At 52.9% G+C, this 72,089-nt stretch overlaps 1 protein-coding gene across 1 annotated transcript; it reads left to right on the forward strand.

Moving 5' to 3' along the window:
• Nucleotides 1-4,294: 4,294 nt before the first annotated feature.
• On the forward strand, nt 4,295-23,434 carry LOC122364370 (transcription factor hamlet-like). Its single transcript, XM_043334677.1, has 2 exons — nt 4,295-4,684; nt 21,606-23,434. The coding sequence occupies exon 2, from the start codon at nt 21,639-21,641 to the stop codon at nt 22,668-22,670; it is 1,032 nt and encodes a 343-aa protein (XP_043190612.1). The 5' UTR covers nt 4,295-4,684; nt 21,606-21,638; the 3' UTR covers nt 22,671-23,434.
• The last annotated feature ends 48,655 nt before the right edge of the window (nt 23,435-72,089 follow it).

A 72,089-nucleotide genomic window follows, 5' to 3' on the forward strand; every position in this document is an offset into this window, starting at 1 on the left:
AAGTCCGATTGGTCTGATTTGAGCGTGGGACTGTTCGGGTGGAGTCACTCATGTCCAGCTCGACTAATTTCTTCATCCCTTAGCCGGATATGGCAGTCCTGACTGGCTCACTTACGTACTAAAGATCTGCCCGCTCAAGTTTGCTATTGCTTACAAATATTTGTCAAAGCTAAAAGCATTGATAGAAGAATAAAAAATCCAAAACCATAGGACGGAAAGCATTACAGAAGAGTCTTCTAAAAAGGCGGGCGGATATGTCAAATAGATCCAACTCGGATTAACACCTCACCTTGCAATTATGTAATAGGAGAGTGTAATTGTTGGGTGCAGATTCTCGCGGACAATACCGCTCTCTATCAATATCCTTACTCTGACGGGTAATGGGCGGTGCCATGAAGGCACTCTGACACTAAACGCAGCGAGAAGATTTTATCGAGCAGCTAACGATATTATTTCCAGCTATAAATCTTGTTTGCTAGAATGAAACTAGCGATTATTCTAGATTTAACGAGGAGTCTTCATAGAATAAGTCTTTGTCAAGCTTTTGATAAGAAACGATTTACGCACAGAGCAGTTTCAACAGTGCCGAGCTAGTAAACTGAGAGCTTCTCCTTCACACATATGCGCTTTGTCACAACCTTTTAATGGTTTTAAATCATGTATTTTCTCATAAATGACCGTATCCCGGTGATCGTTGACGTCGCTTAGGCCACCGACACCGGATCAGCCCCCCTGATACGCACATGGTCGATCTCTAAGCGGCACACCTGGGCCGGGGCGGGCCGTGGGTCGCAGCCGATGGAGTGATTGCACGTCTGCGCGCGATTATGAGCCGCCAGCGGGGCCGTTAACTACCCCACTATGATATACCGCCAGGCCATCAGCCGGCCGATGGCCCATAAAGACGCATCTCAGAGCGGTCAGCGTGGCCGATCCGTACACCGCTCATCTGCATGGATAAGGAGCTGCAGCGCGCGTAACTTTCTACGATCGCTTTCATAAGAACAATGCAATCTTGGTTCTGGAGCGACGGTAATCTTTTCGGAACTATGCACGCGTGCAGTGCATGGGCCTGTCATATGCAGTTCGGTGTGCAAATGTGCGTCGGAACGGTGCTGAGCGGAGGGAACACGTCACGGCAGGTGGCCAGCTCAGGCAACCGACACTATCGACACTAGCCACTCATTGTCTTCGGCTGCAATAATGGATGTTTCTGTCCAGAAAACGACTAACGAGGATGATTGTAAAAGTGAATGAATCCTTCATTGTGAGCGCCGGCAGTAGCAAGGCTAAAGCGTGGTCACAATGCAGTAATGTCCGCGATGCATCATGTGTGGGTGACGCATGCGTCATCCATGGACTTATATAAACGCCTTTGAAATCAGACTTCCTACCTTTTGTAACAAAAACAATGCTGATGATCACTGTTAAGCCCACTGGATGGGAGGGGCAAGAGGGTGCTGCAGTCATTGCATATCAGCTGGATAAGACGTGGGACGACCGCGTAAAAAAGATCCCTAATAATATAAAAGGGAAGTTTAACCCGCGCCCCGCTGGGCTATTCAGCCATACGCGCCCTGCTGGGGGTGGGGGGTGGGGGGGGGGGGGGGCAGATTCTGCCCCCCTGTCTAGTGTCTAACTTCCGAACCGATGGTCGTAGAAAGACGGGGAAAACGGCAATCGAAAGCTCTCAACAAGGCAGATCTTAAGAGCCCAAATTTTTTTGCTTAAGTAGGTCAGAGGTCAGGTCAAGGTCAGGTCAAGGGTACAAAATGCAAGTTTCTACAGTATCGGCTTTGCACCGTAGTTGCCGAAGAATGGACTGAGACTGATTGCCCAAAACGTGTTCTTAGACTACCAAGACAATATTCGTTGCATACACTGTCATTCAAAGGTCAAGGTCAAGGTCAGGCCAGGTCAGGTCAGGTCACAAAAAACAAAATATAGAAAAGGACATGTGCGACACATGTTTTATGGGTCATTTTACTCATAGAATTCAATAGGCACACTCAATAAGTGATACGGACCACCTCTGGATGAATTTCAGGTCGAGGTCAGGTCAAGGTCAGGTCAAGTGAGGTCAAATTTTGAAGTTGGTTGTTAAGGCCTAAAAAGGTGTCTATCTGATGCAGTTTTTCACGGCGAATCGAATGGTGCTATTTTTCTTCCCGCACGAGGTCCAGAACTTCCAAAAAAGTCATTTTTCAAAAATTTTGTTTGTCGTGACGTCATACAATTTTGAATAACTCCTACATTTTTGAACCGATTCTTCTAAAACTTGGTATGTAGGTGCACATAGACCACTTCTCTGACATATATTCCGGTTTTTTCGATACACTCAAATTTTGGATTTTATAATTATTTTCCAAAAAAGTCAGTTTTTTGAAGAAAAAAAAATTTGGGCCAAAATCCAAAATTTTCAAAAACCGAGATAGCCATTTGATAGACAAAGTAGAATCACGTGTAACCTTTTTGTTACGTCTTAATTTGTTCAAAAATGAATATGTTAGCGGCGTTTGAAATTTTGCCGTTTTTGAGGGGAAAATGGCGAACATGACGTCACTAAAACGTCAATTTTTCCAATTTTTTCAAACGGATTTCGCTCAAATTTTCAGGGAACGTGTCAAATTGATGTATAATAAGGTACTGAAAGTTTGACGTCGTTGGCGTAACGCGTTTAGAAGTTATTGGCGAAAAACGGGAGGGGGCAGATTCTGCCCCCCCCCCCCAGCGGGGCGCGGGTTAAACAACTGACTTTTTTCGTTTAGGGAAAATATTTAATTCAAATTACATAAAAACATGCATAAAATGTCTTCTTTGAGATTATAGGCTATGCTAAACACCAATCAACACTCATTTGATTCTGTGGCAGCATTCTGTGGCAAAAGGAAAGCCTTTGTTACCTCATCAGTTTTTCTCTATATGTTACGAATTACTGTGCAAGAATGGGGGGATGACCTTTTCACAATTTGACCTTCAATTGAAGCTAGATCTGTTGACACCTGTTTTATTTTCTGTACAGCAAAGGTATGCGATCTTTGATTTCATGCGCAAATGTTAACACCATTGCCGTCTCGACGAGGTCTCCCAAGCAATGTTGTTCGTCAAGTTTTCCTTATAGCAAATATTTCTGGAAAGTGGAAATGAATAACGCCTACATAATTGTTATCGAATTGCATAATTATCTATCAACCTTCATATTAAACATCAAGCATAAGATTACAGCCGTGCCAGTGAAGGTCACCGTTAAACAGTTCAATCCGTCCTGGATAGATATTCTCAATAACATCACTTTCACCCCTCTATCTCGCTCCAATCAAGCGGTAAACGACTCATGATCTCGAAAGACGTCATTTGACCTGGAACGATCCCTAGTGGGCCTAACAGGTGATAGATTTCGCATCATAAATCCATGCAAATCAATCAATACAATGCATCAAAGACCGTGTTCAATATTTTCGGTTAGCTTAGAAAAGCAAGGTTCGTCTGAGTCATCCGTCTGAGTTGCCCGTATGTAGTGGAAGAAACCAGTCGCTCCCATTTAAAAGAATACTGATAAGCTTTTCTCCTGCGGCTGCCCCCGCCCCTTATGTGGTGGCCAGCCTACGACCTCCGGCTTCCCTCTTCCCCAACAGAGTACCCTTGCCTGGCTTGAGTGCGGTTCCTATGCCCTTGGTAAGGCATCCTCTCCCCATCGGGATGCCCTTTGCCCTGTCACGGCACCCCTGCCCAGGCAGAACCTTTTGCCCCGGTACCTGACCCCCTGCCCCAGTAAATAACCCCTGCTCCACTGAGATACCCTCCGCCCCGGTGGCACGCGGCATGCAGCTGGAGGTGCGCCCGCCACCGCGGTACGGTACACCTCTGGTAGGGTACCCTCTGTGCCGGTGCACTCCCCCTGCCCCAGTAACCTACCCCTACCCCGGCGGCCCGCGGCCCGCTGCCGGAGGTGCGCCCGCCGCCGCGGCCGGCGAGCGTCTGATGACGTCTCCTCCACCGGCGGCTGCCACCTCCCGACCGAGCTCCGGCCGCCGCCACTTTCGGTTTCGGGCCGGCCCGCGTGACCACACCCACCGGCGCCGGCAACTAGGTTAAAACAGAAGCAGTAAGGACGAATTTCGTGGGCTTCGAACTGGAGCAACGGACCTTACGGCTGGGCGCGGTGGATAGAGTTCATTTGCTGTGAGAAACTGCGGCAAAAAGAGCTCTACAGAGTTGTCCAGTGAGAGTGGTGGGAGGGGCAGGGCAGGGGGGTCAGTAGTGGCAGCGCGCTCCGACGGCGGTGTAGAGCATCAGTTCGGTTCTGGGGGCACATCCGAAAGTAGTCGGCTGCTCGCTGCCGGCCCTGCCCAGTCTCGGCCCGCATTGCACCGGCACTCGGTCGGTCGGACACACTTGTCGCTCGGAGCGGCCCGCCGACGGACGCAGGTCACAGTGAGCCAGTGACCCGTGCTGGTGCTAGCGTGCTACAGACAGTCGCAGTCGCCACGTGCGCTGACTGATATTGGACACTGCTCGCTCGTCGGAGACTGCCGCGCATCACAGAAAGATAACCTTCTGTCAGAGGACTACAGGACCGGAGCGGCAGAGGACCACCAGACCAGAGGACCGGAGACACGTGGCACCGATCGGGACCATCTCTGCGAAACTCTGCACTCCGCCGACTCGTCTCGTCAGCCCGCAGGTATGAGCCGCTCCCTGGAGCTGTAATCCCTCAGATGGGGACGGGGTGAGGACGGATGACACGGGGATGACAGGAGACGCACGCGCACGCTCGTCCGACAGGAGATTAGCTCGGATTAGACGTGTTCATTGATTTTTGGTGTGCGATAACAGGATTGTGTCATCTGTCGCACGTGTCCAGACAAGCTGCAGCGTGTGTCGGCGTATGTCTCTGCATCGATGCTATTGCATTTTGTTTAGTACCTAAGCGGTCCATCAAGATACACCCAACCAAGCAATAACGATAATGCTATTTATAAAATGTCCTAACGAACGTAACACCACTCTAAGAGAGCAGTCGCGTTTTCAGCTTTTCATGAAAGAAGACTTTTTAACTTGAAATGTTTACTTGAACAGCTTTTTAATACCTGAATAATTGCAGACCATACCTTGCTATAATTATGATAGCTACAGTTTATATAAAAGGTGCTGAATTACCCCTTTTCGATTGTGGTGACATGGAGTGGCGATAAAATGTGAGCATCAATATAAAAACCATGCAATCTAAATAGAAGAACGAATTCCATGTTTTTAGACCTTACACTAAGTGAGCTTGACCATGAAAGCAGAGCATCGTCATGGCAATTACTGAGGCTATCGAGCATAAGATAGCATGCCATCGTAAACAGCACATCAAAGCACACTCACAGCTCTTATTTCCATTTTTGTAAGGTATTCTGAAGACCTAATTAAATTTCCCCCTGCACGCTTGATTGCGTCCACATTACGGCCATATCAATAACAAAATTACATGCCTGATGGTGAAATGTTTCATATGTAAATCGATATCAATAGATATTTGCAAATCAATTATCTATGGATGGTGTAAAAAAGAGTTAAATTGAATAACATAATGCTCAGTTGCCTTCTAACTGAAGAAAACAGCGCATAAAACTTGCAAAATAAAGGGTGTTGATATTCGATGAATTCAAACAAGCATAAAGCGAGGCATCATTGAAAATTATGGGAAGCGAAAAGCAAACCAATAGTGAAATAATACATGCATAAGTTAAAAAACTTGACAACATTACTCCTGGCTGGAAGTGAAAAACATGCAAATTTAAGCAATAGGAGGATGGTGAATATTACAACTAATCGGTTAAACGCAATATTCTCGCTGTTTATATATCATCGTAGATCATCGTGTACCTGTACACCATCGATGATGTCCACGATGATGTACTTACATCATCGTATACACGCTACCTACACACTACACAGTGCATTTGGAAACATCGCAAAACAACGTGCAAAGCTCTCATATGCTCTGATGGTGTTGTACAAGTTAATGTCAATTATTTGAGCATAAGGGCATGTTGTATATACACCAGTTCCAACATCTGCTAGTACAACAATGCCACATGCATAAATAAATGCACATACACCGGACAATGTCACCACCCTAATATAAATGAATAGCTGCGAAATCGAGAGCAACCAATATCATTACCGTTTTATCCTCGAGAATACTAATTCTTAATTTACCAATCACCAGTAAAAGCAAAAGTATAAGTAAAAGTGAATGACAAGAGGGCTAGTAAATGACATGAACTAAAATCACAAAGTTTGAAATATTGCTTGACAATACTCTGTTTTACAACGCTTGTAGCTTATCCAAATGTCGTGAAAATGTAAACACGTGTAGAAATGTACAGATCCGTAATGCAAACTCAGTCAATAAGACCACTGATTTGTGGCCAGTATGTATATGCTCATTGTTCATTGCACAGCTCCAGCAAACCTCAGGCGGTATAATTCGAGAACCTTCTCGGAAATCCGATATCAGCAAAGAGGACAGTTGCTCCAGCTTATCCGAATGAGGAAAAACAGAATCTGCGCGACTTCTCTGCAGCTCCGAGATGAGGTTGGTTTTCCTTCCTCATGGTTAGTCCAGCACGACAAAATGGCGCGACGGGGCCGATTTTTCAGCCGGATCCCAGATTTCGCAAAGCGCGTGATTTTCATCTCCCGCGACCAGGCAAAACGAAAGGTGAACGGCTTTAGCCGGGTCCGCTCAGCTTCTCGTGAGATATTTTTTCGCATAGTTCATCTGCAATGAGGACAAACTGCAGAGCCGGCCGATTTTCCTCATCTTTGTTCGCAGCGTCGCGTCGTGGGAAGGGATGAAATCAGAGCTCTCGCTGGCCGCACGGTCGACATCAGGCCGGCTCATGAGTGCACGGAGCGGGGATCGGGAGCACGGTCCGCGGAGCAGGAAAATTGGCCGCGGCCCGCGGGAACTGACCCCGGCCCGTCACCTCTGCCGGGTGGCTGCAGCCATCTGTCTGGCGCAATGAGGAAACCGATCACCCGGCTCACTGCGGCCCGTTTTCACAACGCCTCTCCGGAGCCTGCAAAATTCTCCGCCGCGCATGATGCAGTTAATACACCTGAAGCGCAGGCGGAGCTGCAGAGGCGCGCTGTCCGCGCCCCAGAAAGTCAGCCCGTGTCGAGAGCTGCAGTCGACTCTTGTGGCATTTCGTGAGGCCAACGCTGACCATCTCGTGAGCGATCCGACGCCTCTGACCGTGAGTCTGACCCTGGGGCGGCGCTGAGCGCGCTACTGACACGGCCACGGCGGCTCGGATCGCCACAAACACCTCTGCTCGTGCCGCGCGCGGCGGCCGGCCCGCTGGCGTGCTGGGCCTAATTACCGGGTCAGCGCCGGTAACCAGAGCGGGTGGACGTGTTTACCAGCCGGGACGAATCGCCGCGAATGTCGGCCCCAGGTCGGTCCCCGCCCGCGCCACTGCTAATGACGGGGAATGAGGGAGTGGCGGCCGCCTCCTACCGTTCAGCATCGCGCAGATCCGCCCACAGCCCGGTCCCCACCACCTGCCGCGGCTCCCAGGTCGTCCGAGCATGCACGATAGTCCATAAAACTGTCCGTTTTCTATCACTAGAAAGTAAATAGTTATTATTAAAACAAATTAGCCAACCATCTAAAATCTACCGCGACATCTGGTCGTCACAGGGCGCGTTTGATTTGCGCTCGATGGAAAAGCCGCACGGGCCGCCTCCTTTCTGCGTTCACCTTCCACGCCATTCGCCACGGCCGACGGTGGCTCTGTGGCCGTGAGCGCGCTGCCATACTCGACTGGCTCCTTTTGTTGGCAAAACTCATGTCCTGTCGGTGGGCGTAAACGCGCATCTAACCATCGTGGGGAATTTTCTCCACCGTGGAGGCACCAAAGACAGACAAGGCCAGCGCGGCCCTCCCGGCCGTCAACGCTTCACGACCAGTTACGCGCCGCCGCGCGCAGCGTTGCATGGACCTTGATCTAAATTCTCGCAGCCACCGACGAGTGACTTTTGTGGCATTTCATGCACTTCTGATTTCACTTTCTTCGCGTCTTCAATGGTCCGTGAGAGCGCTGACGTTGCACGCGAATTGCATGTCGTTGCGCCACGCCCGGGCCGCCGGCGGCGACTCGGTTCTGCCCGGAGGCGGTCCTGGAGCCGCAGGCCACCGCAGACGGCAGAAGCGTGCGAACGTCACCAGTGGCGTCCCACGCGTCCGCTGCTTCCGGGCGCGGCTGGCCGCGCAGTTCGCACGGCGTCCTAAGCCATCCGTGCCATCATCGTCCGAGGCTTTTAGCGGCGCCGGGCGAGGCTGCACCGCCGCCGGGCAGCTGATGTCATTGAGAGCACCATCCGGCGGCGCCGGGGCGGGCAGAGTCCGGCCCAGCCGGGGCGGGGCGCGCCGAGCAGCCGGGCAGGGCGTCACGAATAACAGCCGCTCCGCCGGGTGCCACGGCCGCTGCCGAGGTCTAGGTCAGCGCTGCTCATTTATCACCAGATCCGTTCAACATGAGGTACTGACATGTCCGGTGTATGTCAGCCTAGCCTAGCCCGGCCCGTCGTGGAAACGCCTTCATCACAGACGGAAGGCCGTCAGAGCGCGACAAGTCCCCGTTACGAGCCGCCTCTGCCTTAAAGAGATTTCTCCATCCCTTGAGCACAGTTTCGTCTCGTGTAGAACAGGCCGTCTCCGATAGTTCATCTGGCGTAAGTCGCCTCCGGTCCGGCCGAAAACAATTAGTCCGGCTCATGAAGAAACCATCCGGTGAGCCTCCGTCGGATGAGAGTTGCCTAATTCGATCCTAAATCAGATGGACGGTGGCGGCACAGGCCAGAGACGTTCCGGCGCGCGGCGTCTTCCGAATGGGATAATGGCCGGTGCGGCGGTCATCTGGGCCCATCCGGAGCGGTTGATTGCCGTCATCTCCGCGCGGGGGAGTGGGGCGGTCGTCATCTCAGCACCGTGCGCCGGAAGCTGGATCCGAGCCGGCCCCACTGTGGTGCAACTCAATCAGGCTGTAGTGGCGACGGCGGCCACGACGGCTGAGGTCGGGGCGAACAGCCTGGACTGACAGCTGCTGCAGTGTACCGGCGAGTGTCAGAGGGGAGGGGAGAGAGAGGGCCATCTCGGAGCGAACGGTCGATGACGCGACGGTCCGAGATGTAATCCAACCATGTAACCGGGTCGTCACTATCAGCGCGGCGACAATTTCGGCCGGAGAGAGAGAGTGGTCCATGAGACAAGGCCGGTGTCGCGCTGTCGGGCAGAGGGAGAGAGCGACCTCCGACAGAGCGGCGGGGAGTGGCGCGACGGTGACAAGGCCGGCGCACCGTGTCGCCGCGCCGACGGACTTCTCACGTCTGCGCCGCGCCGTCGATTGAGCGTGACATGTCGCCGATGGCCAGGAGTTCCAGCCGTGACATGTCGCTCCAGCCAGGAGTTCCAGCCGTGACCTGCCGCTCAAGCCCCGGGTCCAGCCCTAACCTACCGCCGCTGACCGAGGGCTCCGCTCGCCTCCAGCAGTCGCCCCACCCTCCGGACGATTAATTAGAGCACTGACCGATTGGAGAGCGGGTCACCGCTGCTAGTGCACCGCTGGGGTCACCGCCCTCCACCGCCCACCGCCCACCGGGGCCGACCGGTCGGGTCATGTGTTGACACCCTGCAGAGCTCAACGTCACTGAGCAAGACGGGTCAACTAGGCGTAAGTACAACTGGGCGTCCCGATTGGGTGTTCGACCGGGCAGGAATCTGGCCGACTGCCGACCCGACCGGAGACCTATTGGGGCAACAGGTGCCGCTCGGGCCTGCCGACTAACAAAGGCGGGTGACAGTGTTCTCACACGTACAGTTCATAGTTAGTCAATTTGGCCGGGATGGCGGCCAGTGGTGACAAGTGACGAGAGAGAGACAGAGAGCGAGAGAGAGAGAGAGAGTGACAGGGAGAGAGGCGCTTGGGGCTCGGAGAGAGACTGGTCAGCTCGACCGATCTCGCCGGGAAGATGGACCGTAGGATGTGTCTGTCACGCGCCAGGACACACGCCAACGCGGAACTCTCTCAGACCATCACGCATTTTCTCATAGACACTGGTACCGTATCAGCTTCCGTGAGAGACAGTTTCAGCAGCGGCGTCAGCAACATTCTGTTCCGACGCCTTGCATAGACACTTAATCTTGGTTATAGCCCTTTCGATCTTCCCTCCGTCTCCATCCCGTCTCCGCCCCGTCTCCATCTCGTCTCCCTGTTGTCTCTGTCCAGTGTCCACCCCATTCCCGTCCCGTCTCCGTCCCGTCTCTGTCCCGTCTCCGTCCCGTCTCCGTCCCGTCTCCGTCCCGTCTCCGTCCCGTCTCCGTCCCGTCTCCGTCCCGTCTCCGTCCCGTCTGTGTCCCGCTCCGTTCCGTCTCCATCCCGTCTCCGTCCCGCTCCAGTGCCGCTCGTGATGGAAAGGCTATGCTATCCGTCGCTCTTCCACCGTCCCCCGTCCCAGTCCCATGACCGGCGGGTGTGGCCGGACCGACCCTGCCCGTTCCGTCGCTCTACGTCGCTCTCCCGTGCTCTCCGTGCCGTCCCGTCGTCTGGCCACCGCCCGGGGCACACTATCACTCTCGCTACGGTCATCCGCCGTCCGGCGACCCGGTCGCCTCCCTAATTGGCGACCATCCCCCTCGGTCAGAATGCGGTCGACTTTAATCGAATTAGACGCAGTGTGGCGCGCCGCTACGTTGCTCAACGAGGCCCGGGCACGCACGGCGCTCGCCCGGCTGGCTGAAGCTCGATGACAGATGGAACAGGCACGCTGTTGTGACAAGCGCTTGTTGGACGCGTCCGCTGATGCGCGCTGGATGTGAATTTAATAAGAAGATGAACCTGTCGGCGGCAATTGTGGGGACCGGTGGGTGACATCGAATTAGTCGTGGTCGCTGGGAGCGAACAATGCCGGTCCGGTGGCCGGTGTGTGTGTCGGTTTGTGTGTGTGTGCGGTCGGTCGGTCGCCGCCGCTGATGGGACAGTGATTTATGGCCTGTCGTCGGCGGACGCCGCACTGTCTGGGTGGCCGCCCCGCGAGCCACTCGCGGCCGCACGGGTCCTGTCAGTGATACATGGATCCCGCTGCGCGCAGGAATGTGGAACGGACGGGTCAGGCGGCGCTGGAACATACCGGCGACGCGTCTCTGACACTGGAGTTGAGGAGTCGGTCAGCTGCAGACCGCAGCGTAACGTTTTCCTCCAGCTGGGGAGCCTTTTACCTTCCGTAGTAGATTCCTCATTGAAGTGGAATCCTCATTCCTAGACCGGTTAGCCGAGTTTTATGCACCGTTTTGCGTAATTGTTGAGTGATAGCGAAAGCTGCCGCTTCCTCCTGTACCATTTTCCCCAGGTAGGCATTTCATTCAAAGTGGCTAAATGCAAGTCATTCTGCAATAAGATGCTCAGAGGAAAACAGCTTGCAGTTGATGTTCGTGGAATGACAAGCTGTCACTCATCACAAAATAAATATCGTAAAACAGGAACGTGCACAAGGAGTATGCATAAATACACTTTAAAAAGAGAACTTCCATTGCCACTCCTGAAAACGAAATTAATTCGGTGTGTAGGGGTCAGGACCTCACCCGTGATATTTAAAGACAATCGGTTTATGTCCGTGCGACATATCGTTCTTTTAGTTCCATTACGCGTAATTCATTCAGTGGCAAACCCCCATTGCACTCCGTATCATAACCGTTCTCCATCATCACCAAAAATTAGCATCATCTAAAGCCTTATCAACTGATGTTCCTCAACAAGCCCAATATAGCTATTTCACAAAACTCTTTCATTTAACCCTCGTTTTCCCTTTCTTTGGCGTCAAACGACCTCAACCATCCGCTCACCAATAAACAAACGAGCTGCTTCCTCGGGTTTCCGCTGTGGGCGGCGCCTGGCGGCCGGGAGCGGCGGCGGCGGCTCTGAAGGCTGACCCGGTGACACGTGCCGGTTGACCTCTGACCGCAGAGGCGCGCAGACCGCCCCGCCCCCTGCCCCCGCCCCGCCACCGGCCGGAGCGGTGCGCTATGCTGCCGAGCCACACGGTGGGTGCTGCCCTCCAGTGGCCGGTCGGAGCATCTGCCTGAGAGCTGAGAGTGGCCGCCCCTGAGAGTTGAGACCTCACGGGAATATGGATATAAGTTTGGGAGAGCTGACTACAGAGGATGGTGTTTAGATGCATAGTTCAATGGTAAAGCAGGAAAAGATAATGAAAAAATGAAAATGTCATATTGATCTTGACCCAAATTGATTATTAACTAGATGAGTTGACAGGTCTACCAAAAATGACAAAATGACAGCCGACTGAACCGACCCAACAAGCATGTCGCCTATGAAGCCGGTCGTTATCTGATCGATCACAACATGCTCCATCAGAGCTCACGGGCGACTGAGTTCGCTATCCTTCATTCGACAACTGATTGATTGTGACCCGCCCTCTCCCTCGAATGAAGACGGGCAGACTAATAAGCCAATCGTCCACTGACACGCCGTCATGTATAACGTAACCGACGTCCGCACCGTCACCTCGTATCATCAATTCTCCGGGGCTATCATCAAAGCATCGTTTACGGCATTCTCGCAGGCTGGGAACCGTGCGCGGTCTAAATAACGGGTTAATTCAGTCGTACCCTATAATCCGTCCTGTCGCCGGCGGCGGTTTCAACCACTGCCGACCGCTGTAGCAGGGTTCGATGTTTACGGTGCGGCGAGGAAAGCTGAACGGAGTCGGCTCCCGTCGAGCGATGCCTTACAAAGGGCGTTGGTCCGTGAAACACGCCGTGGCCGACGGAGTCGTCGCGCCGCCAGTGAAAGTACCACGGGCCATCGCGATCGCCGATCGGCCAACTTTTCGGACGGCCGGGTCGCCGCGACGCGTTTCGTGCGCGCGCGGCTGGTCACCGTCTCGGCTGGCGGCTCCGACACCGGCGGTGCCGAAACGCCCGTCCCATGCACCACTGGTGCCGAAAGGCGCAGGCCGCCGCTGCTCCTCGGCGCCTCACGGCACGAGCCGAGGCCGGGAGAAGTGTCCACAGTGTGACCGCTCACTCCATGTTCCCACTCTGCGCCGTTTGTTCCGCGATGACGGCGGCTCGCCGCTGCTCTGGCCAGAGCCGCCTCTCCACCCGGCTGCAGAAGAGCTATGCAACGCGGCGACCGGCTACGCAACGGCGCCCTCAAGCATGAACACGACACCATCAGCCACGGCGCTTGCCCGTTTTAATTGCCGCGGGACGGCATTTTCATGTGAGAGTGCCATTATGTGTGGGCTGGCGCGGTCGGGATCCACTGGTGCGGTGAGGGCTGGGACGGGCGACGCGGGCGGCTCACCATTCCAGCCGAGAGGTGAAACATTTCACACAGGGGAGGGAAGGGGATGGAGTGAGCGGCTGGTGGTGCTGCCGGGTCAGTGGGCCGCTCCGCCGCCTCGGCCGCTCCCGCCACTGCTGCGCCGACCGCCAAAGAAAGAGCTGATTCAAAGATAGCATTAGATGGTACAGAAAGGCCCGTGCTCCGCTTCACGCCCGATGAAAAGATTGAGTGCCGCTGATACGGCTCTCAAGGCTCGGTTGTTCCGGCACATGAACATATGCAAATGCAGGGCGCGCTCAGTGCCGGCCTTCTGCCGTTACAGCCTTGGAGTGAGTAGGTAATCGAACATGATATGGCAGCTGTGCTCACTTTCACACGTGCCTCAGGGACGGGTGACGGACACAAAACTGTCACACAGTTCATCCGTCCGCCCATCGCGTCCATAGCGACAGTGTAACCATCATAAATGATCGTCTTATTCATGATCCAGGAGTCTATTAGCGTTCTCGGCATTCTCTGTCGCACTCGGGCCTCTCAGAGGGTATGGCTATAGCCTGAGGTCTGATTCGACACCTGTCAGTCAGCAGTAGCACAACATTACCGGCTGACAGCCTCCCGTCATCGGACCTCATCCCATCACCTCCACCTCTAACCAAAGCTGACGTCCGCGCCTTGTCCACTAACCACCACTAACTACTAACTAGAGCTGACGTTGGCCGGGGTCGCTAGTAGTTACCTAACCTGCTGCCCGCGGCGGCGTCAGAAGACAGCCCGATTACACCTCTGTGGACAATCAGCGGCGGCATAGTAGGCGGCTTCTGAGGGCGTCAACGATGGCTCTGGTGACGGGCGGTGATGGGAAAATTGGTCGGGACGGCTGACAGAGACGTCAGGACTGGCCCTCTGCAGAGATGAGGGGACGAAAATAGAGTGCAGCCCCGCAAGTGATGGGTGAAGAACAGTGAACGTTTTGAAATCAGTCAAAATTGTGAGAGTGTAGGTCTTCCTAACGAGAGACTGATAGTGACATTCCCATTGTGAGGACCTATCTCGTTCACAGAATCCTCCCGGCGCTGTTAAATCCTCTCAGGTCCGGAGCTGTCCATCGGCTTTCTCCTGCTCTCCACCCGCTCGGTTCGTTCCTCAGCTGTGTAATCAGGCCGCCCCGGGCCGGCCAGACCGGACGATGAGCTCATTATCAGTCGCCAGAGAAGGCCCGGACTCCGGAGCCTCCCGGTCACCGGCATGGCCGCGCCTGATTCAGTCTGCCTGCCCGCCTCTGTGCCGAGGCAGAGTCGTGTCCGACAGACCCACGCGGCTGGAAAAGCCGGAACACAGCACGATGGGTACAAGTCGGGACCGATTGGCAGCTTATACCATTGCGAAGCTGTTCGAACGGCTGGGAGAAACGGCCCGTCAGGTCAGAGGTGAGCCCGCGTGAGGCAGTTAAACAGAGACCGTGATCACCACGATCGGCCCAGCTCTGTTTCGACCGACCCGTGCCGAGCGACCCGTGCCGACCTCCGGGGTGCGGCTCGGTGTTTCGCTGTCCCGGGTCGCACCCCACTGCTCGACCCTCCCGTGGGAGAGGCGTCCGTCTGCGCTGGGAACCGACCGCCTCCCGGCCGCAGTGCGTGTTACAGATTCAGCGGCGCTCGGGATAACGCGATAGCGTGCGGTGAACAAGTGTCACTTCCGTCTGATTTGGCACTCTGCAGGACGGGTGAGGACGGACGACGGCGTGCGTCTCACGCCACCGACAACACGACAGGCCCGGACTGAGAGACAGAGAGAGGAAGGAAACCAGTCCACAGCGCGCGACGAACACGCCCGTTCACGGCGAGACACTTCCGCCGTCACCCTGATGAGCACCAGATAGCTGTCCGCCCCCAGCTCTGTGGGCGGAGTTCGCACGATAGAGGCTCTTCAGAGCGGACTCGCAGCCAATTGGGCAGACAAAGAGCGCTCGACACAGATGACTCGCAATAAGCAGATCTTTCCGCTGCTTGTCATTATCACATCGTGAACTGGCCACGGCAACGGTCTGATAGATTGCACATATCTTGGCACCTGCTTTACATGAAATCAACTTAAAAGAGATATTGCAGCTTTCCATCTTATCGTCCCGACTCCGATCCATCTCAGCTCGACGCCCTGAGCTGTCGTCTCTCGTCTCTAAATGCTCTCAATCGTGATCTATCATCCTGTCTCTCGGCATCCTCCGGCAGTCTGTTCCCACCCGTCAGCTCCCGTCTCGTCCCGTCTGATGGCCGTTCCACCGCGCCGGTACGGCCGCGGCCGGCACGCCGGCGCCGATTGAGCTGTGATGGATGGCCGCCAGTCGTGCGCGGCCGCTCGTACCCGGCTGATGACGCCCGTGACGGTGGCCCGATGACGCCCTGGGCGGCCGGCCGACCTCTGACCCGCGGACCAAGCCGCTAAGGCGCCGCTCGCGTGACGGCGGCTGCCGGAGACTCCGGCACATTATGAGCGCCGCGGCGACGGCTGTGGGACCGCGCTGGGACAGCGCTAGGGCTCTGAGACAGACTGAGAGGGCCGCCGGGCCTGCAGGGGCCCTGCAGGGACCGTGGGGGCCCCGGTGACCATCGGTCGGCCGTCGAGCCACCGCAGACTAGCAAAATTACCGCCATTAGCGCGGCTCAGATTCAAGGCTTTTCACAGCAGAACTGGAGCGGTTCAGTTCGCACAGAACCACGGCTGCCCTTCGTCGACGCCCATACAAACGCGCTGCCATGACCGGGCCGTGTTGCAAATGTTGCAACATGCTGCCGTGTCGGCGGCGGCGGATCATCGGGGGCGTGGCTGCTCGCGGTCCGCGATGCTATCGATACCAACGGCTCCACGACTGCAAATTAGCGGCCTGTTCGCCGGGCAATTCCGTTTCCGGCAGTCGTCGGTCCGTGACGCGTCACAATACGGCATGAGCATGTTGCAGAACGGTGGCGTCGGTGACCGGCCGGGCTGACCGCCGAGCAGCAACGGCAGCGACACGAACGTCCTGGCCAGCGCACGCGACGGCCGCTGGGACGCTCGTTTGTGCGCTTTGTGCTTTATGTGTGTTCTGCACGGCCGGCTGCGGACAGTGGGAGACATGAATCAGACATGTCCGCCGGCGGGGGCGCTGCAATAGGATGCAACGTGCAAGCGAATGCAGCGCTGCGGGCGCAGCGAGACCTCTCGCCAGCCCTGCGCGCGGTCCGAGCGGTGTCTGAAGCCGTCGGTCGGCCGGAGATCCACCAATAACGAGCCGACAGTTACGTCCGAGCTGCGCGAAATATAGACGCCGCGGACGGGACGACCACCCTGCTGCTCGAACCGTATCACTGCCGAGCAGACGTGGAGCGGTCCGATTTACCGGCGTTATTAGCGCTAAAGAGCTCTCAGGGCCGGCCAGTAAAGCACCCAGCGCAGTATCGGGCCCACACGATACGCAAATTGCGATGAACTAGGCCACTGCACAGTGCAGCACCCGTTGCGAAACAGGGCCGCGTGCATTCGCAGGACCGATGCGAATGCAGCACGGTACACCGCTCGGCGATAATGCGGCCATCCTTAGATCTTCAGCCTGCTGTTGCTTTATAACACTCTCACAATGAAAGCCACTTCGGTGAAATAACATTCCTTGATATCATATTACATCTCATCAGGGTCAAATCATTCCAAAGCACTTGTTTAACTTCACTCCGGTACAATGTATTGTTCATCAAACAAAACGATACATGTGTAGACCCGGCCGTTCGCATTCAAATGATATCTCGAGCAGCTGTTGGATGTGCATTCGTGCCATCAAAACACATTAAGCGGCAGTCGTAAAACCAGCACACGGCGTACAGGATACACCGCGACGCGCTATGAACGTGGCCCGACGGCCAGGCTGTGACAAAACCGGATCATTGCGCGACTCCGGGAGAGGAGTCGCTCCGCCCGCGGCGCCGCTCCGGTTTCGTCAAACAGTCCATCGCTCTCTCGTCATTACCGCCGACATTCTTATAGTGGCGCGGTAGCCGGGTCCGCTTCATTAGTGCCCCGCTAAGGGCCGATCTCCCGTACTACTGACAAATCGAGCGGAGTCTTACAAGGACACGTGTGCGGCGCACCATTGTTTCCGGCGCTGACGGTCCATGGTCGGCGATGTGTTCTGGTCGAGTTTCCAGGGCCGATACGAGTCTTTAATGACTCAGCGTCCGTCTGCGGCTGTCAGCCATCAGTTCTAGACGTTCCCAGTGCGAGGTCGAGCTGCCGGGCCTGCACTAAATACACCCGCCCACGGGCGGTGGTCGTCGGCGGCGGCGCGGGGTGCGGCACCTCACCGGGCGGGGGCGGCGGTAGGGCCCAGGGGTGGCCGTCCCGCCGCCGCAGACCGGGGTGCGCCGAGAGGGCGAGGGCGCGCCGACCGGCGCACGGCAGCCGAACCGCGGCCGTCATTACTCGTTCTCTGTCGGCACTCGGTAATGAATCGGACGCACCGCGGCGGCGCGCCCGCTGCCCCGAATAGCAGCGCTGCGCCGCCGCGCCGCTATGACTGGGTAATGACCGCGGCATCGATTACTTCTGAGGCGGCTCGTTTGAAGCGGGCCCTGCGCGCTGCCAGTCATCGCCGCTCGCCTCGCCGCGCTCCGGACCGCGAGCGGCTCATGGAGCGGCCAGCCGAGAGAAGCGGAGCGGCGCCCGTGTCTGGGAGCGCCTCCACCCCGGCGGACAGGCGGAGACAGCGGGAGACCCTGTACGGCAGACCGCTCCACCCTCCGGCCACCGAGCGTGGGTCGATCTACAACCGGAGCGCGCCGGCCGGCCGGAGACAGCTACACATGTCCGAGTTTCTACAGGCCACCGGGCGGACCTGACCCGACCACCAGCGAGATGCCCTTTCTGGGGTGTTTGTTTTGCTATCTCTCTCCCTCTCTTTAGGTCATGAGTCATAAAGCCACGCCCCCGGGGGACAGGGGGGAGTGGCGAGGCCGGTGCTGCTCCGTTCTTCATCGCACTTTGTTGGAGCACGAGCACGCAGCCATGTATGATGCATAGCGGCAGTCCGTTGCGAAAGGCCGCCGTATCTGCGGCGATAATCGGCGCGGTGTCGGCGGCGGTGGCGCGGGCGCGGCGGTGGCGGCGCGCGCGGGGGTGTGTCAGGGGGCGGGTGGCCTGGTAAGGTACCGACCAGCGGAGATTCAGAGATGCTGCCGGGATGTCACGGCCACCGGCCGAGTGCTGGCGACTCCAGTGACCTCGGTGGGCGGGATAGTGGAGCATACGTGACAATCTCTGTAGCAGAGAAACAAATTACTGAACTGCACTACCTGAGCTTTACACGGTCGGTAGTCACATCCAGTGATTCAATAATTCAGGTTTTCCAGCGACCCGCCAGTCGACTCACAGTGAATCATCTCCTTAACGAGTTGATGAAGTGCGAACTACCCTCTGCGTGTCGATTACGTGTCGATCGTCAGGTGTTGCAGATATGAGCTGCGCGCCAGGCACGCCACGGCCAGAGCACCGTCTCCGACCCACTCTGGCCGCTGCTCACCGCCGAGAAACATCTTCATTACGGGTGATTTACCGGCGCGTATTTCAGCGTCTATGACGCCCGCGGGCGGCGCCGATCGGGCTGCTCTGATGCACCCGCGCCGCTCGCCGATCGAGACCGGCCGGAGCCTCCGATCTGATCCAGGAGAGCCGGCGGGCGGCGGCGCTGGAGCCGGCTCTCTCAGACAGGCGATAAGGTGCCAGGTCTGCGGAGGCCCCGTCGGAGCCGCTGTGACCTGCCTCTGACCCGACTGGGGCCCTCCCGCTCGGCCGCTGCCCCGGGCGCTCGGCGCTCTCTGGTGGTCCCGGGACGGCCCCCGGACGAGCCGTGCTTTACGAGAAATGGCCCATGGGTGGGGTAACGAGCCGGCGAGCAGCGATAAGATGCTGCAGATTGCACCCGGCCATGAATGGAGCGAAACGAGACGAGTTTCGACACCGAGAGCGCTCTTCACGACCGCGTGGATGAGGAGGGCTGGTGCAGGGTCGGTACAGGAGGGAGACGGACGGAATGCGGCCAGCCGCACCGCCGACGGCTGCAAAGGGCGGGCAGATGGCGACTGAAGGTGGGCTGCAGATGAGAAATGAGTCGGCTGAGTGAGCTCATGAGCTATCGCAGGGAACAATTTAAAATGCGTCACTTGAAAGTAACAGGAGAGTATGGGACGCAGATTCCCAACTCAGGGATAAGTGCCTAGCAAATTTGGACTGGCAACCCAGGTGCTGACGAGTTCATCTCGCCTCCGTGCGAGTGCAGTACCTTCTCGGCGGCCTCACATACGTCCGTCGATCATGAAGCCCCTCGGGGCCTGCCGGCCGGTCGGCGGCCGGCGGCTATCGCTGCGATCAGGGCTGGTAACGGGCCGTGTGAGCTGCAGCGCCGCCGTGGCGTACCCGCCCCCGGCAGCCGTGCCATTACCGGCCGGAGATATTTCGTGGCCCGCCGCCGGGCCGGGGTCCGTCCGGCAGCGGACCGGCCGCTGTCACCGTCCGTTCTGCTGAGACGGCGCGAGGCCGATTTGTCAGACTTGCATCGCGGGGGCTCCGCCAATGTCAGCGCGGCCGTTCCGAATGTCAGTTGATGTTTTAATCCCGGCGAATGAGACTGTCTGAGGGTCTCCATGGGGGCTAATGCACGGCAGTGACATAACTACCGTCTTATCGGATCGTCTGGGGATGGATGCCGACAGGGGACCTCACACGACATCGCGGCACAGTCCCGCTGTGGAGTCTGCCCAAGTCTGACCACCAGTACAGAGCCACCACCACTTGACCCGACCCGACCCGACCCGACCTGACCCGACCCGACCCTCAGCCAGTCCGGCGACGTGGGCGATCCGGGGCGATACTCCGCCTCCCGGCCGTCGCCGCACGCCGGCGATAGCCGATCGGCGGGCGCACGCCGCGCCGGCTGATGGCCCGTGGGCCGCTCCAAGGCGCACGTTTTGCGGGCGCCATCCGCCAGTGCACGGCGTGCAGCGGCAGATGAGCATATCTGGAGCAGTGGCAGTGCGGTGCGGACATGGGCTGTGGTGCGGCACGGGGTGCGCAGTGGTGGTATGCGGGTGAGGAGGACGGCTGAGACGAGCGGAACAGAGCACTGAAAACAATTTAACACAAGGCCGGCGAGTAAATCGGTGTTTCACGGGTACCCCTATCCGCAACCATTTTTAACCACCCTCCCAGGAGTAGGGCTAGGTCCCATTGCGGTGTAGTCGTACTTGCTCTGCGCGGATATAACCGCTGTCAGCGAACATGTCCGCTGAGAGCAGGGACGACTACACTGCAATCGGACCTTACTGTACTCTTGGGAGGGTGGTTAAAAATGGTTGCGGATAGGGGTACCCGCGAAACACCGGTTTACTCGCCGGCCTTGGGTTAAATTGTTTTCAGTGAGGGTCAGTGAGGTGGTGGACCAGTGTGTGTGTGTAATGTGAGCAAGAGATGAGCTGTGATTTATTGACAATTTCCCGTTGACAAACCACTGCCGAGGGTACTATTTAATTAAAGTTGCATCAACTGCATACAAACTTTTTCGTGTGAATTCTTGTCTAGACGATCTTCTATCCATTCTCCCACTGACTCCAAATCTCCTCTCGCCACATTCTTTCTACTACTCCCCGTCTCCAAACGCTTCGGTGACCACACGGGGCGCCCACCAGGGCCACTCCCTGATGTTTGTCGCCGCCTGGCGTGGGAGGGAGTCACAATACCCTCCACCGTCCCAGCACGCAGCCCTTGACTGGTTTACGGCGGGTGGACCGGCGCAGTAGAGAGCGCTCATGAATACCTCATCACGACACTCCTGGCGCGCGCGGCGGCGGCGGCGCGGTCACCGTAGTGTCACCACAGTGTCACCCCGGTGTCACCTCGTGTCACCACATGGCCGGGTGGTCGCCGAGGGGTCGGAGGTCAGCTCTTTATCACACTGATAAGACGGCAGCGGCCGCAGCGGGAGCGGTGTTAAGGGCACAATGGAGCGTAACTGAGCCGACTGGCTTGATGTCACGCAAGATTAAAACTGATTCGATCGCTTCGTAGCATCAAACACCCAATGAGGGGAGAAATGAGGGTCTCTGTTTGGTGGTGATGACTGTAGATGTTTTCGCTGTGTGGGATATCGTTTTGATTCACGTCATGTCTAGAATCTCGCTGAGTCCGTCTCACACCAAATCTAACGACCCTCTCCGTCTGTTTCAGGACCTGAGTGACACCCGTCTCGCCCGGCGCTCGATGTTCGTCCGGCCTGCCCACTCGCTCGTCAGCCCGCCGTCCGTCCACCGCACCGCCAGTCTCGAGATGCGCGAGAAGGCGCACAGTCCGCGCAAGCTGGAGCTCTCGCTGCGCACCGACCTGCTGGCCGCCGGCGCGCTGACGCCCTACGACCTCAGTGGCACGGGCAGCGAGACGACGCTGTCGCCGCCGGAGCGCGCCGCAGCCTCCGGCGACCAGGAGGTGCCACTCGACCTCTCCGTGAAGGCGGCGAGGCTGCACACGGAGGATGAGAACCGGAACCTGGTGCCCGTGTCGCCGGGCGCGGTGGCCGCCCTGGACCCGGCAGATGTGGCCGGAGCAGTCACAAAGCTGCAGTATGGATCCAGACTGTATACTGGCAGTGAGGCTGAGCTGGCGGGACAGCTTTACAGCCCCGCTCTCATGGACATCTACGGCAAGAGCAAGCTGTATGCCTCCCCTCTGTTGGCCACCGCGCCCAGCTACCCGTTCATTCTGCCGGGGACGTTTGAGATGATCCGTTCCCAGCTGGATCATATCCATCTTAGGCGCACTCCTGGCGTGCCCCTGCCTGGAGTCATCAAGAACAAGGACAGGTACTCGTGCAAGTTTTGCGGCAAGAACTTCCCCCGCTCGGCCAACCTGACGCGCCACCTGCGCACGCATACTGGCGAGCAGCCGTACAAGTGCAAATACTGCGAACGCTCGTTCAGCATCTCGTCCAACCTGCAGCGGCACATCCGCAACATCCACAACAAGGAGAAGCCGTTCCGGTGTCCGCTGTGTGACCGCTGTTTCGGCCAGCAGACCAACCTGGACCGGCATCTGCGGAAACACGAGTCGGACGGGCCGACCATCCTGGACGGCGGGTTCCGACCCGCGGTCTCACAGAGGTCGGTCTCTGCCTCCGGCTCTCCCGCCTCCGAGGACTCGGCCGCCGAGATCGACGTCGAAGAGGTGGACGAGGCAGAGGCCGCCTCCTCTCCGGAACATATGGACACCAAGCCGGCATTGGAAGCCGAGGATAACTGAGCGGCTGTCGTATATTTGCCGGAGGTCTCCGGCAGGTTGAAGTGATCTAAGGCGAGGTGACCTGGGTGAATGAAACTCGGGTGACCCGAGGTGACTCCCGGTGACCTGAGGTGGCATGACCTGCCTCGCAGTCATCGTGTCACCATGGTCAGACCCGGAGTCCGGACAGCTCAGCTCGGAGATATCTCCGGGTCCGGCGAGGTCACGCGAGGTCCCGTAGTGTGGGATCCTCCGCTCCTCGCCTCCTCGCCAGCGCTTTCCGCGAAGACACACCAAGCTTTAACGAGACGAGCAAACACTGCGCGCCGGGCTGGGGCCCAGGACAATCGAGTACCTGACGCACAAACTGTGTGGTGTTCAGTCTTCCAGCGAGACCGCGCTGGCTGCCATGACACGAGGCTACCGCTCCAGTACAAAGTAGCGCCCCTCCGGCGGTGACCGGCCGCTGCGATCCGGTTGCCCTGCTATCTGCGTACCTGTAGGGATGCAGAGTGCGCCGCTGCCGACGCTGTGACGGAGAAGAGGCGTGACAGGCGCGCGGGGAAGGACGGTAGGGTGTCCACGGGATGGGGTATGAGGGACGCACCGCCGTGCGGTTTGTGTATGTTTATGTATGGTGGTGCGAGCGAGTTTACCGAGGGTCGAGGTTGATGAGGTGGTCTCACTGTGCTTGCGCTGCTTTCGACACAAGAAAATACCGGATTATACCAGATGGATGCCGTACTGTCAAGTGCTGAATCAGATCGCTAGCCGCGCTCAGCAGAGCCTTGGGTATTTATTTCGTATTTAAATAGTTTCCAGAGCGATGCCGCAGTAGCTAAGCTAGACGAGCCGGTGCGCAGAGGAACACGAGACGTTCCGAAGATTCGTTTAGTTTCACCATGACAAGGTGTGATCATTGCTTTGCGTCGCGTGTGCGTGTTGAAGAAATGTGCCCCGAGGTCGACCCCATGCGCACACCATGTGTTGTGTTAAAATCATAGAGATTGTTTATTTTAACCCTCGCCCGTAAACGGCGATCTGCCACCTTCGCCCATGCAGGGGGGGGGTTGGTGCGACCCCCCCCTTGGCGTTTGAAAACGGAGCGTCGTAGAGCTTAGCGGAAAAGACCAACGGATTGCTCTCGCCGAGATCTCGCGATTGGTGGTATATTTTTTGGTCCTAGGTCAACATTTGCCCTACTTTTGACCGGTCAAAGGTCAAATTTTCGGAAAAATATACTTTTTTCAACTTTCGGCGGCGATTGCGGCAAACGGTGGGAGATATCGACTTGAAACCTTCACTATCGTGTTCCTTGATCAATTCTCTATCGCTTGGTATGTATTTCGTTTCCCTAACTCTAAAAATGGCGCGTTGGGAGCGCCGGAAGTCGGCAAGGTCACAGTCGGCGGCAGAAATTCGAAAAATCAAAATTTAAATTTTTGAAATCTGATTGTATTTTTGGATTTGGGAGGTCCATTTGCTCCCTATAGAAGCTAATATTGCTGCATATTCCCATTGAGGTGACAAAAATTAGCAAAATAGTGGTTCGGGCGCTTTTCAAAAATAGTACCGGACGCTGTTCCTCTTGTGACGTCATAGCTCCGTGACCTGACCTGACCCGGTCAAGTTTCTTATACCATATGATAGCCAATACTTGCCCCAACATGCATGGGAAGTTTCATCACGATCCATCAACCGATCTCCGTACCACCGGCAGGAAACCTCGGGCGTTGGCACTCAGTTTGTGAAAATCCGGCCGGAGGCTGTTCCCTTTGTGACGTCATAACTCCGTGACCTGACATGACCCGGTCAAATTTTTTTTATCAAAAGATGCGCAAGGTTTGCCCCATAAGGTACCCAAAATTTGGCGGCGCTGCGCGCCGCCGTTTTTGCACTATTTCCGAAAAACCTCAGGGGGGGGTTGCACCAACCCCCCCCCTACATGGGCGAGGGTTAAGGCTCAAGCGTATGTGCCTTGCAAATCGGAGCTTTCAGCGTACTTGCAGCCCCGTGTTGCTGATCCAAGTGTCTCTCGGCTCCCCTTGTCTCCGGCGCCGATCCTCTGAGCTGTTTGCTGACCTGCGCTGTTTGCTCTATTCGTCGGATGTCTTGCGGTTCACCTAGGTACTCATCTGATGGGAGTGGTCACACATGTCCTTAGTTCGTTCGTCGCTCGGTCGTGTACTCTGCACCTTTTCCACTCCACTCTAGAGACGATATAGATTGGGTAGTTGACATTCAAGTAGGCTCTAGTCAAGCTGCAAACCTAAATCCAAAGGAAATGCGTATGATTATGTTTAATTGTGATGGGTATAAATATAAAATATACAAAAGCGCGTGTTTTTTTCAGAGTGGAGAGCATATGGACCATAGATTTATGACAAAATACCAGATCATAGATGCGATCATTCCAGAGAAAGCCACAGCCTACGAGGATATGAATCACTGGCACACACGAACACAGATCAGATAAAAAAAGAGTATGAAAGGGCATTACATGCCTGCACATTGCACGATGCACAGTCATCAGGTACACGTACAACATGAATCAGTATTAATTAGGTGCAAGGAGAAAATCAAATAAGGGTCTTATATCATCAGGAAAAGGTGTTGAGTTCAATATGAAATTTAGTAAATAAGTGTAGCAAAATTTAACATAAATCTGTATTAGCAAACTCTCTGCAAAACCGTGTGTAAGGGAAGTACCTATTTTACAAGACCGAATTTAATCGCCACCTGCTAAAGAGTCATCATTCAAAGTCAAATGCCCATTTACGTCAAAACATTAACCTTAGCTGAACAGACAAACGCTTACTTTATTTTCATATTTGCCTTGAATATCTACAAGATACCTAAGCTATTATACAGTCTACTTATAGGCTACAAACGATGCATGCACCGAGCTCTACATACACTGAGCTGTAAGCATGCCGAGAATTTCACTTATCAATACATAAGAGCAAATTAGCACAAACGACACTAAATTTCCCTCTCCCCATTCAAATATTCACTTGTAACAATTCAAGAGAGAAATAAAAATAAAGCAAGCGATTCGCATGCGAAAATCGCATCCAGGACTGTTTGTATTCCAAAGAGCAGTCCGGCAAGACGGGAGCAGACGGCGCATATAGGTAACGATATGTTGATTGGTGGCGGACATATGAATGTGAAGCACCGACCACGGCCAGTTTCAGTGATACAAACTGGTGAATACCTGAATACCAATGTGCGGGCCGTTCCTAAATCAGAGCACAAGAGGTCAAAACTGAACAACAGGTGACATTTACAGCCGCATTTTCCATACACATCACCTAATTCAGCGGGCCGTCAGTGCGGATTTTGTGAGGTCGTTCGGCGGGCGAACGGCTGCGCAAAGTGCAGTTCAAACGCTCCCACTCCGCCCAGTGCCCGGCGATAGCACCCCTATCAACGCGTAAAACCCGAGTGATGCCTCATGGCCGGGCCGGTGACATTCGCCGCCTCTGTCCGGCGTCACCCGGGGCAGGTCGGCACCCCTGTAAATTGTGTAACGGCCGTGGTGCAATGCAGCCGTACGGCTGAGATGCACATTGTCGGAGCGCGCTGATCCACGAGCGCACTCACTAATGCCACCGCTGATAGCAGCTACTGGCTGTCATTGTCCTGGGCCGCGGCGGAATAATGCAGCCCCCGGCGGATTACCATACGGGGTAATAGGTGCGCCTGCAATCAGCGGCTTGTTAACGACTTGCATGCGAGCAGAATATATGTGATAAGTAAGACATTTACGCGACAAAACGTGTCCCGATAAAAGTTTAGCGCCGTGCGCCAAATAAGCTCGTGTGTGCATTATGCAACTACATATTGCGGTGAGATACGTCCTTCGCCCCTGCCCTATACGTTACCGATTCGGTCCCGAGTGCTTTTATCAGTTATGATTTTCAACATGGATGGAAAATTGAAAAAAATGAATATGACTTTGCAAAATGGCTACTTTTTACTAGTTGGCAGTTGCCAGAACACCATATATAAAAAAAATATGTAAATGTACATGACGTCTTGTTGTATACTTCCCTATTGTTGAGCAGTGACTGCTATTCACGTTTTTTTCACAATATCAGGAGAGATTTTAAGATGCATGAGATAGCTTGTCTTGCTTTTTCAATACAGATTGCATATTGCGAATGAATGCATTATTGTTTGTTTTATTTAAACAATCGTTTGCATGACAGATCGTTAAAAGTGTTTTAATTATCTTTCGACAGCCAAGACACGATATTTGCCGCGCAACGGCTTGTAAGCATCACGACACAAACACGAGGTAACCAAAGAGACCGTCACTCTCGTGCTGTTGGAGCGCCACGCAGTCGTGGTGAAAACCCTCCACACCGAACCCATCCGAGACCCGAGATCACCGAGACGCGATATCTCGAAAGTCCCCACTCTTTGACGTCTGAACAGCGCACGATCAAAGGGAGTGAATCGCCGCCTCGGCAGCAGCACATACATATACTTCTCGTAAAGCAGCCGTGTTTGCTGATGACTCAGATAAACGAGGCGGGGGCGGCGGCGGCGGCTGCAGCGGGTGGCTTCAGTTACAGAGGCCGAGCTGAGCTGCTGTGGAAGATCCACAAAAGACTCTTTGACAGTTGGTCTGGATCGTCTCCTCCAATGGAGAGCGCTCTCGCGTCGGTACCGATCCCGCGACGGAGCGCGGCGCGAGCGGGCGTATCGGCGGCGCCGCTCCGATGACCTCCGCCCCCCGGAGATGACGTGATGAACGAACCGATCCCCGACGATAACGCTTATTTTACGACAACTTTTACCGGAGATTCATTTAACGGGCGTATCTAATGAATACGTTTATGAGTATCGATGTTTTATCGGGCCATCGACTAGACAAACAATCAACACAGCCGGGCTCAGATTACAATTCCAGATAGGTGGCAAGCGGAAAATGAAGGCGACGTCTCGCGCGGCCGGCGGCCCGGATGCCCGCCTTTCGTCGGCCGCTCTCCGCGCTAAAGATACGGACAGACGAGGCCACAAACAAGCACATCTAGGTTACATGAATGTATAAGCTAAACGCGTAAGAGATACGGGTCGGATAGGTTTCAGCGTGTCGGCACCGGCGCTGTCGGGCGCGCCGCGCTCCGAGAGCAGATTATTGTCCGGACGCGGCCAACGCGCCGGTGAAAACTGGCAACAAATCAGCGCCTGCATCGGAACACACGACTGAAAACAAACAGGAACAGGCGCACTGAATTCGGCGGCCGGCCGACCGGCAGCAGAGCGGACGCACTGCAACGCGCGCACGGCTGAATTGTGGCTGCGCGGCGCACTAACTCACGCTTCGAGCCGCCGTCATGAGAGCGCGAGCGATAACGAGGGTGCGCATTATGCAACGGGAAGAGCGATAATGACGCTCCGTGACGGGGCACCACGCTCAGCTCCGCGTGAGCGGCCGATGTCAGGACTGAAACACTTCCTTGCGCGCCAAATTACCCGTGATTCGAAATGCCAGCCACTCGCACGTGACAATTAAATCTGGTGGATAGCTGCAGCTTGACGTTGCAACACGTACTACATGTCGCACGTAGTGTGTTTCCGTTTGGAAAACAATGACGGGGCCGTTTCGTTGCAGGCAAAGGTAGCCATCCTCAACAGTCGCATCGGAGCGGAACAAAAGGAGCATGATCTGAGAGTTGGTATGTCATCTTGGGGCGTGTCAGCTCTGACAAATGAGACCAAACACAATACTTTCGAACTACTGGTGTAAGGTGACTTTGAAATCGGTGCGCTAAAAACGGGTATAAATATTTATCTTCGGTTAAGCTTGTCATACTGATGACTATACAGTAAGATTAGAAAGGCTGGAATGCGTGAATTGTGCAATATTCTGCAATTACTTAATTAATCGAGATTTCAGGAAATGATCCATATAATTATGAGGTGCTCTGCGTAAAAAAATACGACTGCCTCAAAAATAAGGGCATTTTCCGTTTGTAATCGCGATGGGATGTCATTTGTAGGTCACTTTTGATGATTCTGTTGTTGTTTTTGTTGCTTAAATGTCTAGTTGCTTTTTAAGAACATATTGAAACAGAACTTGACGCATAGGATATAACAAACATGATAATACACTGGTGATGGCGCTAGCATGAGAAGTTCAACAGCATCAACCCTCGAAGTCGCATGTCCAAATCTCGCCCACCATGTTCCAAAGCTCTCTACAGCTCTGCGTCAGCCAGCTCTCTCGGCGCGGCGGTCCTACCAACCGTGCCCAGCTCTCCATTCGGTAAACACCTCTCCGTCCGGCGGCGGAGCGCCGGGGTAGGTCAGGGCGTCCCCCCGGGGCGCGGCGCCGAGTTACACGCGACCCGGTCAGCTCAGCTGTGATTCTGGAGCGCTTGGCCGTCAGCAGCAGCCGCTCGGCGCCTCCCAGCGGATGTATTATGTATGTGTCTCGTTAGTGACTATCGTGACCGTGTGGCAACTGGGCTGCGCTGCCTGCGCTGCCGGCGGCGGGGTGCGCCTTACGCCACCGCAGCCGACTCCGTAACGTACGAGTGTCAGTCACACACACACAGAGCCGCATCGGTAAACCACTGGCTGATCAACCGATCGGTGGGGCGCGCCGGAACGGGCTCCCGATCCGAGGGAAGAGAGTGGTAACCAGTGACTGATGGCACTTCAGGTGGACGGGGCGAGCAGCCTGTATTGCCCAGAGATAGGAAAGTTTACGATTTAAAGCCCAATAGCCGCTCCTTCGGGACCCCAAGAGTGAGTGTATTACGTTTATGAAGGTGTCTTCCAGCCGCTCCGGATACATGAAGCACAGCGGGGTTCCCACTTTCTCTGCAGTCCCGGATACCTGCCGATGGTATACCGGCAATGGTGCCGGTCCATCGGGACAAGGTGTCACTCAAGGATTACCCTTTGGTTCTCCATCCTTCAGTCAGATTCCGTGACATGGGAGCAGGTTAGTGCTGAGTTATATCACACTGACAGCTCAGACGTCTCTCTTTTATTGAGACGTGCCATTCGGTCGGCAATTGCTCCAATTTCGCCCCACGCTGCTACCCTTTTACAGGAGAGCTATATTGGGCCCCATTGGCGTCCCATCATCCCAATATCGCCTAAGTAAGTGACACCATGTTCCATGACGTAACACCGACTTTGTCACACGCCGCCGCTACAGTGGAGAGATCCTTCCTTTCTCGATGGACCGCAGAGCACGGCGAGACCAGCCGCCTCTCCAGCGTTATGGCGACATCCCATTAGGGCGGCGGTAGCCGCGGCGTGGCCCGAGAGACGGACGGCGCGGGCGCCCGGCTGACGGCCCTACCACCGCCGCCGCCGCCCGCGGGCAGAGTCGGGTCGTGACCCAGCGCCGATAAACCGACTGCCGCCGCCGAGTTATTACCTCATTACGTCCTGCCGCAGCCCGCGACCAGAAAACATCCCACTCATTACACTAATAGAATCATTTCTCTGCGCCGGGGACGGAGGAGCCGCAGCTCCCGGATGGCTCTCCCGACACGGTTCGAGTGGCGTTCAGGGGACGGCGGTGGCGTCACTTTCGAGTCATCCAGGGGAAAAGTGCGCGCGCGGTGAGCGGCCGAGCGGGCCGGTATAACGGCCGGTCATGGAGCCGAGAGGTGGCCCGGGGCGACGCCACTCGCCGGTAATTGACACCCTCTGACACGACCGGCTCGGCTCGTGACCCCCGGCGGCACTCCGAGTGTCGAGTGCCGCTCCGAACACAGGCCGGCAGCCGAGTGTCCACGGAGGCCCTCTGACCTCGCTGACCTATCGGTGACCTCACGCTGACCCCTCCCCGTGCCGCCGTGTCACTCGGAGTTCCTCAGTGGCGAGCATAACTGCATCGCCGTCACCCCTGTTGACTAACGCGGCGCAGGGTGACAAACGCGACGCTTCGTGGCGTCCCCGGCGCGCCCCTCGAATTTGCCGCTCGGCTGGGCATGCGGTAAGGAGCTCCCTCGTGTGTCGCGGCTGGGCGCCCGGGGCTCTGTCTCAGCACTGCCCCAGGCAGCCCTGCACTGCTGTCTCTCCGCCCCCGCCCTGTGAGCGGCACGAGGACAGATGCATTTGCAGGCCTTGATGGCACGTCTCATTACATGCTCATGCCAGACACGTAATCAGCAAGTCAGATGCTTGACCAAAACGCGGAAACGGCGTCACGGTATGGCGCTGCCGACAGTAAAATACGGCGCGCCACAGCCGCCGCGTCGCATGCAGTGCGCCGGAAACGTCGTAGCCGCGCCGAAATTGCCGTCTCCGGCCGTTTTTGCGGCCGCGAAGCGTCGGCACGCGCCGCGGCCCGTGGCGAATCCCGGGGGTTCTGACGGGGCGCCGGGCCGTGGGCGTGGCTGGCGGCGTTCCCGGAGACCACTGGCGGCGTTCCCGGAGACACCAAGGCTCCGGGGCCCGATTCTCAGACGAAGGTGACCGCACGTCGAGGCCAAACCATCTCCGGTGTGGCTATTAATTATGGATCTTGATGGCGGATCTTACCCACATCCATCTTTCTCGCGAAATATCGCGGGCCGAAAGCACTCGATGAGAAGCGTGTTTAGCCAACAGTCCTTGTACTCTCACCCTCTTCATCACACGGCGGACATAACCCATCAATTACCGGCAGATACCAGAATGGATATTGTTTTCTATAGGCGATTAAAACGGCTCTAAACCAAACACTGACATTTCATTTTCGTTGGGCGTGTGTATTATTCATCGTAAGGAGCCATAAAGATTCGCAGAGTATTAAATTAGTGCTAACGGGAGTGTAAAATTGGGTGGTAATTACGTAACATGCGAGGAATGTGGTGCCATAAATCGTTACACCAACCAGTTGAATTAATAGATACTTGCACCTGAGATCTTGACTGGATTTTAAACCTAATTATGAGTGATTAGTTTTGGTTTATTCGTAAGCATCCCGCAACAATACGCAGTACGCAATTACGCATTACGCACAGCACCTGCAATTCTCCGCAAAATGCGTGCCATAACCAATGTCCGTAGACAACATTATCGTAGATACATTAACAACGTAAATACGTGTCCCATTAAATCATGAAATGTACAATGCTGGTACCGATAGAACATTCTTTTGTAAAACATGCTTCTATGCTCATGAATATCAACGAAAAATTGAGCTCATTAATAATAATAATAAAAATGGGCGGTGACATCAACTGGGTCAATCCAATATTACCTTGGCTTTCGCCTTGACACAAGTACGACTCCGCTCTGTAATTAAATAGAGACACTAAATTTTAAGTCAATGCATATGCAATGGTTTACCCTCGGAGGCTAATCTGCTGATTGAATCATTGCTATCAGATTAGATCCATAACAACACTGCCAGAGAAGGACATTCATATTGATACGATCCGAGAGATAGATTCTGCTAAATTCTAACAAAGGGCGTATTTCATTCTTGGATAAAACACAAGAGCTGGCACCCCACAGTGCGGTGTTGTAATGCTCTCGTTCTGTGTTTTTTGTTGCTGCACAGATCAGGTAGGCTACAGCTGCCAGCCAGAGATCACAGATCATTGCCCCACTCTCTCACACACATACGGAGAGAACACTTCCCTGAGAACGAGCACCCAAACGTGGACAGATCCAGAGCCTTGCACGGCGCCGGTACCAGCCGCTCTCGACTACCAAAGGCAGTGGCGCAGCCAGGATTTGGTTTCGGGGGGGTCATCGCCTCCAAAGCGGGCCCCCTAGTGTGCGGGCCCCCCACCATTTTTCAGAATCTTTCCATATTTCATACGCATTCTGCTGAGCGGGCCCCCTTTAGCTATACGATAACCCTGAGCGAGTTTGAATCGGAAAATTTTGATAGAACAATAGCTCGGTAATCACCCGGTGTTCAATTTCTACGCGAATTGACCATGACAGAAATATGTTACTATGAGGTACGAATTCGTATCTTTCGAGGCCGAAATGTGCCCCTTCCGCAATATGCATAGCATATATGCTAACGGAGCTGTTGCCTGCTTCTATCAGACAATATTTAAGTAGTCCCATGTGCCTGTCTAAGTCATCTATTGGCTGCTGTAGAAGATTGTGCCTTTATCCTTCTTCATTACGTAAATTCGATCACAAGAAGTTTTAACCCTCGCCGGCACAGGGGAAGGGTATGATGCAACCCCCTAAGGGTTTTCGTGAATAACTCGCGTAAAAAGCGGCCGATCGCGACAACACTTTCAGTACCCTCGCGTTGATCAGTTTTACACCTACCCTAGAAATTGCATGACCCTGACTCAAATGACCTTTCACATGTGACCTACTGAGACCATGTTTGGCCAGAATTACGATTCGGCGTCGGTATGCCGACTCGCATTAGCCGCGCGTTTGCAGTCTTTTCGTGGTTTCAAGCGTTCAAACATGTGAGTTGATGCTGCTCCCATGCATTAGAGTGGGTGTCAAGGTCACCTGAAGGTCAGGTCAGGTCATTGACCTATGATGACCTCGGTACTTTTTCGAATTGTACATGTTTCTAGGCTAGTTTTTGGAGCTGAATTCGAATTTAGCAACCATTTGAATATTCACGAAGTAGTTTTGGTGCCTTCGTAACATGTTACGAAGCTGCTAGAGGCGGCTGACACGTAGGTACTACAAATACCCGGCAGGACCCCTACTGGTTGACCTGACCTGACCTGACCCGACCTGACCTAAATGCATAAAGACATCATCTGTGATCAAAACTAACATGATAACTATTCGTGATCAGCACCCCGAAAAACCCTATAGCAGCCACACTTTACGACGTTCTAACAGGTCCCGATTTTCCCGATTTTTGGGTCATGGACCTGACCTGGAAGGTCAACCAATGACCAAGAACCTTAAAATTGAGTATCATCGGCTTACTCTCGTCACGGGCAACACGTTCGTTTTTTTTTTCCGCGAAGCTCTAGCTCGATCATGGGCCAAACGCGGGGGTCGTACCAACCTCCCCCTTGTGCCGTCGAAGGACGCAAAGTGGCTGGAATGGCCTGTGCCGACGAGGATTAACGCGCTCATATGGGACATGTATTGCCTTGGGCCGGGTTTGTTGTGGTGTGGTGATGTGGTGACGTAGATTCTGTCTGCTATCAAGGTCCCGGCATGGTGTTACTTAGCGCGGTGTACAGGCCAGACCGTTGCGCCTAGTGCGCTGAAATTTTCACGATTTATAGATCAAGGATGGGCAACGTGCCTTTGAGGGTCTCAGCTCGATCGGATCGATAGCGAGCACATGGCGCGTGCTTAAAAAGTGCAAATTCGCGTCATAGACTTTACAGTACATGTATAAATCGGCTTGCAAAATCGTGCGAAATTGGCTAAATTTGCCCGACACTGGTCCGATCCCCGTGCAGTATCTCGGTAACCGTGGGTCCGATCGGCACGGGGAACACAGTATCGTGTAGACTGTAGAGAATCGAACAGGCTATCGAATGGTGTGCGGTGCAGGGATGGCACGCGCCACGTGCACCCGTGAGGGCACTTATGCTGGAAAATTGACGTTTCGGACAGATTTGGGACTTAATGCTATTTTCGGGTGACTGTTTGACGGAGAGGGTTCTAACAACGCCTGTTGGCAAAAGAAATGCACAGCCTCGCATGGAAAAATTGTGAAAAGCTAATTGATCAAAAACAAGGTGGAACAAATCGCTGGAGAAAATGGTATTTGTTAATGACTTACTTAATTACACAGGTTTTACTGCATAACCTGGTACGTTTGACAAATGAAAATGGCATATTTGGAAAGAGCATTCAATTTTGTCCAAAATCCAACCATCGCTTTTGCATGACGAGCAGCAGTATTCTTAAAAATATAAATGTTTCAAACCTCTACATAGTAACTCATCGATGGCTTTCATTTTTCAATAACCTTCGTCAGCCTTTGTTATAAACTACACATGACATGTTCTATAGTAGAACGCATGCTCATCAGACACCAGCACCTCGATTCGATGGATATTTTTTCCCAAACCAAAATGCATAGCCGTCAAAAAGCAATCGACCGGAATGGATACATAGCCCACGGACACAAGACCAACCAAACGCCCACCGATCGAAAATACACCTTATTCGCGTTGCGGAGCAAGCGGGTTACCCTAGCGGGCCCCATTCAACCGCGGACCCGGGCCCTATCCACAAGGGGGCGCGGGCCCTATCCATATTGGGGCCCGGGCCACGTTCACCTTGGGCTCCGGGTCCCGTCCACCCGGGGCTCCGGGCCCCGTCTACCAGGGGACCCGGGTCCCATCAATCCGGGGGCCCGGGCCCCGTTCTCCCGGGGGCCACCCGGGGGTCCGGGCCCCGTCCACCCGGGGCCCGGGCCCGTTCTCCCGGGGGCCCGGACCCATCCACGGGGGCCCGGGCCCATCCAACCGGGGTTCCGGGCCCCGTTCTCCCGGGCCCCGGACCCATCCACGGGGGCCGGGCCCTATCCACGGGGCCCGGGCCCCATCCACCCAGGGGGCCCGGGCCCGCTCTCCCAGGGGCCCGAGCCAGTTCTCCCGGGGACCCGGGCCCCATCCAACGGGGGTCCGGGCCCCGTTCATCCGGGGCGCGTTCTCCCGGGGTCCCGGACCCATCCACGGGGTCCCGGACCCATCCACGGGGGCCCGGGCCCCATCCACACAGGGGGCCCGGGCCCGTTCTCCGGGAGGCCCGGGCCCTTTCTCCCGGGGGCCGGGGCCCCATCCAACCGGGGGTCCGGGCCCCGTCCACCCGGGGCCCGTTCTCCCAGGGGCCGGACCCATCCACGGGGGCCCGGGCCCCTCCACCCAGGGGGTCCGGGCCCGTTCTCCCAGGGGCCCGAGCCAGTTCTCCCGGGGGCCCGGGCCCCATCCAACCGGGGCCCGGGGTCCGTTCTCCCGGGGGCCCGGACCCATCCACGGGGGGCCCGGGCCCCATGCACCCAGGGGGCCCTGGCCCCATCCACCCAAGGGGCCCGGGCCAGTTCTCTCGTCCGGTTAGATTAGGACCTCTCTCCTCCCTCTCTCTCTCTCTCTCTCTCTCTCTCTCTCTCTCTCTCTCTCTCTCTCTCTCTCTCTCTCTCTCTCTCTCTCTCGAGCGGGCCCCTGACAGAAATTTCGGGGGGGTCAGCTGACCCTCTGACCCCCCCCCCTGGCTGCGCCACTGACCAAAGGTCACCGTCCTGGGCAGACTGGACTGGAGGAGGCATCCCACCCGACTCCGCCCCATCTGACCTCTGCTCTACATCATCAGTGAGACAAGGAGAGCACATACGCAGCGTCCGTCCCATCCGAGCGCTCCCACGACCGCGCAGCCGCTGATCCAGTTTTGATCACTCCAATCTGGGCCGAACAATGAGCCGCTGCGTCTGCCGGCGCACAAAGAGAGCAGCTCGGCGACTCTGCGCTGCGTCTCTCCGGTCGCTTCCGCTGTCCTGTGTATGCCCTCGGCGGTGGCCGGGCCCTATCAGACCCCCGATCTTGGCCAGGTTCCCACGGCCGGCGGGTGCCGCGTGCCGCCGCCGCAGACCTGCGTCTTTTCCTCGCGTCTGTCCGTCGGGCGGAGGAAAACGCTCCGGCTCGGCGTCACGCCGCTCTCCTGAGTCCGCTCCGAGAAGAGGTCGATTTTTGCCTCCCGGGGATATCTCCCGAGCCGAGCCTTTGTCAGGGAGAGTTCGTGGCCGGGCAGTCACCGCGCCGCTTCCTTCCCCGTCGCCCGTCCGGCCCGACATCCATGCAAACGTGTGTTCTGGAGGTGGTCAGTCGGGAGGAAACTGGCGACAACTAATCCTTGGCTCCCTCCCGCTGTGATTTTTCCCCAATCTTGTCTTTGAGCGAGCAGATAGCAGTTGAGAGCTACGAGATAAAGATTATCGACAACATCCGTGAAACAATCTGTTCTTGCGCGGTAAGGAACAACTCACTTTTTCTCATGATGCCGCATGACTTGTTCTTTGTCGCCTTTTGCCCAATCAAGCCGACAATCACTCATTTATCAGCACTGTTGTCTAGCTTGTTACTAACAGTAACAAACTAAATGTAATTTCCTTATCATTAAATAACACTTGCTTGACAACGTTAAAATATGCTCCATTATTTTTACTGGTGAGTGACATAGACCTTTGATAGCCACAACAACTTCAGAAAACTGTTTTTCCTATCAGTTCAATCGTTGACAATATTTGAGATAATTTCGATAGCATTGTGCGCCCATGCAGAATATGTAAGCCACTTGGCGATGGATAAAACAACAGCACGGCTTCTTGAAAGTTAGCCGATCTTTATTCATTGTAACAGCAGCAAGTTTCTCATAAATCGACAAAAGCACCATGCTTAATCCCTTCATTTGCATTGCCTAGGCCAGTAGTGCCAGAAAATCTAACCTTCATCTCTATAAGATTACTCACCCAACTGCATGCTGCAATAGTCAGCTTATCTTAAACACTACCTTTCCGACGCGAGCTTTTGTTTTGAAGCGTTTTTCACACACTGTAGCGTCAGTGACCTGCAATCAGTTTATCAATCATCCAGCCTGTATCGTGTCACCTCTGGGTCACTTTTTTGCCGTTCTCCTTTGTTCCGGCGCGTTCCCCACCGGAGTTATACCCGCCCACCTCTGCAGCTCACATGCATACCCTCGGTGCTCGTTGCTCATTTTTGCATCGCTGCCTGCGCGCGGGCATTATCGTAACTTGCACGTCGTCATCCCGTCATCAGGCTGTCTTCTGCGCGATTGCGGTGGTAGCTTGATGTCCTGCGCCGGTCCACACATCACCGAACCGCTGCTGGACGTCACGGCGGCTCAGCACGGACGTCCGTCACGCCCTTCTGGCTACTGACTTCTGCTCTGTTCTGCTCTTCCCCGGCTGAGGTCGGCACGTGGGTAGAGGTCATAAATGGGGTCACAAGTACGACACATTCCCAGCACCGAATATATGACATAGCAGTGGACTGGATGGACGATGAGCGATGATAGAGAATTAGAGACAAAAACAGAAATACAGAGACAAATCCTGAAGACATTAACGCCAACTGATAGAGACAACCGCTGATGGAGACGACCAACGACAGATGAAGACAAACGTCGACGGACGATGGTGGAGACAACTGCTGACAAGCTGGGAGGCAGTGAATGAGAGCATGGAGCTTCAAGCCCACCGAGGTCGACACCGAAAGAAGGGCGCGGACCAAGCCGCTCGAGCCGGCGCCGGCGGGTGTGAGCAGAGGAGACACCGAAGGACGGGGCCGAGCGCCGTGAGAAATGACCGACCCCCGCCGTTTGTCGCCGAGTCGTGCTGACGACGCAAACAAAAGACTGATCGCTGATAGTGTGATTACGAGTGACGGTCAAGGCAGCCGGCTGATGGTCACAGAGATCGACTGCAGCCCCCCGCGGGCCATCGCTCAATGCTGGACAATTAAACGACCGGGGAAGCAGTAATGGTGAGGCCGGGAGACTTCTGAGCCCCTGCAAATAATGGTTAAGTTGAGACGATGATGGCACAAAATGCTGTGATGATACATGAGAGGTCTGACGAACACCGAAAGATTGGTTGATTTCATCAAATGACAGAACATAAGCAGCTCAGCTAAATAGCAAACTTGATTGTCAAATACATCTTGATATTGACGAATATTGAACACTGTCGTAGCATACAATAAATATTAAAAGCGCTTGATATAGAGCCTTCACGAAACAGGCCACACATGCTCAATTGCTCATTGCCAGCGCGACAATTATTCCGTTCTTTGCCCCCAGTCCACCGCCTGCATGGCGCCACAAACCACTTTCTATGATTTACATTTCATGCGAGGAGCAGCTGGTTGTCGCTGCTCATTAGGCAGTAGTTAAGCACCTCGGCTGGGCGACACACTCTCGAATCTACTCTGCTTCTTAGCGAGTTCCGGGCCGGGGGCGTCAGGGTGACACAAGACGCCCCCGGAACGCCCCCGGAGCGCCTCGGAACGCCCCGGGGCGCCCACCCACCGGCGCCCGGCACGAGCCACCTGCCACACCAACACGGACGAGGCATCGACGACACTGAAAAAATCCTCTCCGGCCGCGGCGGGCCACAAAAAGTGCCCGGTTGATGGGCCGGTGACCACTTTCACCCGCTCGGTGTCCGGGGGAGGCGTGGTGGACGCGGCGATGAGGCAGCGTCATGAGATCTGGGTCGCAGAGGGCACCGCCGGCGGCTGAGGACACACCCCGGTCGGAGTAGAGTAGAGTAGAGTAGAGTAGAGTAGAGTAGATGGACGGATGACCGGGGCGGGGCCGCCGCCGCTATTGTGCTGCACACAGCCTCCGTGCCTGGGCGGAGGGGGGGGGACAGGCGGGGGAGGGGGGTCAGGAGGAGGGGGGCTCATGACTGCCACAGGGGCGGGGCCGCGCTATTGTGGGCCACCAGAGTCGCCGTTAATGAGCTCACTTGATTAGGAGTTAAATATTGGTGTTTGGGGCGGCGGATGATTGTCGATTGTTGCCGCGCGGCATCCATCAATGGGCTCCGCCGAGGGGCCGCTGGCGGGCGCGGTCGTGCCGGGAGGGGGCCGGCGGCACGGACACGATATGGGTCACCGGATATCACCTGCCGCGCGGCCGGGCCATGTGCCGGTCACCACCGACACAGCCACCGGACTGAAATCCGCCGATTACCCGCGGCCGCGCGGCTAGATACTGCGCCGTTTCGCAAGGCGATCTAATAATAGCGCACTTAGTGATATCTCTGATGGACCTTCAGTGGTCGGCCATCACGCGTAATTGTGGAGATTAATTCGTATGACAGCCCGCCCTGGCGTGATCGCTCAGCTAACTAGCGGTTGTGCGTTATAGTCCCATTTGAGCAGTTGCAAATCGGCACCTCCAAGAGCTGCTTCGGGCGACCCGTTACCACTGTATGAAGTCATTATATTCGAATCACAATACAACATAAAGACAGCGCATCAGCCCTCACTAGAGCCTGGCTACCATCGCAGCCAACGATTGATTTGCTTGGTGCAGGCGGGTGGCTTTTGCTCATTTGTGCCTGATATAAAACAAGATCAAAACGACATTGAAAAAATCGTAGCAAGCATGACTATCGATTTTTTTTCCAGAAAACAAGACGCTTTATACGCGGAGCATGCTTATTTGTCTCCTTCTTTGACTATACCTAAGTTTTCGCCCAATGTCTCTGTCTCACATTTTTAATATTCCATTCGCCCTCTCACATTTACCAGTCCCAAAATCCGTTCTCCTCATCATAATCTTCCATTCATCCGTTCCTCTCCTCCTAACACACGGCCTGAGCTGCAGCCTCCTCTGCCGCCCATCCACCCCATCTGCCCCGGGGGTCGCCGCGGGGGCAGGGTCGACGCGTGCGCCCCGTCTCCGGCAGCAGCGGGGGCCGCCGAGCTGACTGAGGAGTGCGTGCGGCCCGTCACCACAGGTCGTCTCACGAGCGCCGCCTCCGACAGACCGACTGCCGACCGGACGGAGCCGCTCCCGGCCCATTAGCAGTCGGCACTCCGACAGAGTTTGGAGTTGGACAGGTGGATTCCGCCACCACTCGAAGTTAACTGGAGTAAACCACGCATGGAGTTATGAAAATTCTTCCCGTTATGTAGTCAGTCACTGTTTGGAGTTGTGCATCGTGAACAGACGATATGAGTTATGATGTAGCCAGCCACCACTCGGAGTTATACAAATACCAACAATGAGCACTCGTAGCTGGTCAGATTGAGGCATCCTTTAATCGGAGTTAGGAGCTCGCCAGCTCGAGCCGGTGAACCGCAAAAGACAGCTAACAAGAAGTGTGGGCGGTGTGAGGGCTGGCGTGAGATGGATGGATCTGAGGACCGCGGAGCTACGCAATCAGCATCCAGCTAGTTAAATATAGGTGGGGCCAGGCGATGAAATCGTTCAACTGATGTCCTCTAATTACGCCGCTTGCACACAAGAGCTGTTGTGTAAAATATGTAAAATGTGACCTTTATCCATCACAATGTTCAGAAAAAAAATAGACGGACATGGAAAGGGAAACCCGCGAAGTGTGTTAACTTGGCAACGACAGTTTTGGAAGGCTTCTTTATCATCAACAACGTAAGATATGTCATAAAACCCAAATAAATAACAATAAGATGTAACAGGATGTAACCATAAAAACACATAAAAACCCCATATCAGATATGCTCTATTTACAGTATTGAATTTACCAATATCATTCCCCACCACTTGTCGCTACACGGATAAAATTTTAGCTCGAATAAAAGGTCACTCCTAAATTATGTAAGAAACGATTGAATATATCCAGGGCAGCCGCAGCCACTGTTTGTTCTTCAGAAAACAAAATCACTGCATGAAGGACTCCCACCACCTTTGCACTCGACAGTGTGCTAAAGTACGACCCAATTATGAATAATTGCCCACACTGGGCCTCCAATCAGTCATGCAATTTGTTGCTGCACATGTTCCCGGCGCAGACAATGACGAGCACTAATGTCTGAACGGGTTAATTGCGTGTCCGAGGACGGAGCAGCCGGCGCGTCGTCCGGCTGCAGGTCGTCGCTGGTCGTCGGCCGGTCGCCTCTGGGCCGGGAGCGGCGAGGGGGCAGCGCGGGCGCGGACGGCCGCCCACCGCCCTGCATTCTAATGTCTTCCTCGGTGGCAGCAACTGCACTCCGGCAGCTCTAATGGACCGCGGGACATGCAATCAATTAACCCGCGCACCGACGGGGGTCTGCGCCAACTTAGTACCGACGGGGGGGGGGGGGGGCGGATGACCGCCCCCCCTGAGATCTCGAGAACGAAGCAAGATAGCGACAAGCGGTAAACGGCATCGGATACGCACGGTCAAGATCTACAATTTTTACTAAGGTCATTTTCAGGTCAGGTCAAAGATGACGTCACAGGGGTCGAAAAAGTCAAAATGGCGGCGCTAAATATGGAGAGAGTTTTTCTCGAATAACTTTCGAATTAGTCAAGATAGGAACAAACTAAGGGCATTATCGTGATCCTCTCGTCAATCCGCATCGAATGATATATATGTTGACCTCGAAAGGTCAAGGTCAAAGGTTGACCTCAGGTCACGTGACCTCGAGGTCATCATGTATATCATTCGATGCGTCTTGACGAGCTGAACACAATGAGACCATCCACGCGTCTGTATCTTGTTCCTGTACGGAGTTATTGGCCAAAAACCTTTGGTGACCTTTGATGACGTCACATGACCTCACAGCTGCCCAACAGCAAAACAGACCTCAAGGTAGTGAAGGTTGATCGTATATGAAGTCATGTATGGTATATGGGGCCATTCCGACCCGTTTTAGTGGTAAAAACAGGGAGTTGATTTTTCCCCCATTGACTTATAATGGGGAGGTCGCGAAATTGACCTGACCTTAGGTCACCGATATCAAAATTCCGAGATATACAAATTGTAGCTACTAATGACCTAATAACATCCTGCGACTTTCAAAGGCCTCCGACATCTACTGTAGCTCTGGCACGGTGACAAAGTTGCAAAAAAGTGACTTGAGGTTGGGTCATTCAAAGTGACCTGGTGACCTGACCTTGAAAGGTAAGAGGTTCAAACTTGCACACCATGTGTAAAATTGATAAGGGAATAATCATACCAAATTTCGCGGCGCTACGCGCCGCGGTTTTCCCGCTATTCGCGAAAAACCTCAGGGGGGGCGGATATCCGCCCCCCCCCGTCGGTGCGCGGGTTAACAACAAAGACGTGCCAAGAATTCGCTCATCGTCGGCAATAAAATGGTGGTGATGAGTAGGCGGTCGAAAATTACCGCTTTTAGGGTGCCTAGGTGGATAATAAAGGAAGAATTTCCGTTTGTTTTGGTCTTCTTACACTACATGCATACAAATACCAATTTGTGTTACGTGTTTCTAAGAGGTATCCGGTGTTCATTGAATGTTGTAGAGGCATTGCTTCGGTACCTACACTCTAAATAGAGTCTTACGTCATTATATTACGTGGCATATTTTGGTGGTCAGGGCAGGGGCCTATCATTAATTTTATTCAATATATCGAGGTGGCCCAATTAAAGTGGTGAATCTGCATATCAATATCAGAGTAATATTAAACCTTTCAGCAGTGAAAGTATACGATATGGGCCATGAGGCTGGTAATGGTAAAATATTTACGTTAGCGCCTGTAGTGCACAATTGGTATTCATATCACACTGAAACATTATGTAAGGCATTACATTGAAGAATTGTTAATAAAGTAGCCTAAATTGATCGATAACTGTCCTGACGAATATGGTCATCAAAATGAAGGGAGACACAGCAATGATTTTATCTCGATGATGCTGTAACTTTATCATGCATAAGACAGTGTCATTGTCGTGGCCGCTACCCCGTGTTGATGTTGAAAGGTCGCCCTGCACGTCGAAACTTGGAGCGGCCCTGCCGCTGTCCACAGAGAGTGGCCCGAAGTTGGCACCCTACTGTGGCGGGGGACGTGCAGTCGAAGTGGGTGTGGAGAGCTTTAAGTGGACTGCATCATTTGAGAGGATGGACTAGCCGACTGATCACCGCGACCGCCAGGTCAAAGCTGTACTTGGCACGTCTTAAATGTATTGTCAAAAGCCTTGTCGGAGAAACCTCCGCACAAGCCTTACTCATGCGTGCCGAAAATCAAGACAAATCAAGAACAAGACATGAGCTGGTTAGACACTTGCCAGCAGAGACAAACACGAATCCAAGAACGAGTCAGACGCATCGAGCCGTCGAACATGAGCGCATCCCGCTGATGTGTGCGATTGTACTGTCGTGTGTTAACCCTGAGGTGAAACGACGCTATGGCCGGAGTTAAACTGGAGCTAAGCCAGATTAAGAGAGGATAACTATGGGAAAATCGCTAAGGAAATTTTACGAGTAGGTTCGACCGAACGGCCGAAACCATACTCCGTAGAGATGCAAACGTGATAGATTTAGGGGGAATACTGGCATCAAAATGGTCGTCCACAAGGGCGAACCACCAGTATTAGCTTATTGGGACGGCCCAAAATCGCCGGAGCGACGCCCGAGCTCAGAGAGCACGTGTCCGGACGGGCACGCACCGCGCAGAGATCGAGAGCCGACTGACTGCCGCTCCGAGTCCCGACCCCAGGTCAGTTCGGCCGGCGCCTGGGGCTAGCCGCCCGGCCCGGCCCTCCGATTGGCCGGCGCTACAGCGAGCGCGGGCAGCGGCCGGCGGAGCGCCCACCAACGCGATACAAGGCACACAAGCATCACAGCCCTGTGGTACGCGACGTAATAACAAACACAACAATCAATAACAAGTAACAACACAAATACACTTCTCACGCGACGGCACACCAAATCACGCCGGGACTGTCGCGGATGGGTCCCGACGGGGAGGGGAGGGGAGAACGCCGCCGCCGCCCGGCACTGACCGCTGCGCCAGAGCTGCCGGTTTTACTCCGCAGGGGCCCACACTCCACAGTCATAACATATTGGTGTTGAAAGCACTTCATTGGGCTACTGCACAGTGCACACATAGCCATACTAACGATTGTTGCGCTTCATTATCACAAATGCATTTTTCTCGCAGGGAGGCACACTTGCAGATTTTTGCCCGAACATTGTTTCAAAATATTCATTTTGCTCTCAGATTACAATAAAAAGGAGGCACGCGTCGGCACATTGCCCATAATGACCACCGCTATAGCGACTCGAACGGTCGGCACGCGCGTGAGACAGTTGGCAAACACTGGACCGGTGGCTTTCAACATCGGGTCAACATCTCACACGCGCATGTCCATTGTTCACCTTGTCACGGTGTCAATCAGGCGACCCCCCCTCACTGATGATATGTCGTCACGTCCATCGACCTCGTCACCGGGGGCGGGGGCGGGGGCGGGGGCGGCGGGGTGTCGTCGGCCGCGACGATAACGGCTCGACGGCCGAAAAAACCGGCGCCCGCGCGACCACTTTCGTCGACGGTCAGTTTTTGGTCGGGGGCACCGCCCTGCCAGCCGGGCACGGGCGGCGGGACGGGAGTCCCTCCTCCCCATCGCGGTGGGCCGTGCCGGGGGGAGGGGGTAGGGGAGCGGTCAGTCCACCAGGACCGGTCACCATGGGCAGACAGTGCTGCAACATCGTCGCCCCTCCCTCCCGACCTGACCCGGGTCGGCGGAGAAAGCGACCCGAGCTGCCGGGAAGCCGGTGACACGTTGCATAAAGCGTTCAATTTATTTTGGTGATGTGTGCTTCGACTAATAGAGATCGGCTGTTGGCGCGCGCCAATGCGCTCGTTAGACCTACCCTTTGACAGAGCCAAGCTCCCGAGCGCTATCGCGTCCCAGTAAAAGTAACCGCCACCAAATATAGAAAGCCGAAGAACAACTGAACTGGAACTCGTAGCTCCTTTGTCAGATTGTGTCGTGAGCAGTGCTGTTTCTAATGCGACCTATAGGAACATGTTGAGCAATCGCATGACGGCTCTCTTCCCCTGCAGTGGAACTGGCGAGACAATAATCAAGTTATCAATTAGATCATCCGGGCGGATATTGCAGCGAAACGTGCTGACATGGGGCACCAGTAACTCGCCTCGTTATTTGCCGTAACGGGGCGAGGTGGTCAAAGTGCTCCAAGCGTTTCTAGCCGGCCGGCTTTCGCAACACGCGACCGATGTGATCATATGTTATCCTGAGTAAGATAAAACAGGCATGCACTCAACTATTCTAATCATAGCTGATGGTCTGTTTAACAAAAATGATAAAAATATGTTCCTCATGGGTAACAATCATGTATGATGGCACAATCGCGGGGAGTGTCGTCGGCCGCGACGATAACGGCTCGATGGCCGAAAAATGACACTGCAACCTGATAAACACATTATTTTCCATGTACCTATCAAAAATACCATTGAAATGCAATACAAGTATCATACATTAGAGTTGGTAGAATACAGCTTTATATATATATATATATATATATATATATATATATATATATATATATATATATATATATATATATATATATATATTCTTAATTATGCAATAAGTTTATTGAACCATAACCAGTTTATATCAAACATCGAGCAGTTCTGGCAAAATGTAAAGTTTAAACCAAACACCTCAAATCTAAAATAAGCACACAAAGAATGTACCGTAAACCGGGGTGAGTTGATATGGATTTTGAGGTTATTCTAGATTTCGTTAAAAGCCACATTCATTTACGGAATTCTTTTTGTGCCAGTTTCATGGCACATGCCTTGGGGAGGCAATCAGCAAAAATGAATAAAAAAATGTATATATTAAGCCCCTTTTTTAAAACGCCAAAGTTCATATCAACTCACCACCCCACAGGGGGTGAGTTGATATGATTTTGGATTTTTCAAAATTTCTCGGCTAAAGAAGCTCAGAGGTGAGTTGATAAAATGCCAGTGTTTAAAAAAAGGATGAGAGAACACATCCTGAAAGAAACCATTAGAAAAATGCTAGTAGTTTGGCAGCAGACCTCACATTCATGAAAACGCAATCATGTCCAACACAGCGCGATCAAAATGGCTTGATTTTAGCAGCATCATTTTTTCGCTTTATGATACTTAGTTTTACTTAGAACATTCTGAACTTGGCTTGTCACGTGTCCTCAAGCCAACGGTATCAAAACTGGCAATATATTTTGGAATTACAAGTGTATTTTCTTGCAATTAAAACACATTGTCAGTTGCGGGTCAAGGTTGATATGCCTCTGACAGAAATAATGGATTGAAATGAAAGAATACATATACTTCTGAGCTTTTGTTGACTGGTAGTCAACAAAATATTAATGAAGTGAAGTGAAGCGAATCTAATTCGGACTGTATTCTAAGCGACATAAAACAGAATTCGGCATCAAAAGCCAAAATTAACCCTCGCACTTATAGGCGGGCGAACGGACCACCTCGGCTTTTCGCACATAACTCGCGCAAAAAGCGGCCGATCACGACGAAACTTTCAGTACCTCTCGAGTTTATCAATTTTACACATGTTGTAAAGATTTCATGACTCTGACTCAAATGGTTTTTGACTTGTGACCTGATTCTCGAGACCATGCTTGGCCGGAATCGCGATTTGGCGTAGTCGGCTCACATTATCCGCGCATTTCCAGTCTTTTTGTGATTGTAACGTCCAAACATGTAAATGATGTTGGTCCCACGCAGTATTTTGGGTGTCAACTGTCAAGGTCACCTGAAGGTCAGGTCAGGTCATTGACCTTTGGTGACCTCGGTTCACTTTTTGGAGTTTTACATGTTTCTAGGGTAGTTTTTTTCGGGCCGATTTCGAATTTAACATGCATTTGATCATTTATGAAGTAGTTTTAGTGCCTTCGTAACATGTTACGACACCGTCAGTGGTAGCTGACACTTGACACTCCCTATGGATAGCCGGCAGGACACCTACTGGTTGACCTGACCTGACCTGACCTGGCCTAAATGTACGAAGACATCTGTGAGCAAAACTAACATGACATTCGCGATCAGCAACAGTCAAAAAATAATAAACTCGCTTTACGAACTTCAAATAACCCCCTATTTTCCCGACTTCTGGGTAATTGACCTGGCCTGGAAGGTTAACCAATGACCAAGTTGGTTATCATCGGCTTCCTCGCGTCTCGGGCAACACGCTCATTTTTTCCGCGAAGCTCTAGCTCCACCAGGGGCCAAACGACGATGGGATTCCAACGGACCCCCCCCCCCCCATACGTTAAACGCTGGCAAAACACGAATACGGGCGAGGGCTAAACACCAGTCAATTTCTTTATATTGTTTGTTCCATTTCATTTTGCCTCTCATTCTCGGTTGGCAACTGCCAAGCAGGAAAACTAATCAGTTTCACGATATCAGAATTCCCGCGCTGTTAGCCATACAGAAATGACAGTTCTGTCATTTTCGAAACTACGAATAAATATAACAGTTTTTTTTTAATCTGTATGTAATATAGGTGTTCTATAGTGTTCCTTTGTAGCTTGTAGGGAGCCATCTTGAGACTTAACAGGGAGCTGTGCTGTGCCTTTTTTCATGTTAGGTATGTCCACAGAAAAAAAAAACTTTGGGGTTACTGATGTTAGTTGTCGGACCTTCGTCCCCGTCTTGAGTTGAGATTCAGTTTCATAACGTTTCGGCCAGTTACTCTCCGGCCGTCGTCACTCGTCAGGTGTTCTTTGACCCTCAAGGACCTGGATGTTGGTGGCGTTGCGCCGTACGCGTCAAACAGTTCGAAAGCTCCTGTAGTCAGCGGGAATCGAACTCGGGTTTCCCCGGTGATGGTCCACGGTTGTAACCACTCCACTATCGAGGCAGGCTTGACTACGGCCGGAGAAGCTACTGGCTGAAACGTTGTGAAACTAACATCTCAACTCAAGACGGGGACGAAAGTCCGACAACTAACATCAGTGATACTAACAGGCCTCGTCTCAAGCATTCAGAAAAAAAACTAAAGCTTTTGGGGTTGATGGAATGATGTGGGGAAAGAAAAGGAGAAGAGTTGGTCTAATTGACTTTGTCTTACCTGCAGACCCATATTTCATGCTAATTTGCATGCCTACCAGCCTGGTATCAGCTTTTATCATGCATATCAACTCACCACCTGATGGCATATCAACTCACCACCTGTCACTTTTCTTAAAATTATAAAAAAGCGTTGTTATAGGTGAAACCCAAAACTACCTGGGATCAACAGTAAATTGATGGTAGTTTCTTTCCCAGTGCATGTTGTTTCATGAATATCCACCGTCTTTGCTGTAGGGTGGGGACTTTTCCTTAGTTTCAAAATCAGAAGAAAAAAAGGACTTTGAAAAAAGTAATGTGTTAAGAAGGCACTGCACCACATGCATGCCTTTCTCAGCTATATGCATCACTTATTGGTTGCTTCACTTCACAGAAAAATAAAACTAAAAATTGGTTTACAAATGGATGAGCAGCACACATTTTAACATTTTTCGAGCAATTTATATCAACTCACCACCCCATATCAACTCACCCCGGTTTACGGTACACTTCCTTTAGCCAACCCACAGACAGGACATCGTTCGGCTTACCTGCTAAACAACATGCCTTTATGTATACCACCCTGACCCCGTCCATTGCGCCAGCGCAACCTGTTCCATGTAGGTGCCGTACGCGCGGGTGACCACGGTTAAAGGGATTATCATGGTTTAAAAATTGAAAGGAATCGGCATAAATTTCCAATCAATGAACTCCCCAGACTCTGCCGATTCTAAAGATATGCATACAATGTAAATCGGTACCAAAATTTGCGAGATATAGCCGTTTCAAAATTGACAAAATTGTACTTACTCACGCAAAACAAGTACTTGGGCGGCCAAGTTGGCCCATCGCTAAAATGTAAACAAAGAGCAGCCTTGGGAAATTTCGCCAAGGCCGCCGCACCGCACTGGCGATTTCCACAAGACTGTTTTGTTTTTGTCTGTTGTTTTTAGGGCCTTGCAACAAGATTTCAGTGCTTGGCATTGGATTTGGATATGAACAAATTGAAGATTTGCTTTTCAATAAGACAGCAAGAGTTATCAACATTGCCAAAGTTATTATATGGGTGTGATTTGAATAGCTTGTTTGCTGATCATCAAAGTCTTGATGTTAATATCATTTAAATGTCAACAATTTTCAAGGGTAAATTTGAGTGTTTTATTTCAATAAATTGAAATGTAAGTGCATCAGGCACAAGAGCTAAGTTTCAATTTGATTATTTTGTCAAGAGTGGTGAATCTAATGTAACGTCTTGCGAGAAAGCTTACCTAAGTGACTGAAGAAAGCGCTACAGTTTTTCAAAATCAATGTTGATCTGTTTTTTCGAGCAACATGTTGTACAACATGATGTGACATGACCTCTGTGCCCTGTACGTCACCCCTGCTGCTGCAGCAGAGCCCCGGCTTCAACTATAGTTTGTTATGGATGGGCTCTCCGTGAACGTCTTGGTGCGTTTCTACATATTGTTGCTGTGAAAGGACTGTACATGAAAAAATATGTAACTTGTATGTTTTTTATTGCCCTGGTACCTACTTAATGTATATTTTTGTTGTTTACGAGTGATAAATGAATATATTTTGAGGAAAATTGAGTCATTTCAGTTTTAGTTTGTGGAACAGAACAGAAGAAGCTGATGAGTGTGGATCATGCTTCAATTGAGAGAATCATCCTCAGTTATCTACATATAAGCAATAAGCATGCTTTGTAAGCTCCTTGCCTTTTGCCAGCTTCTACTTGCTAGTCAAAGTTGTAAGAAGTGTTAGGGAGAACAATTGGTACACATGCCACCATGTGCAATCACCAAACGAATGAACGTGAGGGCCAAGTCCTTCACACAGCATGGATACTTATAGGTACTGCACTAATGTATAATGTTCATTATGTTCATATTAGCAACTCACCCAGGCAGCCTGCCTTGTGGTATTTCTGAGTTTAAGATTTTGCAAGACTCACACTAATCAATAAGGTAAATTATATTGATATGTATGGATGAACAATGTGCAAAGGGGTCGCACGTGCCTGCTCAGTGCTCAGCCATGGATGCACGTGCCTTCTCAACAATGGTCGTGCTTGCAGACATCTCCATGGACGAACAATGTGCAAAGGGGGGCCGGGGGGGGCGTGCCTCCGCGGCCGCCTGTTGGCTCAGCCGCTGCTGCTGCTTGGCGCCGCTGCTGAGCGCTGCCGGAGACGCCGCTCGCTGCCGGAGCTTCCGGAACAGTCACCGGAGCTGCCGCCCGCTGCCGGAGCTGCGGGAGCCGGGCCCGCCGCCCATCTGTCAGGACCGCCGACGGCAGCACGCCCGTCTGTCAGGGTCTGTCAGTGCCGGCAGTGGACGCGCGCGGGTGCGGGCCGGGTACGGACGCGCGCGGGTGCGCGCCAGGTACGGGTGCGCGCCGGCTATGGACGCGCGCGGGTGCGCGCCGGCTATGGACGCGCGCGGGTGCGCGCCGGCTATGGACGCGCGCGCGCTTGCGTGCCGACGATGGGCGCGCGCGCGCGCTTGCGTACCGACGATGGGCGCGCGCGCGTGTATGCCGACCATGGCTGCCGCCCGCTGCCGGAGCTGCGGGAGCCGGGCCCGCCGCCCATCTGTCAGGACCGCCGACGGCAGCACGCCCGTCGGTCAGGGTCTGTCAGTGCCGGCTGTGGACGCGCGCGGGTGCGCGCCGGGTACGGACGCGGCGTTCTCGCCGGGAAAGGACGCGGCGCGCGCGCCGGCTATGGACGCGCGCGCGCTTGCGTGCCGACGATGGGCGCGCGCGCGTGCATGCCGGCCATGGCCGCGCGCGTGCGCCCCAGCCATGGACGCGCGCTAATGCGCGCCGGCGATGGGCACGCACGTGCCTGCTCGGCAATGGATGAGCGACGAGCGTGCCTTCTCGGAAATGAGTATACATTAGGGCTGACCGAGATTACTTCGAATTGGACGAATTTCATATTTCGGCTTCGGCTCACTATTTTTCCTATGTAAAATTGAATTTTAGATGGGGTCTTACATGAGACAAAAATTGATCAGGATACATCTTCCGTAGTAAAAACGCAGTTTTATGGGAAACTGTTTCCAGATCATGTCAGATGTCAGTGGTATATTTGCAACATCAGTTCCGTACCTCCTCTTTCTTATCGATGAATGGTCTTTTGCTTCGAAACCTTATCATACGGCGTACGAGTCTAAAGAATCAGGTTGGATGGAATACCGGTGGCTGCAAAACCTATTACCTACGAAACAGGTGAAGCTGCTCTTCAGATCAATTTAAACTCTTCCAGAATTGCTGAATCTTGCCAGAGGCATTGGCAACTAAAGCCTCTCCCTCGGCAGGAACAATACAATGGCACTGATTGGCTGTTCACACATATCGTTACAGGTAGCTACATATAAGCGATATCAATTCGTTGGATGCAAGCTAATAACTATGCCCTTGAATAACTTTTCCTACTATATAGTAGCATATAGTGAAAAGGCACATGTCAATGCTGGTGTTAAGGTTAGTACCCAAATCTGTTGAAAGAACTCTATCAAAATATGCAATTGACTTCTCAGCTGATGCAAATCATTCAAATCAATTGTATTCAAATTTGTTTGCAATTGTCTACCAACAATCACCATCGAAGTGCACTGAAGGAATATAGCTGAACAATTAAACATTAAACATGTCAATGGGATCAGAAACTTTAGCGATTTAGCGGTTTCCATTCATCCGAGTCCAGTGATAAGAGTTCCGCGACTTCTGATGCCTTTTTATATTCCATCAGGGCCCATAATTCAAGCAGATAGCCAAAAGCTAAACGTAGATGGATGCTTAGGTCAAACGAACCATCAGGAAGGCAGCTGGCGGCATCCAGAATGAAGTAGGTAGGTACGGCCCTCCAGGTATTAAGTGGCTGGTTGCCAACATCACAATAAGCGATCTGTTTTGATGAATACGTCTAATGGCTGTAGAAAACCCTTGCCGAAGTGTGTGCACGAACCCTCTTCTCATTTCTATTGAGTCGTATTACAGGAGTGTCTCTGTCATTCAAAGTTATAACACCAAAAGCACATAGGCTAACCAACCACTCTTTTGCTGGAGGGCCGTACCAGCCGTAAGGGCTGTGTTGCAAAGAGGAGTTTTGATTCAGGAACAGCTGATGATCGAAAAAGAAAGAGCGAGAAAGAAGATTGGTGTGAGAGACATCGTGAAGGAGCTGGTTCCGCTTATCCTGGCGCAGTGACTGAAATCCAATGCAAGATTCAGCCCTCCAGTCCAGTGATCATCTAGGAGAAGAGTCTCACGGTAAAACAGGAGAAGCTTTGGAGAAGAGTCGAAGAAGTTGCTGTAGGAAGGGCGAAACAAACTGAGAGGAAAAGGTTATGCAAATGCTGAACAAACTACGTAATATCACCACTTGCCCTCATTCCATCCTGTTTTGTGATGAGCCAAATAAAGGGTGTATCAAATACCTAGGGTGATATGAGTTTTTCGTCAATAACTCCCGATCATTAGCGAGTCGCAAAAGTCACGAATGGACTCAGAAAGACCTGCCGAATCGAATGATATGCAACATTACCTCTTTTGATCAAGGTCGTGGCCTGAGGGGACCTGACCTGACCTTGACCTGAGGTCAACACCGTAACTTACTCTCACCCGAACAAAAAGTATACCATTCGACGCGCCTGATATAGCAAAACACGATGCTGACAAAATCGCGGCTCTGCGACCATTTTGAGCGAAGTTATTCACCAAAAACCGAACAGGTCTTGCGCCACTTGACCTGACCTCAGAGGTCACCAGATAATCCCAGGCCTTAAAATCGGGTACCAATCGCTGCGTCTCGTAACGGCGTACACGCTCGTTCTTTCCCCAAGGCTCTAGCTCAATTAGGGGCGAAACGGCGAGGGGGGTCGTACCAACCTCTCATTCTCGGCCGGGGCGCGTATAGAAAACCAATAGGTCCGGCGAGGGTTAAATACAAATGTGCAAATTTACTACGAAAGGAGTGTTTTTATCAAAAAATTTCAAAAGGACATCCCACCTTAAAATTCAATTTTACATAGGAAAAAAGGTGAGCCGAACTGAAATTGCAAATTCGAAAATCTCGGTCATCCCTAGTATACATGCAGACATCTTCATGGATGGACGCTTTCAATATGTTCAATGTGTTGAGACGGATCTGAGTAAATTGGAGAGAAACTAGGATAGTTTTAGTCCTGCTCAACTGGTTCTGCCAATAAGTACAAACACCACCTTGCTGCCAACTGCTTACCAAATACCGCATCTGTTGTACCCTTGCATGATGCATATGTACATACAGAAACAATTACAGTCTGTTGAAATCTGAAAACATGCACTGCTGAGCACTGTGGATGAAGCTGTATGAACCGTGTGGCCCAGCGAAACCCTCTGGACCAGGTTAAAATTGACAGTGAATTAGTAATCAATCCTTGCGAAGAGAAAATAGATGATTGTGCCTTAGATGAGCATAATGAAGAAGCGTTCCTGAAGTTGAGTTAGTGGCTTTCCATCATCCATGCCAGATGGCCAAAACACACCATTTCAATACTGTCCCAAAAATATATTTCAAAACACTTATTGCATGGCTATACACACCAGCTTACTCGGTCACCACACTCAAACCAAGGCCATATAAGGGTAGTAGTAGACTCAAACACAGTCTACTGATACAAACGTCACTGGTCTCAAGTCTGCTCAATGCACCAGCTGTACACTACTCACAATATGTAAGGACTCAACGTCAGCCACCAATTTTCTACATCAAATTCACATCAGGTTTTCATAGTAACAATGTATGTGTCACTTCTGTACTTTGTGCTACAAACACAGAATAAATGATATCAGTCAGCAATGCATTGCTCATTGTCAGCCAGTCTGCAAAGTCAGTCCGCAGGCTTTGCAAGTAAGTGCAAAGTCTGCGGAGATCAGTTGCTTTACACACCACCAATATCATGCTGCAATGTGCTCAAAATATGCCCATACACCAACAACAAAGCACAACCATGAAGCACCACTGATAACACTTAACCTCAAAGCACACAACATGATAATTTATTTATTTTGAGTACCTACAGAAACAGAATGTCTCAAGGCCACTCGTGCTCACTCCGAAATCTGCCAAGTGCCAGTCGCTCAGCCTTGAACATTGACATTATTTCATCTGAAATCTATTTTCTTCACTTGATCAAAGTTGATCTGCGTCATACATCTTACAACGGATGTCTCGAATTATTGGTAACGTTCAGCACTTAGCATTAACATTACAAATGATAGGTAACTTTGGTTCAACGTTCCATCCAAGCTTCTTCATTGCTGGAGCTATATCACTTTCAAGTTTAATTGCTTGAACTAAGACATTCTTGAATTACACTCGGGATGAGCTTAGTTTGAAAGCACACAACATAATTTTTTAATTATTTTGATTTTTGATAACCCACAGGATATCTAGAAGCTACACGCACTGGCTACAAAGCCCACAAGTCTTGAACATTCAAATATGAATAGGAACAGCTTTGTTTCGCACAGATTTCGCACATGGCGGGATGGCGCCATTCCGTCCAACTCATACAGCCTCAGAAATTACAACAACACACTCAACTTACGGAATATCCGTCAAACAAATCTTATTTACGACGACACGAGCCCATATCACGAGCCTAATGCTAACAACGCTTGCCAGTTGCGCTAGAGATATTGGAGTGGAGACGTCAGAGAAAAAAAGTCTTTAGATTTCTCCCATTTCCCCACGTAACGTTGAACGGCCGTTGCGGCCTTATCTGGTATGCGACGGCCTTATCTGGCATAAAAAATATCTCTAGAAGTCTCTAGCTAGTGTTAAGCCTATGGACTTATAGGGAAATGTATCCGAGTACTTGGTACTGCCTCCTCCAGGTACTGGCTGGCAGACGGATCAACTTTGGAGGCCCACCATTTGGAAATTAGGCAATTTTGAGACGAATGACTTCGGATTGGGGCCTCAGCCACCTTCTTCTACACGTTTCACTGAGTAACTCCGAAATTTCGGAAAAAAAAACCTGATAATACCTTTAAGCAGGGACTATGTATTTTGTCGCATTCCCCGAGCGTGCAAAATATTTATTAACGAGCAGCGTGAGGCAGATGTTTGGCACCTGAGTGCAATACAGTGGAAAAAACTGGTCATGAGATATTGCCGAATGCGTTGCTGATGCATTTGAGTGTATGTACCTATCGTATTAAGTGTATTTTTAACTTAATTTGGCTTATTATCTGAAATGCACTGACGAGTGCAGTACTGTACTGCACTCGTCAGTGGGCCCACCATACCCGAGAGTGTTTATGAAATAAACTTAACTTAACTAAACTAAACTAAACAGACAGGAGTACCATGGGACAGGAGCCTGTCCCCACTCCCCCTTACCACGTGCTCTGCTCCCTGCGCGGAGCATCCAGTACACCTTACTGAACGACCGGTGACGGGTGTCCAGCCCCACTATCGATGCTATCTGCAACAGTCATCTCCGCTTCTGCAGCATTAGCGCGGCAAACTGCAGGTTCGTGTGGGATGGAAAGATGCAGTTAGAGTGTCGTGTAAACACGTGTTCCGATTGAGCTAAGAAGCCAAATCCTTGTAACGTTTGTTGAGAATAGGTGACATAAGATGTAATTAGGGTAACGTCAATCAAACTCCCGACAGCGATGAGTTTTGACAACATCGTTGGTGTTTGGCAGGGAGATGTGCGACAGCATGTTTTTAAGCATATTTTACATCCGCGGTGTTTCTAGGTCAAATGGTGCTGAAAAAGTAACGCAGATATGTAACATTACTCATATTAGCTGACAATCCCTTCAATTGTTGCAGTTCGGCAGTCATGTCCCATAAGTGAGCAGTCGCTTTGAATGGTGCGCTATTTTCACACTTATGTGTCGGCATAGCTACATCAGCTCCAATATTACCTGCATATGTGACCTTTTTAGTAGCCACTTTCACGCAATACTTGTGCAATACATCATGCAATACCCATTAAAGCGTAATATCAGAGGCGATAACGGTCCGTGGTAGAGTGCGCGCTCCCACAATATGGACAACCTTTCCATCATTAATATTGCTCCATATCGTAGGAATAGCTGTGAACCAAGATGAAACATGTCTTGTCTCGTGTCTGGTAATTATCTGATCTCGATGCAGAAATCGGTCACCAGTCCTTTGTCAATTCTTCTCTCTCCTCTGTTTCTGCTTTCCGAACAAAATTCATAAGTCCACGCTCGCTCTGCTTTCTGAGAAGTTTTGCAAATCTGCACCAGATTTGTTCGCGCAGATGAGAAATTCCTGGTATGCTCTGATTTCTCTCCCGAGCGCCTCACATCGGCCACGCGTTTGCCTCCTCGACGGGCGCAGCTCGGAGGCTGCAGCGGCTGCACGGACTGGCATCTGTCAGAAAACGGTGCACTGCATAAAGGTCAAAGGTGTGCAGCGGGAGCGGAGACCTCTCTCTTCCTCAGGTCAGAGATCACTGCACGGTGCATTTTTCGGCGGTGTTGGCGGCGGTGCTGTGGACAATGCTCCGGGCGGTCACCTCCCTACCCACACCGGCGTCTCCCTGGCCCTCTGCGAACCGCTCAGCTGCAGCCGGAGGCTCGTGGGAGAGGAAACTGACGCTCCATCTCGCGCTGCGGCTCAGACATCTCGGCACATTCCTGCAGTGGGGCCGATCACGCCCGCCGAAACCTTCCTGTAATTGTCTCCGAGAGCGCTGCTCCCAGATGACCTCACTGTGGAGGAGAGCAGCGCCACCTCAGACTGCCGGCCAGCGGAGCTGCGCACCATGGGAGAGTTGTCAGCGTGTGCCCACAGGTGCAACAAAAGACAAACCGCGGTCACGCGGAGCCTAAAATAAGCGTGCTTAAAAGTAAGATAATTGTGCATTCGTATTTAGTTATTCGTCATCAAACGGCAGTGCAGATACTCCAATGCATACCTACAAGAGTTTATGTAAAAGAAATACTAACCAGGAAAAATAAATAAACAAAAGATATTGGACATCAAAGGAACATCACTTTCGTAGATCGTTTGTTGCTATGCTCAGTCATCCACAATGACACATCCTCTGCCCTGTCCAAACGTTCCATAGCATTCTGACACCAGTAAGTGCTGGGGACGGGAGCCGGCTGTGAACTTTACCGTCACCTCCCCTGCAACCTCTTTGTCGAACACAACTCGACTAACGAGAGCCGATGTTGCCGAGTCATTAACGACACTTTGAACGTCTGTATCCATTGTTGATCATCTGTTTGCAGTCGACACATTTCCTTCAACTGCCACTATAATGGCTTCACACATGCGGACAATATGCCAAACAGCGAGGGTGCGGGGTTACTAATCGTAACGGGAACCATGACTGACGACGAGGAGCAGAGGAGCGAATAAACGGATTTATCATGCATGAAAAACGGCATGACATCGCACACTAACTCGGCGGTTTTTCTACCATTACTTTAGCTGGTTGGCATTGGATTGTTTGATTATCAGCAAGCAACTCCTCTGATGCAGCCAGCGTGAAATCAGCAAAGGTATTCGATATGCATTCTGCACTCATAATGATAAGGTCAAGCGGATGATAAAATGATTTTCAATCGGAAAAAGGAAAGGAAGGAGGAGGGAAATCAGTTCCATACCGCGCATACCTCTATTGCGTGTGGGTGCTCCAGTTTTGCGGAGAACGCGTCTTGATCGTCTGGTGCTGTCCTTCGTCCGCAGAGCGATCTGAGAACATTCCGAGCTGCACCGTTTTTAATGGGCGGCGGGGCGGGTGCGCCGCCGAGGTCTCCGAACGTCTATCGGTGTCACATCTGGTGGGAGTCTGCAGCGGGGACAGAGAGCGACCGCCGATCCCCGGTCTGCCAGTTTCCTCCTCCGGCACCCGCCCACTGTCCTGGGAGAAATTCCTGCACCACTCCGACGGCGGCCGAGGGAATACATTCCAGAGTACGATAGTTTTATGGTTTATTCGAATGTCAAAATCAAACCGGAGGTAAATTCCAGAATAAAACATGCATCGATTTTCACAAAACGTATATCAAGAGTCACCTTCGCACAACCCCACCGTTTCATCTATAACACCATCCACCACTTCCACCTCCACATTTGTTTGTCCCTGCTCTGCGTTTAGACCCTCGAAGTGACAGGCTGGCAGTCCCACCACGCCCCAGGTGCTGTCCCTAGTCCCGCCGTGTCACCGGCCCGCGCCGGGTCGTGTCGGGAATTCCTGAGCCGCCGGTCACTGCGCTGACGACACTTCGACACGACGTGCGCCGTGACAGTGGTCAGACCACGGGGAACGGAGGGAGGTGACAGTGGACATCGTGGAAGGGAACGGAGGCGGGGTGATAGGGTCAGCCCCCGGAGGGGACGGAGTTATGGTGAGACTTTACCTGGGAGGGAAGGGAGGCGGGGTGACAGCGGGCGGACACCGGGGAGGGAGCGGAGGCGGGGTGACAGTGACTGTTCTGGGGAGGGACGGAGGGTGGTGCATGGCAGCGGGGAAGGATCGGAGATGGTGTGACAGCATGAGACCAGTGTCACTCGGCGCCGCACACCCAGGGACTGCACAGCATGTATAGTCGTAGACACTAAGGAATATGTCCACTTGGCAGTTGCGCGAGGCAGTCAATAGATATCTGTTATTTTGCGGACACATGCCCGTAGGCTAACGTCATCCTTTGTAGTTGCTTCATTAAGTGAAGCAATTACAAAGGATACCTAACCTACTCGCTTAGCTCAAAGGACGTAAGTTTAAACTTGCTAGTGGCTACCGCATGGGCATCATAAATGAAAATTGATTCTGTCGTTCAGGACACCACAAGGCGGTACTTAGCACGCACTACGCCCGAGAAAGACGGCCTCAGAGTGCCACCCGAGGTGCCATTCCTACCACTATGAGATGAACTGGGACGGTGAAGACCCTGGGGTCAACTCAGGGGAACCACAGCAGAGCCGAGAAACGAGTTACTCAACTCGCACGGATCGCGGTGATGGCATTCTGGGAGTTCGGGGAGCAGCAGCCACCGCGGTGGCTTCCTTCCAGGGTTCCCCTGGAGTCACCATGGGCAGTGACAGGAGCAGAGTGCCCGGGGCAGGCGGAGAGAGAGGGAGAGAGTGACCTGCCAGTTCTACGCGTGCTCTTGTGCAACAGGGCTTTGTTTGAGCGAAGCGGATCGCCGGCACGCCCCGGGCGGCCTACTCTGGCTCGGTCTTGTAATTAAAGCAGCCTATCGGCGCCCGTCGACATATGTTATACCCACGCCGAGATAGTTTGCAGGTGTCGCTTATTTATGTTGGCGGCCATATTGTCGAGATTCTCCCTTCTCATAGAGTAATCTTTAAATATTTATTTTGCAATTTCGAGCCATTACTGCGAGTTATAGGTAGTTGAAATAGTGCTCAGCTACCCGAGTTCTGAGGTACAGGGCACTATTGGCGATCGCATCAACTGCATGTCTGCTCTAACGAGTAGGTAGCCGCCATGTCATTAAAGGTAATATGCCTCACATGTCAAAACACTGACGGTGACAGGCAGCAGATAGTCCAACAACATGACTTACTCGGTATGTTGGCAATGTTGATAACCATATCCCGCATCGGACTCTGGGTGGTCACCGTCCGAATAGAAGTCAAGGCTCACACACCCAGAGTTTAATATTCTATAAGAAGGGTGCGATACGGCGCCGAGGGCAGCCCAGCCGCGGAGGTGGGTCGATTATTGAACGGCGATGGGCGGCTGGCACACCAGTATCGGCCGGCCGGCCAGATGGACGATAAGGTATAGTCCGGCTGATGTCTGCAGGGGCGCCGCCGGGCACTGGCCTGTCTGACAACGCGAGAGGGGTAAAAAGGGAGCTGGAACGAACAGAGGGGCAAGGAATCTGGCACCTACAGTTTAGAGCGAGGGAGTTACCCCGTACAAAAGAGACGCGGTCTTCCCCTGAAATAGAGACACGGCCGATGTCGTTTTGTACATGGCTGGTAGTGTCCGAGCACTACCCATAATTTTGTTATTTTAATATTGGCACTATGGCACTGTGTGGTAAGAATGGCTTTCATATAAAGTTCACCATTAGAGCCCTACCAAAAAAATTCCGAAAGGGAACTCCGTGGGCACGGACTCTTCCCTTAAAAAAATACTACGGAATCATCACAACATTGCAGATCTGCCCGGGCATTTCAACGCCTGGCAAGTGGGTGCATACAACCGATGTAAGTATAGATGTAAATTCTTAATTATAATCGACCCACCAGGAAGGCCGGACGTCTGATGGCGCATTACCCTCATCCACGGGGAAGTCGCGGGTCCCACTCGGAAATGCGCCTACCGACAGGAGACACTGAACTTGCGTCCTGCATACTCATGCACACGTTAACTTTTGAGCGTATGGTGGAAAGCGTTGAGGAACCACAAAGACCTATCGCAAGAACATCAACAATTACTATTTACGCTATATTTATCAATCATATTGCTAGTAAGTCATGATAAGCGAAACTGATTACCCTTTTAACCCTATTCCTGGCGGGCTCCGCCGGGACAAGAAACTGGCGGGGGGGGGGCCGATTCGGCCCCCCCCCTGAGATCTCGAGAACGAAGCAAGATAGCGACAAACGGTAAACGGCATCGGATACGCACGGTCAAGATCTACAATTTTTACAAAGGTCATTTTCAGGTCAGGTCAAAGATGACGTCACAGGGGTCGAAAAAGTCAAAATGGCGGCGCTAGATATGGAGAGAGTTTTTCTAAAATAACTTTCGAATTAGTCAAGATAGGAACAAACTAAGGGCATCATCGTGATCCTCTCGTCAATCCGCATCGAATGATATATATGTTGACCTCGCAAGGTCAAGGTCAAAGGTTGACCTCAGGTCACGTGACCTCGAGGTCATCATGTATATCATTCGATGCGTCTTGACGAGCTGAACACAATGAGACCATCCACGCGTCTGTATCTTGTTCCTGTACGGAGTTATTTGCCAAAAACCTTTGGTGACCTTTGATGACGTCACATGACCTCACGGCTGCCCAACAGCAAAACAGACCTCAAGGTAGTGAAGGTTGATCGTATATGAAGTCATGTATGGTATATGGGGCCATTCCGACCCGTTTTAGTGGTAAAAACAGGGAGTTGATTTTTCCCCCATTGACTTATAATGGGGAGGTCGCGAAATTGACCTGACCTTAGGTCACCGATATCAAAATTCCGAGATATACAAATTGCACATACTGGTACCCTAACTAAAGCCTGAAGAGAAGAAATTGATCGGTCAAAAACTCTAGCTCTGGCGTGATTGCAAACTTTTTTGAGGTAGGGTCACCAAACCGCCTCTGGTGACCTGACCTGAGGTCAGATCAACTCAAAATTTTTAGACATGTTGCGTAGAAGCCTTTTAGGAAAAGTCAGAAAATTTGAGCTTCCTAGCTCAACGCGTTTGGGAGAAATAACCAAAAAACCTCAGGGGGGGGGGGCTCCTGAGGCCCCCCCCCCCCCCGCCAGGAATAGGGTTAAATGTTTTTGATGCCTAAAAAACACAATATCAGCAGTATTTAGCCTTAACATGACGTCGCAAATATGTTGCAAGCTCCACACATGCTTAATTACATGCTCAATTTATATTCAGATCCATAATCAGCAGCCGGTAAATGATTCGGACGGTTCGTCTGATCCTGGATGACATCACTGGTCGCGATGACGTCACTGGTCTGAGAACGGTAACAAGGTTGTCATTACGGCTCTATAAGTTGCAAGGTGGTGGCTTTCTCCGGTAATACCGGAAATGATCACGGCTGAAGAGTCCTGACCGCAGCCCATCAAAGGCCATGACTGGCCGGAGCGGACAGCCGGGATCGGACACGCAACTGCCTCGGCGCCGTGACATCCCTTCAGGGACCGGCCGGACGGCAAAATCGGACTGGGAGTCGGCGTCTGACATTGGGGACGGTTATATTCGACTCAATAATAAACTGATGCAACGTTTCGACTCATACTAGTATGAAACTCAATTATAATGAACTGATGCAACGTTTCGACTCATACTATGTAGTATGAAACAAGGGTTGCTTTTCCGAAGGTATCGGAAATCCAACCATCCAGGTAGCGATGATTTTATGATTAACATGCAACATGGAGCTACATGTTCGGTGCCTAAACACACCTGGCACCCACCTGACAACAAAATCCTTGCTCTAATTCTTCTATCGAGATCATCGCTGGTACATTTTTCTTCGCCACTTAGATTGTTGCGCAATGTTCCATCATCCGCTTGTTACCCATGATGTACGGACTGATGAACGAATCGAGTGGGAATGAAGAATGCAGATAAGATAAAGATAGTGTTTAACGACGGCCGTAAACTGGGTATATCTGAACGCTCCGTGGACCGGCCCCGGTCACGCTAGGCCAGCCGGAGACCGGCGGAAGTCGCTCCTCGCCATCTTTTCCCCGTCGGATGTGACTGAGACCCAACTGCCGACCCGCCGTGCTATCAGCTATGTATCTCACAGACTGTCCAATGGCAGAGGACAGCCGCGCCTCGGCAGTTTCGCGAAGGGAAGTCAGAGATTAGTGCAGACCTGCGCGAATCAAATCGCTGCGTCAGCGCCAGCCGGGACCTCGGAGTGGTGGGGCCTTTTCCCATCCCATTGTCATGTGCATCCTTGCAGACCAGTCACTGCAGGTGCAACCACGCCCCATGGTCAGCTGTGATTGGGGTGGTTAGCATATTTTTTCAAGGCTCCTGCTCGCCACACTCCCATATTTCACGCGGTGCGAAGGTCGCCAACGTTGATTGTTGCTGCCGCATCGCATTATTCTCCTTTGTGCATTCTCACTATGAGTTGACATAAAAATGAAAATTATTGCTAGGGAGACCATTTCGTTACACTCACAAGCATTTGCGTCTTGTGCGTGCTAATTCTGTAGTCTATAGTTTTCCATTTCAATGAGCGTTTCCATTCTTTGAATATATACGCGCAACAAAATCTGTTTCCCATGCCTGTGAAGGTGCGCACGACACTCTCATTGCCTTGCATCGAGCTTTGGTTCCCACCGGTCGCACCTACCTTGAGATAACTATAGCGAGCGTAAATGCCACGACGTGAATGTGACCAGGGCTCAGCCAGAAGCGCGTTTCTCACGAGGTCCGACCTTTTAACTCAGCATCATCGTCCGTAACGACAGATGATGACCAACTGTAGTGGGCTGTCACTGTCAAAAGGAGTAATTGCGCTGCGGTGTAACCGTACTTTATAACCCATAGTCTCATAGCTCTCGCAAGGGCCGGCCCGCATAGTCCGATTCGTGACCATTCATTTGCCTATTCATTCACACGATCCATTTACTAGCGTATCATTCATATGCTTGTTAGCTGTTAATCCTAATGTACCGACGTATGATCTTATATCTACCCATTCCTTCTCCTTCCACTCAATTCTCTCCTCCCTCTATCCTAATACCCTTTTCTCTCCCCCCTACCTCCCTCCACCCCCCATCTCTCTCTCTCTCTCTCTCTCTCTCTCTCTCTCTCTCTCTCTCTCTCTCTCTCTCTCTCTCTCTCTCTCTCTCTCTCTCTCTCTCTCTCTCTCTCTCTCTCTCTCTCTCTCTCTCTCTCTCTCTGTCTCTCTCTCTCTCTCTATCTCTGTCTCTCTCTCTCTCTCTCTCTCTCTCTCTCTCTCTCTCTCTCTCTCTCTCTCTCTCTCTCTCTCTCTCTCTCTCTCTCTCTCTCTCGTTCTGTCGCTCTCATTTGGCGGTCAATATCTGAACTGCGATGTTTCACGTGGCGTTCGTCGGCCACCGTCCCGTCGAGGCTCGGCCTTCAGTGGCAGATCGAGTCCGGTAATAAACAGGGCTTCCTCATCAGCGCTGGCGACCCTCCATCAGCCGGCGGCCATTGTGGCGCGACACGACGCTGTTGGTGACGGCGGGGGAGCGGCCACACAGGAGCTGTGGAGGAGCGAGCTGACCGCTGTCACCACCGTCCACCGGCCGCCGTCCACCGCTCGCAGTTCCTATGTCTACCGGCCGGTGTCTAGTGTCTACCCTCCGCCGTCCACTGTCCAACGTCTATAATCTACCATTTTTAGTCCGCTGTCCACCGTCTACCATCCACCGGCCGTCCGTCACCATCCGCCACAAACCGTCCATTGTCCCCGCCACCAACCGTTCACACCACTCACAAATATAGTGTGCTGTTTGTTCATGTGCAGGCGAGCAATATTTTACACAGTTCCCTGTTATTCTTACTGTGATTGTGCTAAACAGGTAAGAGTTGTTTTCTGCTACTTATTTTTAGTTTCAGGGCAGATTTGTTCAAAGAAACGTTAATAAAAGGCAACGTTTCTGGGGACTTAAATCGAACTCGTAAACACTGTTTTATGGATAGATGGATAGATAGATATGGATAGCCTATAGGCATCTGTTTTAAATAAACAACACCAGCCGTGTCTCTATGTGATTATGTAACTAAATTATGCCCATGACCGCTGCTGCTACTCCCTCTGTCACTGGGCGGACCAGTCTCCAATTGGTGGATCCGATCCGGGAACCTCCTGCCCCCGCGGCGGTCGTCTTCCACTCCAGGACAACCGGACCTCACCCGAGATCCAAGGACATCCCACTGCCGGCGATCGGCATCCAAATGGCGGTATTGTGCAGAGCAGATCTCATCCAATCTCAGCAGCCAGAGATTAGAAAATCGCACTCATAGGAGAATATTAGCTTGCATGCTGAGTCTGACTGGGATAAATTGGTCAGTGGGCACACTAATCTAGCGCGATTCGAAGACCTTGAGTAGCCGACGGCTTCCCACCCACCAGATGACTTCCAGAGCCCGCGCCAGAGCACGCCGCTTCCTATCTCGGTGATTTATATATGCAAACTGCACGCCGCGGTACAACCGGCAGCCTCATGGCCTGCTAATGGAATTCGCTAATGTTAATTCGGTCGTACAGCAGCCCCGCCCTCCGCAGTCGATTTTCGGCCGCCGCGGCGCGCCGTACGAGCGGGCCGCTCGGCACTGCACTCCGTGATACGACCCGTCGCCGCCGCCGGATCCGATGTCGTAAACGACGGGGCCGCCCCGCCCGGTCGCCGCCGGTATACTGGCGGAGCGGCGTGACCGTTTACAGCCACTTGGGCACACCTGAGGCGGCCCAGGCCGGCCCGGGTGACGAGCGAATAGCGACGGTCGGGCCAGGTGACGAGCGAATAGCGACGATTGGGTCGGATCGGGACCCCGGCGGCCGGGGCGGAGTGGTACTGAAAGGGACGACTGTTACTGCAGGAGTGCAGCGGAGTGTGTTACTGCTGGCGAGACTGGTGCTGTCGAAGAGGACTGTTACTGACAGAGAGGACTTTTACTATTAGGGTTTGATTATGACTGCCTATAGGAGGGGATTGGTAAGGGTGGTAAGGACTTCTTTAACCATAGTGGACTATCACTATTTGGGTGGACCTTTCCGGCACATTCTTCGGAATCGTCCGTCGTCGCAGCGGTTCTGCACGCCTCTCCCCGTCTGCAGTGCGGCACTCAGGATCGCCGCACCATCGCAGGCGTCATGTGCGCTGCCGCCGCCGCCGGCACAGCCGGCCATTTGGTGCGCACAATTGGCCGCCGTGCCGAGAAAGGCCGCCGCATCAGCCGCCTTTATGTCTGCGCCGTATCTGCCCGCGATCAGCAGACACGTGCGTCTGCTATTGAGCGGCGCTCTCCGGCGGGCCGTGAGAGCTCCATACCTCTCCATCGGCGCCGCTCCGACCCACAGCCGGCACCGCGCCGCAGGGCGGGGCCGAGCAGGGGTCGGTAAAGAGAGCGGCCGGCACGACCGGGCTCGGTTATCGCCGCCTCTGCCGCCGCCGCCGGCGGCCTGCTGTCGTTACTCCAGCTCCGATAGAGGGGCGACGGCGCGGCGGACGGGCCGGCGGCGGCGCGCGACCCGCGCTGGACGGTATAAACCCGACCCGATCACGGCGCCCGGCGATAACTGTCAGGTGTAGGCCTGCCGTGTGCCGGGACGCGGCCCGGGGCGCTGTCACAGCTGTCAGCCTGTCGTGTGCCGGGGACACGGCGCACGGCGCTGTCGCCACCACAGGTGTTTAAGAACAGCCTCTGGATACTGCAGATCAGTCGGTGACAGACCCCGTTCTAGGGGCCCCCGATTCCCGGAGGCGTTTGGATCGGGTCAGGCTCGACCGAGAAAGATAAGTCCATTAGGCTACGAACATAGTTAACCTGCGTTCAGAGATACTGCACAGATTGGAACAGAGTGAAACTGATAGGACTGACAGGAATGGTAACACAAAAAAATGAAGCTAGAGACTAGAGGGGAACGATCACACAGATACAGCTGTCATGGGAAATATGGAATTCAAGTAATAAAACCAATATAAACGTGATTTCGAGCATCGCTTTTCAGATATTCCCAACGCACCAATATGTAATGCATCATCCCAATTCAGAAAGAGTTACCCGCTTTGAAAGGGCTAATGAATGTTTATTAGTCGTTTACGACCCATTTGGTCACGATAATTTTGTCTTTATGTCCGCAGCGAATGGTGGAACCGGGAACGAAAGAATAGCTCTACATGTAACCCGACTCTAAACGTCTCACCAGCTTGGGAAAGGGTACGTAATAAAATTACTTATGTCTTGCTTATACTCAGAAAAGAGCGGCAACCTTCTCCAAAATCTTGACCAACAATGAATCAGCAATTCCTACTTTGCTTTGAGCAGTGCTAGCGTATCGTAGTCCATCTTTTCTCACATTCACCGGACATGTTCCCCACCCACACTCCACACTGACCGGCATTCTGCCCCACTCAGAAGCGAACGCCATGAGTGCCTCAGAGCGGCCCGTAATTAGTGATTGATTACGCCATCCGATTCAATTACCTATGCAACGACCTGATCGGCCGGCTGACACCACGACTAATCATTTATCCGCGCCGCGCGGCGGGCCGCGCTCTCAGGGGCCAGGCGGGTCGGGTCGGGCGGGCCGCCCCCGCAGTCCATCCATCTCTCCCTGCCGTCGACTGACGTCTGACCGCCGACACTGAAAACCATTCATCGACAGCGGCGCTCGACCTCGATCCGATCAATTCGCGCGCGCCGCAGATAGCTGGTAAAGGGAGGCGGTCAGTGCAGGGCGTCGGTGTGGGTCACGTCCCCTGCCCGGGCTGCCGTGAGCGGGCCTATCGGGGCCCGAGCCAGCTCATCGGGACGCCATCAAAGGCTGACAAGGGCGATCAACGACGAGTCAGGCTGACGAGGCATGGAGTGGGGTCATGAGTCAGAATACAGGAACTGGAGGTGTTCAATGTCAGCTGGGAAGTCGTAAAGCAAGGAACGAGCTAGTTTGCTGGTATTCGAGACACGATCGCTAGAATTGTGGATTAAATTACCCAGAACTGTGCCATCCATTTCATGCACGAAGGGGAAACTTGTTTGATTTGCATGTCGGATAATTGTGGGTGAAAATGAAACACCACTGAAGTGCCAGCCGAGAGCCCGGCAATCATAAAGTAGCTGCAGTATTCGATTCATCGACGATTCGAGGAACCACCATTCGGGGCTGAGACACTTGAGTCAGAGGCATTATCGTTTGAGTCGGGAGGCAGGTCAGTCGACAGCTAGGTCAGCAGGCAGCTGGACTAATGGGTTGCTAGTCGGGAGCAGAGAGCTGGATCTCTTATGCCAAGAGCTTGGATATTTGACCTGGAAGCAGAGGGCGCAGTCAAGAGCAGGGAGCTGTGTTAGATGGCAGCTAGGTCAGTCCAGTTGGGAGCTGGGTCAGCCGGCAGCTGGATCGCTCGCTCTGGAACCGGGAGGCGCAGCCGGACATCACGGCGTCGGCAGATGCCGTGACCGGATAAGGAACCTCTTAGCGCCAATGGTGGCCTCGGCCAGTTTTCCGGCCCATTTCTAAATAGCGGCGCGCCACATTATCAGCCCTATCGGGTGAGGTTGCAAGGTCTTCACGTAAGTGCTGCCCAATTACACGGCGAATCAGTTCCCGGCTGCAGTGGGATGCGTGTGAGGGGGACCGGCCGGCGGAGGGCCATGAGTCGCGCCGCCGGCACCTCCGTGACTGGTGCGGTGGGCCAGTGCCGGGCCCGGAGGCCGTGACGCCCTGCCCTTGTGCAGGCGGTCACTATCTGTGTCAGGCCGCTGCCGCCGTTTCCGAGCTATTAACTGACCACCGGCGGCCCAGCGGCGTATTTCTGTGTGATGGCCATGCAGCGCGCCGTGTCGCCGTGATGCGGCAGAATCGGCGCACTGCTGGACACCGCGAGGAGCCCGGCGCGCCGGTCGCGCGATGTTAGCGGCGAGCGGCGCGGTGACGGCTCCTTTCTGACGCCACCGCGGTGACGGTGTCACGCAGCGCGCGTCGCCGGCGCGGCGCGGCCCGGCACGGCGCGCACGCGCCGCGTCACGTCGCCGCCGCGCCGCGAAGGCCGCGGGCGGCGGCGCGCCGGGCCGTGTCACCGCTCCGCTCCGACAAGGCGTGGTCGACGCCGATCGCGGCCAAGGCGCGCTTCATGACGGGCTTGCGAAACGGCGCCGCGCTGCGCTCAGGACCGTGTCCGGGGGACCGCAGCCGTGTCACACCGGCGCGGGCTGGTGTGCACGGCAGGCCGCCATAAAACGGCAAAAATATGAACATTGTTCGGAGCCTTCCAAGTTTCGTCAGCTTTTTGCATGATCTGAATGGCCGAGCGGAAAGAAAACATTGAACACTACATAGTAATCATTAGTAGGAAATTATCTCTACAACGTCCGAACATCTGACATTGTCTTCGCCCCGAAGTTCATCATCCTCCATTGCTTAACCAAGAACCATTTCTTCATCCACTCGTGTTACCGGAAACCCGATCCGTGCAGTGGGCAGCCCAGTAACGCTCCGTCCGACCAATGCTCACGCTGCCACCAGTGAAAAGCACCGGACGCTCGCTCTCATCGTCGGCGGTCACGTCTGCCGCTCCTCACGACCGTGCCGGCGGCTGCAGCAGCCGCCTCCCACTCCCCGCTCAGATCTGATCAGCCCGATAACCGAGCGTCTCTCTAGCCCAGCCCGGAGTTGAGCGTGGTGGGATCGCCGGCACCCACCCCTAAGCCCGGGGACCACACCAACGCTCCTGGCACCCGATCTGACCTACATCGGCGCGATGCATAGACGCGTCCATGAACGCCACTGCCGGAATGACACCGACGGCACGACGGGCCGCGGGGCTGCCGGCGCCGCGGGGGGCGTCCTCAGACACGGAGACAATGTCGGCCCCTCCCCATCGCAGCAGTGCAGTCGGGACAGCAGTCGGAGGCGGCACCCCCGGTGGCCGCCGAGGCCGGTCTCCGAGGGGCCGGCGGCGGGCGCAGCCGAGTACCGAGGACGCGTCCCGCAGCCCGGCTAATTGTCCAGCTGATGAGGCTGATGACTTGCACGCCAAAAACAGAGCGGCCGGCTGCGCGGCTCGAGCTCACCGGTCGCTGACGGCTGTCACCGCTGGGTGGGTGAGGTGGGGAGGGGTGCGAGGGGCGGGCAACATATGTCGGTGCCGAGTTTACCGAGTCACCGCGACAGCTGACAAATAGGGATGATTCAATACGAGTAGGAGGCAGTGGTAAGATGGAGATGGGATGAGATGAAGAAGGGTGAGCGGCGATGGCATGTCGGGATGAAAAGAAAGAAGAGTTAGAAACAGTATCGGCGTAACCGAAAATGAGAAGAAAAGAGACGGATCTCACGAAGTTAAAGGGCCACTTGAAGGTAAACATGAGCTTGAAATATGCAAACATATTAACATGAAAAAACAGTGATAGCAAAATAAACAAACGCCGAACAGATCAGAAACCGAACAGCACAACCAGCCATTACGGCATATTCCGCTCAGGGTATGACAGGGAGACGACATTTGTAAGTGCAGAGGGAGGTGACAGCTAGGTGACACAGGTGGAGAGAGATGGCAGTAAGGTGACACAGGTGGGGAGATGACATCGAGATGACACAGGTGGAGGGATCTGACAGCTGGGAGGTCTCCGGTCGACCGGCTGCCATCGGCGGCCACTGTGATGTAACAGTAGACCCAGCTGTCTCCTCCTAATGGCCGCGTCCAACCGAGCGCGTCAAACGTCCCTCCCATCAGCGACCGTCTCTTCAGGTGGCCACAGAAACCATCCCGGGCGGACGCGCCCGCCGGGCTGCTTTTTCTGGGCACCATTGCCTCCGTTTGTCCGAGCGCGGCCTCCCGGAAAATTGTGGTTTGCGTTTTATGGTTGGATGTTTACACTGGTGACACGGCGGTGGGTAAATCGGTAAGCAGCTTCGGAATCCATCGGCGAGCTGCCGTCAACGAGCGCAGTGGTCTCTTTCGGTGACCGCAGGATTCGGTAATGGTACATTTTTTTCAGGATCCATTTATATCAGGTCCTCCATTAAAAGTGACAAATGTCATCGGTGTGACTAAACATCCTAAGCTGTTTTGGATAACCTCGTTGGTTTTCTTTGATGGTTCGAGCGAAATGACACCTTTCACTCTTTCCTTGATGGTTGGTTTCAGGTGAAAGTATTACCTTTGCTTTGATTAGCTACTGAACATAAACATAAACGGCTAAATGCAAGGTCGATCTCCTAGTGACCTCTTCTGTAATGTTGAACATCATTTTAAATCAGTTTTCAATAATGTTTGCCTATATATTCTAGATATATCAAGATATTCATAAATATAGAGATGTAGGTATATGCTTATACATGTATACAGAGGTCTATGTCATAAGAGATCAGCTGAGCTATTAATGTTATGCCAACTAATCTCACATCGAGATCAAAATATGACATTTCCGTTTGTTTTCAAACAATTGGTAGCAGTTTGGCTGTTCAGATTTTTCGAAGGAGAAGGATAACCGCTGTGATAAAATAAAAGTGTCAACAATCTTCCGTATTGAATTATATTTTTAATTACATTTAATTTTAGGAAAATTTATGAAATATTTATCGTGCTCTTACCTCGTTGCATAATTTATCGTTTACCTACACGTTGCATCTGAAAGGACTGCTGTGCAAATAATGTAACTTGCACTTATGTATTACAGATCCGAAAGAGGGCTGCCGTCCCCATCACATGTCTAAAAATACAACAAGTTTTACGACGTTACGAGTCATAATTCACACATCATGCCCCTGACTGAAGGCTGGTTGCAAAGAAAGACCATAATTTCGAAACCAGCTGTGCAATAAATTGAATTCAACCGTGCCGTGGTGTGGGTAGTGATGTGCTCACGTGCACCGTAACAATACCGACACATAATCGAGGGATGGTAACAGCATCTATCCGGTTCTTGACAGTAGAAATCGATGTTCAATCGATGTTTTGTCAATGCTTATTTCACTAAGTCGTTATGCTGAAAGTGGAAAGTAAATACATATCATATCCTGTTCAGACGACTTCTAATGTGCTCTGGAAGCTATGATAACGTTCACGATCATTTTCAACCGAAAATCAAATTAGACAGATAACATCGAGCGTGAATTAACAGAAGCACGCTGTTCACATGCAGTGTCCTTCATACATGATGTTATCTTGCCGTCTCTAATGGGGTTTAATTACCTCAAAGGTCTTCCGCATTGTTGAAAGACCAAAAAAAAAAAATGATCACTGTTGTCTGCGGATTTCTTGGTTCCTTGTGTATGAACTGTACATAGTCTAAAGCGTATGATCACTTGCGATTTTTGCGATAAGGTTCACTATAATAAAGGAGTTCATCAATAGTCTTAGGAAAGACATAACATAAGCCCAATATGATCAGTCATCACCTACAATATGTTTTAGTGAAAGAATTGAAGGTTAGTTCTGTTGGAAAAAAAGTAACGTTAGTGAAACATACGACAACAGTAGAGACAGTCAGAAAGCAATTGCACAAAGCGTGTGGAGGAAATCACGGCCTCTCTGTCGACTGAGGCATATAACC

Source organism: Amphibalanus amphitrite, unplaced genomic scaffold (assembly GCF_019059575.1).
Source record: "Amphibalanus amphitrite isolate SeventyFive unplaced genomic scaffold, NRLGWU_Aamphi_draft 000672F_arrow, whole genome shotgun sequence".
Classification (NCBI taxonomy): Eukaryota; Metazoa; Arthropoda; class Thecostraca; order Balanomorpha; family Balanidae; genus Amphibalanus; species Amphibalanus amphitrite.

What these genes read in the sequence shown, in the direction of transcription:
- LOC122364370 (XM_043334677.1), top strand. Translation starts at nt 21,639, where the DNA reads ATGTTCGTCCGGCCTGCCCACTCGCTCGTCAGCCCGCCGTCCGTCCAC.